The 67,866-nt window shown below is 46.2% G+C and overlaps 2 protein-coding genes and 1 long non-coding RNA gene across 3 annotated transcripts in view; 2 read left to right on the top strand and 1 right to left on the bottom strand.

The window, feature by feature from the left end:
- The first annotated feature begins 15,729 nt into the window (after positions 1–15,729).
- Positions 15,730–18,395, top strand: LOC130189947 (interferon regulatory factor 2-binding protein 2-B-like). The gene is made up of 2 exons (XM_056408984.1): positions 15,730–16,788; positions 17,103–18,395. The coding sequence occupies exons 1-2, from the start codon at positions 16,005–16,007 to the stop codon at positions 17,846–17,848; spliced, it is 1,530 nt and encodes a 509-aa protein (XP_056264959.1). The 5' UTR covers positions 15,730–16,004; the 3' UTR covers positions 17,849–18,395.
- Positions 18,396–20,608: 2,213 nt separating this feature from the next.
- Positions 20,609–33,753, top strand: LOC130189950 (uncharacterized). Its single transcript, XR_008830880.1, has 2 exons — positions 20,609–21,977; positions 27,027–33,753. It is a non-coding gene; the product is annotated as an uncharacterized LOC130189950 (long non-coding RNA).
- Positions 33,754–64,467: 30,714 nt separating this feature from the next.
- The window catches only part of LOC130189944 (E3 ubiquitin-protein ligase TRIM39-like), a 3,459-nt gene continuing 60 nt past the window's right edge, over positions 64,468–67,866 (bottom strand). The window contains exon 1 of the mRNA XM_056408983.1: positions 64,468–67,866. This exon is cut by the window's right edge and continues 60 nt beyond it. Within this exon, the coding sequence (XP_056264958.1) occupies positions 65,011–66,696 (1,686 nt within the window). The 5' untranslated portion in view covers positions 66,697–67,866 and the 3' untranslated portion in view covers positions 64,468–65,010.

The following is a 67,866-nucleotide window of genomic DNA, read 5'->3' as shown; positions in this document are numbered from 1 at the left end:
CTTTTACGTCTCACGAAGATTTTTACCATGCAAGAACCCTATAGGATAGGTTGTTTGTTATGGGCACTTTACTAGAACGCCGCGTTAGAATGCTAATATTTACTAATTAGACATTCAGCTCAAGTTGATGGAAAGGTTGATGACGGCATTGGAGGAATATCTTGAGTTATCGCGGTTCATCCTCTGTGGGCCATGAATGAACCACCAAACAGCCGTTGAGACATTCCGGTCGCCGCTCCGCTCTGGATTAAAACACAGCTGATTTTACCATTCAGTTTGAAGTTGATTGGTCGCCTCTTTAACGCGCCGCTTTAAGTGTTTTATCCAATTCAAGGCAAAGTTTCCATCGTCCGTCGGCAGGAAACCGGAGCGCTTTTCCTCCGTCGCCGTGGAGTGAAAGGCCCCCTTTGTGTTCCAAAGGGAATAATCAACATTTCCCTCCACGAACTGCCAGATCGCTACGTCACTTCTACGATGCATTTATCTCGACCTGACTTGTAATCATTTGTCCCCGCCCGAAACGCTTCACGCTTCACGCATCGCGCGCGACTCGGTTTCCTCACCGACTCACCACCTCCGTCCTATTAATAGCTCACTGCCGAGTCCAGTTCGACGGCTAAAGGTTAACTTGAGCAGGAAAAACGGTGACTAACACGTAAGCAGCTCGCCCCGGCTCTCTGGAAAAAAAAAATTGGCAACGCATTAAAACCCTTTTTCCTGCAGCGGGCATTTACCCACAACCCCTTGCTGTCAGCCTCGTGTGATCGGTGTGATTACAGTGTTTACCGCTGATGTCATGCGATGGGGCGACTCATCGAGCGTCGCTGTGGTTGGTGCCACGAGAGTCGGGTGGTGTCAAGAGTTCATTAACCAAAAACATCCAGCATCACGAGGGAGTATTACAAATATAAATATAAAGCTAAATCTCAATTCTCTGAACTTTAGCCTGAACAATATGCTGTTATGAAAAAGTTTAAAGAGTATATTTGTGGCCTTTTTTTAAGGTGAAATATATCCATTATGCTTTATCTGACATGCAGGTTGATTTAAATGTCTTGATCGCATTGCTTCAAACTTTACATTTTAGCTTTAACAACAAGACTCCACGAATACATAAATCTTCAGGATGTCAGTCCAACAGTTGAGTTTTTTTAGGTGTTATGAATTCTGTTATTTGAGCTTTACACTGTATTATTTTCCTTCAGTTTGTGTATTTGTTGTCACCTGTTTTCTTTGCTAGGTCCCCCGTAGAAATATTTGTAAAATAATGTACGAGCCACATTATGGCCAATGCTAAATTTGAGCAGTGGTGACCCGCAGGGTTCGGTTCTGGAGCCCCTGAAGGTTCTTTTCACATCAAGGACTTGGTGACCCGGTGAAGTCCAGTGAGTTTTGTTTTGTGTGGTTCACTGACCCAGCAGAAGACAAGAGGTGGGTACAGTAGACCAACAGAACAATGGTGTGGCGAATTGGGGGAAATCCGGCTGCAATACCAGAAAAGTGAGGGATGAGTAAAGGGCAGCTTACTGACAAAAAAGCCAAATATCCATGTAAAAACAAAATGGGCAGCATGACAGGTAAAAATAACAAGTAGACCCAATGTTTTGAGTTGAATATGCTAAACATATTACATATTCGTATCTAGCTAGCAGATGGCTCAGAAGATCTTCTACGGGTTTTCCAGCTCGGTGAGTTTTGAGTTTCAGCTCCGACTCGCTGTGAACCTGAAGCTTTGTTTTTCTCTGCTGCCCTTCAAGGAACAGATCACTCATTTCTGTTCTTGGCTCCGTGCCATCATTGTAGTGTAAGGCGGAGAAGGATGAGGAGGTGGAGGTGGAGACGGGGGGGGGGGGGGGGACTTGGCAAGCGAGCTGCGGGAAAAGCAGCTCTCACCTCCGCCGCCGCGCTCCAATCAACCGGCTCCGATGCCGGAGGAAACGGAGGCGAGGGACCGAGGTCGCCCCACAGCCGCCGCCTTCCAGCCTTCCTCCCTTCGCAAAAGTACCGCGGACTCGAAAGACACGCAGACGAGTCGTGGGACGGTCAAAGGTTAAAGGTCAAAACCAGCATGACAGGAGAATGGAAAACCAGTATATATATATATATATATATATACATACATACTTATATATATATATATATATAAGTATGTATGTATTTATATATATTTACATATGCTACTGGGCTGACGGGGAAGTGGGAACAGCTGATGGGTAATTCATGTTCTGAGTACGGCCATGTTGTTTTATGTCTTCAGCATTGACCCAATTTAACCTCTTAACTTATTTGTCCTGAAACACCTCGTTTTGTATTCTCACTCTTTACACTGTTTATCTTTCTTATATGCAAATAAACATTGTCCTTGGGCCTTAAAGTCCACCTACGGGTACAAATAAAGTAACCTGAGCCGAGAGGCAGTCGATTTATACATATATACATACACACAGTTCATGCTTATGCCCAAGTTAGCTAAAAACAGATAATTTGGGGATTTTTCTTTTTTTAAATAGATGACACTATCTAGTTACTGACAAGAAAGAAAGAATATATATATATAATATTTATGTTGCTTTGAATTTTTTCTTCTCTATGTTTATTTTTGCTTCCTCCTTGTTTGGGGTGTAGACAAAACTACCTAGCAACAAGAAACTCCCGTCTGGGACACAAAGCATATTAACATATTAAATAATAACTGCTCATCACTCGATCTCACCGGGGACGTGAGACGACACGGCGGCCCGATGCCAGCGCCAACGGAGTGAGGACCGCCTCCTCCGCCTCAGGCCGTAAACACTAATCCTCTCCGTGTCTCCATCAGCTCTATTTTTACCACCAGGATTCAATCAGAGCTGTTTTCTTTATCGCGGCTGACGAAGCCGATGTTTTCATCACTTTGAGGCCATGGCGAATTATTTCCGTACGCTCCATTTCTCGTGTACCTTTGAAAGCACGACACGTCTAAGAGGACGCTCACTACTCTCACGATTATTTGTTGGTGCACCCATTGAAAAGCGTAAATATTGTACAGACATTGTATTTGTAATCTTATATTTTTAGGTTTGTTTTCTGACGTCTGCCTCTCGGGACTACAGATGATAAAAATAACCTCTTGGATAATAACTCTGGCACATTTACAGAAATGATGTTATTAATGGGCTTTGTCGCGTATCAAATAAACAAAGTAAATATGTCCTTCATGGTGTCAGATAACGATGAAGCCGCCATCCGGTGCTTCTCACGCTGCTTTTTCATTTTCTGTGACTGAATCTCGTCAGACTTCTGCAATCAGCGCTGCAATATATATGACCTTTATGGTTTTAAATAAATAAATCCAGTCTTCCCAGTAGTTCTAGTGTGAAAAACAAATTTCTATTGCAGATGATGTCAATGGAAATCGACTCGTGTGCCACGGTCTTGACAGAAGAAAGAACACGAAGGATCAAAACATTCGATTCGCGCTGGAAAAAGTGATGAAATTGTTGCACTGAAAAAGTTTTTCTGGTGATTTAAAGAAAATGTCTACGTCTAGAATAATGTTGTGCGTATAATAACTCTTCCACATGCAGCTGTTACACAGCAGCTTGAATATTACCCGATGAATTAAAGTCCAACGCTCTCCCTCTTTTAGCTCTGATTTTGGTCTCCACCACCAAATATCTGTATAATGACCTATATAGACCTATACATTTATCTTTATATCTATATATATATATGTTTATACATATATATATATATATACATATACATATATTAAACATACATATTTAATATCTTTTGGAGCTCTGGACTCATGTGGATCTCCATGAAGCTGGTGTGTCCGAGGCGGTACAGCACTCTACAGGTTTGAGTTTTATTTTGGTAATCTCTCTCTCTCTCTCTCTCTCTCTGCCTTCTCCAATTAGAGCACTGAGTCATGGGGTTGCACAATAGCCGAGCTGCGTAATCACATAAAGCCGGCTTATCTGTCTCGCCAAGGGCACCCAGTGTACTCTGACCCGCTGCGTGTGTGTGAGTGTGTGTGTGTGTGTGTGTGTGTGTGGATGTGTGTGTGTAGGTGTGTGTGTGTGTGTGCAGACCTAAGCAGTCTGAGTGCACATCCATTTGGAGGAAGTGAAATTGAGTGCAGCACAGGTTTTTGGAAGAGCCGGTCGACAGCCGCCACGTCATGGGGGGTGTACACGTGTACCGTGTACTTAAGTAAAAGTAGCAGCGACCTCGTGTTAAATAATAACAATAAAGGATCCTTGAACCCTTCAACCCTTGAACCGCTCCTCCAAGGGTTCTACTGCGTTTCGATTGTTGTTGTGTTGTTGTGTTTGGAGTGATTGTTGTTATTGATGTTATTCATGTCTTGGTTCTCCTCGTGGTTTTCTTCCTCGTTGAAGGGGAGGTTTTTTATTCATGGAGGTCTCATGGAGGTCTCACGGAGGTCTCACGGAGGCCTTATGTTCAGATGATTTTATCGGCTCGCATAACGCGGCGATATGGACGGTGAGTTCAAAGGTTTATGACCAGCCCCGAGAATAGAAAAGGGTTTATAGGAACAATGCTACACACACACACACACACACACACACACCATGAAGATAACCATATGCAAATACACACACACAGAGACGGATGATGCTGTTTCCATCCTGCCTGATTGTTTTGGAAAGAATCAAACGCCTGCCGTGGTCATAACAAAGGCCCCCACACACACACATATGAACACCCACATAAACACCCACACCCACACACACATGAATACACATGAACACACACACATCTGCCTCCAATGACTGCAATCAGACAAAAGTCTGCAGCGATGGGGGGGGGGGGGGCATCCAGCAGCAGCCGGCCCGAGGATTAAAACCAGAGGTGAGGAGTGGAGGAGGGGGGTTCCTGGAACATGTCTAAAAACTGAAAAAGTGTAGGAGGGGGGGCGTGGGGGGTTCAGGAGGGGGGTGGGGGCTCGTGTGCTCGACATCGTAAAACTGTTTCCTGCCGCTCAGGGAGCACCGGGGTCGTCATGTCTTCACAAGCTTCTCCTCCCACAACAGAAAAGAAGCTCGGAGAAGAACTCCAGCAGACCTCGGGAGGGATTCTCTCTCCATATATCTATAAATAGATATGTGGATATCTATATATGTCATTACAAATCAACTGAAATATTGCAAGCCTTTTATTCTTTTAATATTGCTGATTATGGCTTACAGCTTAAGAAAACTCTAAAATCCTATCTCATAAAATTTTAATATTTCCTCAGACCAAGTAAAAAAAAAGATTTATAACAGCTGAGTGTTTGTCAAGGCTCAGGAAACCCTTGCAGGTGTTTCGAGTTAATTAGACAATTCAAGTGATTTGTTTAATACCCTACTAGTATACTTTTTCATGATATTCTAATATTTAGAGATAGGATATTTGAGTTTTCTTAAGCTGTAAGCCATAATCAGCAATATTAAAAGAATAAAAGGCTTGCAATATTTCAGTTGATTTGTAATGAATCCAGAATGCATGACATTTTTGTTTTTTTAATTGCATTACAGAAAATAAAGAACTTCATCACAATATTCTAATTTTCTGAGACAGTCCTGTATAAAGATATATTGATAGATCTATGTCCTTTTTTTTGTTGCTAGTTTGAAAACAATAAATTAGCAGTGGTAATGAGCCCGGTGGGAATTGAACCTTTATTTCAAAGCTAATGGAAGAGCAACAAACTATCATGTGTGTATTTTTGAGCCGTTTATATAAACTGTAAATGGAGATTGATTGAAATGACTATTAGAAATCGAGGGTTTGGAGTTTGAAGTTTGAAGTTTGAAGTTGGAGTTTGACGCCCTCAAAGTTGTAAAATCGAGCTGCCGTCGCACGTCGACGTCGAGGCGACCGCTATGTTCAGGTCAACGCAGCGTAGTCACAGCATCGAGGATATCTACTACATTACCCACAATCCCGTATTGATGTCGGCCGATGCCACGCGGGACACCGGGGCCTTTGGTGACATCAGGGTTGAACTTCGCCGTGTCGTTGGCAAGGCAGCGTTCTGCACCTGAACTGGAGAGGCTGGCGCCACACTCAGGAAGAGGAGGAGGAGGAGGAGGAGGAGAGTCCAGCTCCCCTGCTGATGGGTTTAACAGTCCGTTCCCGGAGACGCTCGTCGGAAAAAAAGAGTGAAGAGCGACGGGGAAGGAAAAGAAAAGGAAACGTCGACGAGTCTCCTCCGGTGATGAGAGAGAGAGAGAGAGAGAGAGAGAGAGAGAGAGACGTCTCCGTGCCTCCTAAATTGTCTGCGGTCTGGAAGCGTTTTCCTGACGGAGGAGCTGGAGATGCTCCAAGCTGCCATCATCACCACCATCACCATCATCATTATCATCATCATCATCATCATCTTCATCATCATCATCATCTTCGTGTCAAGCTCTTTTTGACCAAAAAACTAAAAACATTTCTCTCTTGCAGGGAAATTCCGATCATTCCCCCCGTTTTATTTGAAAACGTAGACCGTTAGACTCGAAGCCCCCGTCCTCCTCCTGTGACCATCAACCCCCCCTTCCAAAACTGGCAACCCCTCACACACACACACACACACACACACACACACACACACACTCACACGATCCCCACCATGGCTGCAGATGTGGCACATCTGGCTCCAGGAATGAGTCATTTTTCTTGGCTCTCTCTGACGCTCTCTCTCTCTCTCTCTCTCTCTCTATCTCTCTCTGCCGCCATGGCAACTGACGGATGTTTGGCAGGAAGTCCTTTGGCACCGAGCCGAGCCGAACGAGTAAGAGAGCCGCGGAGCTCAGGGGAACGAGAGAGAGAGAGAGTTAAAGTGTGTAAACAAAAGAGAGGCGGTTTGGGGGCGGGGCTCCGGTCTGGCGGCGGTCCAGTCCAGACCATAAAGCTCAGAGTCTCAATCGAGGCCTCTGGCAGAACAAAGCTGTGTGCCACATTGCCGCCGCCGCCGCTTGGCAGCGGCCACGTTTTCCCAGCAGCCTTTGCGTTGGCAGCTGGCCGACCTTTCCCCGCAGGCCTGCAAAGAGGATTAGGACAGAGGAGGCTGGGGGGGGGGGGAGGGAGGGAGGAGACGAGGGGAGGAGACGAAGGGGAAAAAGAGAGCCTTGTTGTTTTTCTCTTGTCCTTTCACTTCGCCAAGTGACATCACCGGCGCTCCAGATTCCAGATGCGAGGCGTCCAAAAGTGTCCCCCCCCCCCCCATCCCCCCACCCTCGGGTTTATTTGACTTGGCCCTCCATTTTTTCTAAAGGTTGCGACTCGGGGCGCCGTATCTCGGGGTGATCCAGGAAAAATGGTGGCGACACCCTGGTGATGAAAACGTGATTCATGCGAAACCTGGAAAACGCGTGCGGAAAAAATTCCCCTCGTTGAGTTTCCATTGGATCGTTTCCACGGCGATGACATTATTACCATAACTCCCGTGTGCAAGCGTGAAGGTGTTTTATGGACTCAATGCTAATAGCTCACGTTGGCTCGTGTTTAGCGGATGAAATGCTCGCTACGTCGTGTTTTTAACACGTATTTTTAACGTACGCTAACTAGCCGTTAGTAGCTCGCGGGAATTTTGGGGCGGGAACCGAAAGTATTGGCCGCATTAAACTGTTGATGTGTGGACCAGATTTCCAAAAGAAATGACTTTCCCTTTCATAGACAGTCGCGGGGTTAGCCTGACATCATGTTCATATTAGCTGATTTCTGCGTAGGAAAGTCCACTTAGAAGAAATAAAATCGTTTTTCTTTGGACATTAAGACGTCTGGAACCGGTCTGCACGCTTTTATCTTTTCTTTGGCCCCCGATTGGCTTCTTTTCCCAGCAGTCATTGATTTAAATGTGTTTGTAAGTCCATCAATGGATCAGCGAGTCGCTTCCCGTGTCTCTGTGGGGAGGCCGCCGCCGCCGCGTCCATCTGATGGGGTTGTTTCCAGCCACGAGGCGTTCGCTGCACGCAGAGGCTCCCCGTGCATGTAAATGAGATGGAGATGTGTTTGTGGAAATGGTAAACAGACTCTTGTTGGTCCTGCGCCAACAAGTCCTGGAGCTGGAAGAGACGAGGGAGCCGGCGGCGGTAACGGCGGCGTCAGTGGTGGCGTCCCGGTAAACAGGAAGCAGTTAATTACTGGCAAGATCCCGACAACGGGGTTGAGTCTCCCGATAAGGGAGGAGGATGAAGAGCATCGCCGAGGCTCTGTTTACCCTCCGCGGACAGCAGGAGACACTCCACATCTGCTCGGGGGGGGGGGGTCCACGCCAAGTTTGGTGTTAACTGCCAAAAGCGTCAAATAGCCCAAACTAAAACCAGCCGACGGGACAAAAAGCCACCATTTAAAAGCCAAACGAGTTCCTTGAAGACTCGATCTGCGAAGCGCCCTCGATTGAACTGTAGGGGGCGACGTCGAGCGTAATCGGTGCTTATGATGCTACCAAGAGAGGAAATCGAGTGTCGTTTCTTCTTTCTTAATTTCTTTCAGCTTAATTAATAATAATTAAATGAGCCGAACGGACAGAAAGACGAAACTAAGAGTTCGTTGACGACTCGATCTGCGAAGCGTCCTCGATCGAACTGCAGGGGGCGACGTCGAGCGTAATCGGGAGTTCTGATGCTCACAAAAGAAGACATCTGGTGTTGTTTCTTCTTTCTTTCTTCCTTGCTTTAAGTTTAATTAATAGTAATTTTAATTTAGTAGGATCTGTGTGCTAGTATTGGGAAGTTAATATAATCCCTTTCTCACGTTTATTTTATATCGCCAAAGACTACATTTTACAAGATTGCACTCGAACACAATACTCTTTTTTTTTACTGAGTAGAACTTGAACGCCCCATGCAACTTAATCTCAACCTCCCGAGCCGGTCATGATGGGGATCGACCACAACGTCATCAAGGTCTGATTAAATGAGCTGTTTTCAACCTCCGAGATCCACCGAGTCAGCGTTTCTCCGAACCTGTTAGACCTTCCGCCCTTCACGTTCGCCCGTAGACGTCAGGACCGCGCTCCGCCTCGCGGAACAAACGTTACTTGAACTCAAACTTAACGTCGAAGCCGACCGTCAACAAGTCGAGACAGGAACAAGGGAGCTTCCCCCTGATGAAAGCACTTGTTGTGTTTACAGTCGATCAAACCTCCTGATGAGTCGGTGGAAGCTCGGTGCAGGAGGGGGGGGGGGGGCTCTTAATAATTGAGCAAATAGCTTTGTAGAATTAGCTTTGATGTGTTAAAACGTGTTTAATTTTTAAACAGAGCATTTGGTGAAAAAAGCATCGCGGCTTTGATGATGTGGAACAGATGATGCATTCAGGGCAAAAAGACATTTCTGCTTTTATCTCTCGCCTCAATCGGAGGCAACGGAGGAACAGATTAGGCTTTCGCAGTCCCGGTGGGATGGAAACCTGAACACGTTGTTTAATGGAAAATGGTATTTACAAGCGTTTTGCAATTAATGATGTCATCAGCGCAGACCGAGATCTCTTTAAGTCTCAGAGGGCCTGAAGGAGATCTGAGCTCCACCGCCCGGTCGAACAGGAGTCGGCCGACAGACGGTACGAAATGAAAATAAAATAGAAAATACGTGGATCCAGAAAGTCCATTGAACACTTTGGTGTTGAGTTAAATATCTCAGCGACTTCTGGACCGAATTGAAATATTCTCTTGATATTCAAGGTCCCCAGAGGAGGAATCCTAATAATGTCAGTGTCCAAAGCTTCCACCTGTTCTACAGAAACTAAACAAAAAATTAATTGACAAACTGCTGTAATATTTCCTGATAACGTTCACACTCCACAGAGGATAAACCCTTTAGATGTTGGATACTCAATGAACTTCTTGGAGTGGAAAATGGACATTTAAATAACACCGATTGGATCTTACCCAAGATACCCACAATCCAAGAGGACAACTTCTCCCTCTGAGCCACTTAGGGAACAAAATACTAAATGATATGGACAAAAATATATAGATACACCCAATATTATGCCCATACGTGATAGATTTACGGGAAACCCGTTTCTTTACGTAGTCAAGCTACGATGTTGAAACAGGAAGTTGACAAAGAAAACCCAAAGCTAGAAGAACCAAATCACCACATAGATCATATCTGTCAGTGATGACGTGGTTAGTTCTCCGTGCAGATATAAAAGGCCCTTGAACTTCCTGGAAAATGAGGGAAAAAACCCTGTAAAAATGTATCGCATGACAATGGGAAAGCGATCCCTCTCAGCTTCACGGAGCTCTAAGGCGAGTTTCACCTCCATTGTTTCTCTGGCCGGCCCGCGGCGTGACGGTCACGCCTCGTTCTCACCGCCCTCACGGCGACGGTTTCAGAGGAAAAAGGTCGGGGACGTCCATTGTGCGCCAGAAGACGGACGCTGTCAGAGACGAGCTGGCGAACACGGCGGAGCAGTCAGCAGCTAACGAGACGGACATTTTGTGACAGAGATGGTGGAGACCAAAAACAGAGTTAAAAGAGGGTGACTCGTGGACTCACACACAACTGTGCAACACTAAATGACTGCAGGTTTAAGGAGGGGTTTTTTGGACAATGGATGTCAAGAAAACTAATAATTCAGGACAAAGTCAATGCCGAAATTCTGTATTCGTAAAGTAGTTGTTTTGCAGGTCCGTGGATCAAGTCTTGAGACTATATGCTTCTCGTTGTCCTGGAGGACATTTCCCTGATAATCCGACAGTGTGAACAACAAATCAGTGTTTGAAAGTAGAAAATACTAGAACGAGTTAGTCGTTAGCTAAATAACGGAGCTAACGGCTAACTTATGGAGGTTGCACTGAGTTACGGGATGATGCGTTCATGCTCTATTCACTTAAAACAAGTATTGGGTAACGGTAAATTGTAATGTTATTGTGACATGTTGAAATGTAAGATTGTAAAATGTTGTCTAATAATACATTCCCCAAAAAGTGTATGCAAAAAGTAATAAAGGAGTACATGTGGTTTATTGTTTTATATTAGTTTTTTTTCATGACATCGAATTGGATGTCATTAATCATGGAAATTCAGTGTTATTAGTTTTGAATGCTTAATGTATGGTAGCGTGACATCACCTCGCATTGACAGCATTTCATAAGAGCTTTATTCATTATCTCTGCCGAGGTGATTAGACACTAAATCAGATGTTTGCAGAGCCGATCGGTCAGACAGCCGGCGTGGCGAGTTACCAGAAGCCCTCTTAGTGAAGTTGCCGAGGCAGGAACTGAGGGATCTCACAGTGACTGTAAACGGTTAATCATTCCTAGAGCTCCGGGTTTGACCTCGGCGTCACCTCGGAGCTCTGCCTTCTCCCAGGGGCTGACTTCCCATCGTGGAGACTTCCTCCCCCATGTGAAACTGCTAAGCTGAATAAACGGTCCGGGTCGACCCCCGTAGACACGAGGCCGAGTCTGCAAATCTCGCACCCGAGTGGCCGGCGGGGAGCTATTTAAAGAACCCGCTGATCGAGGCACAACGCGGCTGACCCTCGTTAGCTCGGAGCGTTCCTCCTCCTGCGACCGGGTTAAAGTCCGGCGGGAATGTTCCGTCCTGTCGGCTTTAGAATCAGAAGGGGCGTCCCACTTATTGCGATCACTGCGAAGGCCTGGTTGTATAGAAGTCCGGGCTTCATGTGTTAAAAGTGCATTCTCTCTCCTGACCACCAGGGGGCAACTCCTCTGGTTGTATAGAAGTCTATGCTTCATGTGTTAAAGCTGCATCCTCTCTCCTGACCACCAGGGGGCAACTCCTCTGGTTGTATAGAAGTCTATGCTTCATGTGTTAAAGCTGCATTCTCTCTCCTGACCACCAGGGGCCGACTCCTCTGGTTGTATAGAAGTCTATGCTTCATGTGTTAAAGCTGCATCCTCTCTCCTGACCACCAGGGGGCGTATGCTCTGTGTCTCGGTTCTGATGTAACCCAGAGAAGTTACAATAACATCTCTGTGTTCGGCTGCCGAGTGATCGATGTGGGAAATGTCGTCCGAGCTGTCAGTTTGTGTTTGTGTTTCCATTTGGGAAGGGAAGTCACATGACCCCCCCCCCCCTCCCCCCCTGTTGGAGGCAGCGACTGGATGATCGGTCAGCTGACTGAAGGGATTTATGGGGGGTCGGGGGGGTTAAATCTGCAGGTCGTAAAGAAAGGTAATTAGAGGAGAGGAGCAGAGGAGACGACGGCAGCTCAATGCGGCGTTACGAATTAAAAAAGCAGAAAGACTCAATATAAAGTGACTAGTTTGGTTCTGAATTGATTAAACTTACATGAAAAAAAAAGGAATTAAAAAAGGTCAGATGAGCCTAATTTAAACTGTTAATTGGAAATAATTAATGACGAGTATTTCTAATTACGTATTACGCGTACTGAGGGGAGTGAAGAACATTACACAACCTGCAGTTCCAACCGTGGCCACTACTGCGGCGTGGTGCTGCTCTGTTTATGGTCGTCCAGGTCCTTCCTTCTCCCTCTGTCCTTCACCTCCTTCCTTCTCCCTCTCTATTTCACCTCCTTCCTTCTCCCTCTGTCCTTCACCTCCTTGCTTCTCCCTCTGTATTTCACCTCCTTCCTTCTCCCTCTCTATTTCACCTCCTTCCTTCTCCCTCTGTCCTTCACCTCCTTCCTTCTCCCTCTGTATTTCACCTCCTTCCTTCTCCCTCTCTATTTCACCTCCTTCCTTCTCCCTCTGTATTTCACCTCCTTCCTTCTCCCTCTCTATTTCACCTCCTTCCTTCTCCCTCTGTATTTCACCTCCTTCCTTCCTCTTCTCCCTTTGTACTTCACCTCCCTCCTTCTCCCTCTGTATTTCACCTCCTTTCTTCCTTCCTTTCTTCTCCCTCTGTACTTCACCTCCCTCCTTCTCCCTCTGTATTTCACCTCCTTTCTTCCTTCTCCCTCTGTACTTCACCTCCTTCCTTCTCCCTCTGTATTTCATCTCCTTCCTTTCTTCTCCCCCCTTTTGTATTTCACCTCCTTCCTTCTCCCTCTCTATGTCACCTCCTTCCTTTCTTCTCCCTCTGTCCTTCACCTCCTTCCTCCTCCCTCTGTATTTCACCTCCTTCCTTCTTGACCCAGACGTCTCGCTGCACATTTGCCGGCAGCGGGCCGAGGCGTCGCCGGAGAAGACAGGAGCCATTGTTCCCTCTCTTCCCATCAGATGACTTGGAACGGGGGGGGGGGGGCGGGGCCTGGAGGGGTCAGACACATGGGTCAGACGCCACCAACTTTATCAGTCCGGATGCTTTTTTTCTGCATCTTTTGACCTTAACCCGTGTTTCTTTGTTTCCTTCCTCTTTTTTCTCGGTCTGAACTAAATTACGAAATAACAACGAGCTCAACGTGTCACTTCTGTCGATAATTCAGCCTCCGGCTTGTTTTTGTTTTTTTGACACGAGTGTCTGTATTTTAACATAACAAATAATTCATCACGTTTCTGTTATAAAACCGTGAATATAAAACGTTACACTTCGTTATTTCATTGGTATATTTTTATTTCTTCTCTAAGAAGCAAATAAATAGAATAAAAACAAAGAAAATAAAAATATTCTAAAAAGAACTCTAACGTAGGAGAATGATGTGCACAGAGAACAGGTTTAAATAGCTTATTTAAATAAAATAAGGAATCAATTAGAGACCAAAGTTACTAAAATGAGAGATTAAAAAATATTTGTTTTAGAGTATAATTATAGTTTGAGAGAATAACAAAATAGTTGTGGCACAGACAATAGACTCTGGATCTAAGTATGTTATAATTGTAACACATTAACCAACTAATAGTTCTTGTTCACGCCCATATTTTGGGACTGCGCAGTCGTTATTGCTGATGTGTTATTATATCAGAGATGTGAGTCAGACATACTTTCAGCGGGACGTTTGTTTAAAAAAATAAAAATAAAAAAACCCCAGAGGAAGTGGAACTGGTTCTTACGTTTCCTTTCGCATGCAGCTCCCGTGTTTGGCTAAAGGGGATCGGCACTCTGCTTGGCAACAACTATCGGAATTATGTGATTGGCCGTTGGCTCTGTGACGTCACGGGTGCCTGGCACCGTTGACTGGAATGCAAGAGAGAGAGAGAGAGAGAGAGAGAGAGCCTGCGTGCAAAGCACCGCAACACTTGTTGCTTTCATGTTGTTCATGTTATACAACCATAACATATGTCGTATTGTAATGTTGCCATGTGCTCTTATTAGCAAGCAAGCAAAGATGTAAATGATAGTATATATATATATTTATTATATTTTTGTAATCTAAATTTGTCTTTCAAAATACAGTCTGTGGATTCAGCACTTGTTGAACACTAATAGGAGTGTGTGTGTGTGTGTGTGTGTGTGTGTGTGTGTGTGTGTGTGTGCAGGCTGTCAGCTGAACTCCCTTCTCAGGGTTTTGGTATTTATAAAAACCTCTTTGGTTCCCTGTGGGCAGAGAGGAGAAAAGGGGGAAAAAGAGGTCTCACTCTGCCTCCAATTCAAGGGACCCAATTTGGACCATAAAGTAGCCCAAGGAGTTTTGACAGTGGCTTTAAATGTTGGCAACGAAGCTCGTGTTTTGTGTTTTTCAGTGGAAATACAACTCTCTCCGAAACAAGTTTCGATGCCAATGTTTACTTCTCAGAGGATGATTTTGATGCTAAACGTTTAAAGTCGCCGTAGCAGAGCAGGCCGAGACAATATGGACCCAAATGACAACATTAACAACAGCTGATACAACAGCTTGTACTTACAGTACTTACAGACAACACTTTTAGGATTAATATTTGTTTTTGCTTCAGCTAATTAAAATGAATGTATCCCGTTGTTAATATTTGGGTTACCGGCCACATATTGTTGAATTTGGCTTAATTTTAACGCTTATTACTGGACAGCTATAAACACTTATTTATTTATGTTATTACGAATTAGTTCTTACTCTTCCTAGTCTATTGGAAATGGAGTGAATATAACAAAAATAGCAGAACCCAGTAGAAAGAAAACATATCAAACACACATAGTTAAAACCTGTATTGTTTTTGGTTTGGCATTGTTTTCCTGATACCGTATTGATTATAGTTGTGTTATTGTGGGCCCAACTATTACCAGAATACTAGTTTAGTTGCCACGACCAGGCCACGAGTATACATTTGCCAACGGTAAAACTACATTAAAATTACTATATTTGTGTGCATAAATGGTTTCAATGAAAGTAACTAAGTACATTTACTCAAGTGATGTATGATTGTGAGTTATTTAAATTGTCTTCTACTTTATACTTGTATTCCACAACAATCCAGGAGGTAAATAATATACTTTTATTACTTTACATTAATCCGACAGCTTTAGTTACTTTGCAGATTCTGATTATTAATACAGAATAATGTAATATTATAGAATATACTACCCAGCAGTATAAAGTACCAACATTCAGCCAAACCTTTACCAGCTGCAACATTAAAACAGGTATTTTTACTTTGGGTAGTTTAAGTATGTTTTTCACTGTAGGACTTTTACTTGTCCCAAAGTATTTATTTACTGTAGTGTTATTAGGGTCAGTAATATCTAAGTACTTTAAACGCTCAGCTAAATGACAAGAAGGGCCTACGACGTGAACGTTAAACTTCGGTCGCAGATTAAAAAAGAAAAACGACACGGAGTGACGCCTCTTCTCAGACACAGGCGATCTCAGGGCGTAAAGCTCTCCCGGATAAAGATAGAGAAACGGTGAGCATGCGCCTGAGGGGTTGTCGAAGAATCCAGTAAATAGAAACCCGGGAGCACGAGCCGCCGAGTGTCGGCGCTGACGTCACGGCCCTACATTGAGAGATCGAGCTGAATTGTAAGCGCGAGCTTCAGAGACGGAGGCGCGCGCCGAGGCGAAGGACACGACGACGATGAACTCCAGTCGGTGTGACTCTGCCGTTTTCTGAGGGGAGAAAAAAATATCCAACGTTTTTTTTTTTTTCGTCTTCATATTTTTTTTTTCCTTCCAGCGACGCGAACAAACTGTCGGACATTTTGGAGAGAGTTTTGCATTCGCTCCGCGGTCGCACCATGTCCTCCGCGGCGGTCGCTGCCTCCAGGAGGCAGTCCTGCTACCTGTGCGACTTGCCCCGCATGCCGTGGGCCATGATCTGGGATTTTACCGAGCCCGTTTGCCGCGGATGTGTCAACTACGAGGGGGCGGACCGGATCGAGTTTGTGATCGAGACCGCGCGGCAGCTCAAGAGAGCCCACGGCTTCCAGGACGGCCGCTCCGCGGGCCCGGGGAAGCCCCACCACCACCACCACCACGCCGGGAAGGAGATTAACCACTCGCTCGGAGACCCGGGCTCCCGCGCGCCGCAGCCGTTGGACCGCTACCCGCTGTCCGACCGGCCCCCCCGGCTGGGACCGGAGTACCAGACCGGGAGGCAGGCCAACGGCCTCTCGCTGCCGAACGGATTTCCGAAACCCGACGAGCCCCCGGAGCTCAACCGCCAGAGCCCGAACCCCCGCAGGACTAGCGCGGTGCCCCCGAACCTGGTGCCGCTGGTGAACGGCGGCATACCCACCATACACCCGCTCAACGGCCGCCCGGTGGGTCAGATGGGTCTGCCCGGGGTCCTGGCCGCGCCTGGCCCCGGGGAGCACGGCAAGCGACCGGAGGAGCTGAAAGACAAACACCGGCCGGACAGCCTGTCGGACATGTCGGACAGCCACAAGGACTGGATGGGCAAAGGCAAGACGGTCCGGGACCTGATGGCGCTGCACACCTTCGACAGCCGGTTCAAAAAGGACCACGCCGCCATGCAGCGGGTGATGGGCTACGAGACGAGCGCCACTTCCTCGAAACCAGGTATTTATGCGTTTTTAATTATATATAATGTATTCTTATTGAATTGGCGGGCAACCGTGAAAACGGGAATTTAAAAAAACGGCACTTAAAAATTGTGCGTCAGCACATTTTTACTCGCGGTGACGCGCGTTTAACCCCCGGACACGCTCGTGCCACGCCACGCTGCTCGAGCGGACGTGCTCACCTGCGCGTGCGCAGAGCGTTTGGCAGAGCGCAGCGACGTAAACAAAGCCTTTTAATTCACTGCGTGTTTTGAGAAATACGTGGACGTGTTCCGCGCGCTTGTGTGAACTCTTCCTCATCCTCTTCCTCAGACAGGGGGAAGCACCCGCGCAGCATGAAGAGGAAGGCCTCCCCGGAGCCCGACGGCGAGGGCAGCGCCCCCAAGATGAACGGCGGCGAGGGCCAGCCGTGGCTCCCGTCGCCCTCCGAGGCCCTGAAGATGCCCCCCGCCGCCCCGCCGGGCTTCTCGCCCGCGCCCCCCTCCACCGCCTCCCCCCACTCCCGCGCCACGCCGCCCGAGGCGCAGCAGAACGGCCAGTCCCCCATGGCGGCGCTCATCCTCGCCACGGACAACGCCGGCGGCGCGGGCTCCCCGAAGGACGGCAACCAGGTCCAGTCCACCGCGGCGGGGGGCGCCGCCGCGCGGCTGATCAGCGGCAGCCCCCCGTCGCCGTCCTCTCAGCGGCGCGCGGCCCAGAGGGAGGGCCCCGGCCAGCAGGCGGCCCCCGGGGGCACGGACCCCCACGCGCCGCCGCCCATGCAGAGCGCCCCGGACTCGTCGGTGGCGCCGGGCGGCGTGCCGCTGTGCTGCACGCTGTGCCGCGAGCGGCTGGAGGACACGCACTTCGTGCAGTGCCCGTCGGTGGCGTCGCACAAGTTCTGCTTCCCGTGCTCCCGGGAGAGCATCAAGCAGCAGGGCGCCACCGGGGAGGTGTACTGCCCCAGCGGCGAGCGCTGCCCGCTGGTCGGCTCCAACGTGCCCTGGGCCTTCATGCAGGGGGAGATCGCCACCATCTTGGCCGGGGACATAAAGGTCAAGAAGGAGCGGGACCCGTGAACGGACCGCCGCGCGCTTGGAGAACTCTTTCATTTTTATTTTCTTCATTTTTTGTAATCCGACTACGGCAGCAGGACATAACGTCACACACACACACTGAGACACACACACACAGAGACACACACACACGCACACACACACACACAGATCATCCAGCGAGCCCCGGAGAGACGGACGTGTACATATTGGACACGAGGGAAGGTTATACTTCGTAAAACACGGCTGTATAATTTTGTTCTTTTTCAATAATGTGTTTCTATGTTTTTGAAGACGAGACGGTATGTTGGTCTTCACAACAGGCCCCTCCCCCTTCATCACAGGCCCCTCCCCCTTCACCACACTCGTTTCTTCTGTCCGTCGTCGGTGTACTTTCAGTTGCGGAGACGTTCCCGTCGGACGTAGAATGTGACGAATCTGAGCACTTGGCAAAAAAATTAAAAACAAAGAAAAAAAAAAATCTTGCTTCTCGCTGTACATGTATGCATTTGTTTTTTAAGAAAAGAGGAACAAAAACTTGCCAAATACAGTTTCAGATCTTGTAATAATACCTCCTCGTGTCTCTGGTTTGCTTGTTTGTTTTTTCCCGTCATCGGCGGGTCATTTTGTGTGTGATTCAGCCATGATGCAATACCTGAGGAGGAGGAAGAGGAAGAGGAGGAAGTAGTGTGTTGCATAAACGTTTTGTACAGTAAATCACACGTAGGCGGGCGGAGGTCGCTCTGCTGCTGCCCCGGGGGGGGGGGGGGGTTCGTGTCGGGAGATAACGATCGCCTAAAAATAGCCTCCGGTGGAAAAAGCGGCGCTTCAAAGCGGCGCCGCGTCAAAAAATGACGACGATGCAATGCTGACATGTTTTGGACGTTCTCTCTCTTCTTTCTTTCTTTTCCCTCACGGTGAACTCCACGACCCGGAATCAAGCTTGTCTTTTTATTTAATAACAAAAAAAGACAAGATGCTGGCTGCCCATTGGGGCGGAGGGGGGGGGGTCCACGAATCACCCCCCCCCCCCTCCGATTTTCGGTGGACGGCGCCCAGGAGACACCGGGGCCGTTAACGATGAGAGCGACTCGTCGGCGATATTCTTTTCCCTCTCCTGCATAACTCGATGGCAGTTATGCAGGAGCCCCCCCCCCCTTTTCTTTTTGAGGGGGGGCTCTAAACGTCCCTCCATCCTCGCTCCATCTGACAAAATGGCTCCCAGGATCGGGAAGAGGCTTGAATCTCGTTTCTTTGTTGTCGTTTTTTGCCTCAACATCAAATATTATTCCATGACACGTCATTTAGGAGACGCCTTTATGTAAATATATCTAAATACATTTAGTTTCTTGTTGTCCTTGTGAGGGAGAGCTCTCTCTCTCTCTCTCTCTCTCTCTCACGCTCGGCTGCTTTTGACTTCAGGGAGAGAGAGAAAAACAACAAGGAGAAGAAGAAGGGGCCCCTGCCTCCGAGGAGAGGGAGGACATAACTGCCTTGCTCAGGGGTCACGTGCTCCTCGGTGGAATTCCTGAGTCACCCTCCCTCCCTCCGTCTCCTCCCCCCTTCGCTGCTGCAATAACACGCCTTCCACTGTTCAAGGTTGGTCACACAGCGGATGAATGGGGGCCTGTGTGTGTTTGAGCCGGGGCCCCCGCCGCTTCCAGCCATTCAGAGCGGCGAGGAAACGTTAACCCTTCGCTGGCTCCGGTTTTCACCTGAAGCTGACTCGTTTCACGACACGGTTACCTTCCAGCTCGAGTGCGTGTGTCTGTGTGTGTGTGTTAAAGTTTTATTGGCTCTTTAGAGACGGGGTTGAAACTAAAAATGTGTTTCTCAAAACCTTTTAGCTTTAGAAATATGAACATATTTGAACTATTTTCATTTTTTTTGGGCTCTAGCTTCTAAATGTTTTGCTTTTCTCAGTTTTTTTATTTCATTTAGTTTTTTAAAATATATATATATATATAGTCATCAGAAATCTCTTCACATTTTGGACTGTGGGAAAAACACGGATTTTAAAGCAAATTTTTTTACCATTTTCTCGCTCAAACAATCTCTTTTATTCAATTACAGGCAGATGGATCATATATATATGTCTGTGTGTGTGTGTGATGTAGGTTAAGTTATTTAGAGGGTTGAGCTGTTTAAGTACTTAAAGTTTAGTGCTTTTACTCTTTAAAAAAAGAAGAAATGTTTTATTGCAACGGTTGCACAAACGTCTCTCAGAGCTCTTTTTCTTTTTTTACGATCTGTTTTCCTCTTCAGTCTGTAAACCACGGCTGGGAGATGAATTATAAGTGCGTCTCGTATGAACGCCGTCTCTCATGAGCGTCTCCCGACTTCCTGTCCTCCGATCCGGCCGGATGCGTCTCAAACAAACCGTTGTGTGTGTTCAACGTTCCGGGATCTCGTGACGGCCGTGCAGCGCCGATGGATTACACTCTGAGGCTTTGAACTGATGCTAAAACAATGCGTCTAAATGCAAGCAGAGAAGATCTTAAATACAACAAATAAATTAGGAACGAGCGAATAAAAAATAAATCCAGATTCTAATATATAATCTCGTACGGCCGTGGGGTTTTCGCAATGTCACGAGATCACGCGTGAATCTCGGGATCAATCGCCCGGTGTCCTTTGAGTCGCTTTGACCTTGGAAAGTTTTTTTTTTTTGCGGAGCGCATTGATGAAGACCCTGTGATGATGAAGACCACGAGATGATGAAGACCCCGAGACGATGAAGACCACGAGATGATAAAGACCCCGTGATGATGAAGACCACGAGATGATGAAGACCCCGAGATGATGAAGACCACGAGATGATAAAGACCACGTGACAATGAAGAACCCGAGACGATGAAGATCACGAGACGATTAAGACCCCGTGATGATAAAGACCACGTGACAATGAAGAACCCGAGACGATGAAGACCCCGTGATGATGAAGAACCCGAGACGATGAAGACCACGAGACGATGAAGACCCCGTGATGATAAAGACCACGTGACAATGAAGAACCCGAGACGATGAAGACCCCGTGATGATGAAGACCACGAGACGATGAAGACCCCGTGACGATGAAGACCACGAGACGACGAAGACCCCGAAACGACGAAGACCCCGAGATGTCGTTTAAATCTCTGGACCTTTTTTTAACTCGTAGCTTCAGTTGTAGTTTAGCCTGTTTTTATAAACTCAGGTTTGTGAATGACGAGGGGCCCTTGAAGGGCTCCCTGAGGTACCCCCCCCCCCCCTTTGGGGTTCAGAAGATTAATTAGTTCTTTTATTAGAACGAAAGAAGACGACTGACTTCCACTCGCGGTTCCTCTCCGTCACATTCCTGTGAACCAAACCTCTCGCAGGGTCTGCTGCTCCTTTTGATGTCTGCCGGCCAATCGGACGGCCAATCTAAACCAGATCCAGACCTCCGCCCTCTTGCCTCTCTCTCCCCTCCTCCTCCTCCTCCTCCTCCCTCTCAGGCCGGTTCATCTCTGGCGTGAGGTCGGCCTCAGATTCCAGCCGAGCCGGCTCGTTTCTTTTCATCCGTCACGGAAACTCGACACCCGGCGAGCCGGTGGCCCGAGATTAATGGGTTTGCTCAAATTACGTGGCGCACTCGGAGAAAAAGAAGAAGAAGAAAGAACTCCCCCTCTCTCTCTCTCTCTCTCTTTCCCACTGTTTGTTCAGCTGTCCCTCTCCCAAAGCCCCCCCCCCCACATCGTCTTCCTCCTCCTCCCCGACTGAGCTGCAGGACGGGGACCGGAGGAAACGCGTCTTGAACTCGTTGGCTGGAGAGCTGCGAGCGAGGAACAACAAACCTCAGCTGTTCTCGACCTCCGAGAGCGCCGCCAACGACAACAACGCGGCGAAGACGGAAAATACGACGACCGGCTGCCGACACCGGGAGCCCGAAAGGGGGGAAAAAGCCAAGCGAGCGTTTTCCTTGGCGAGCGACACGAAAAATGCGCTTGACTTTTTTTGGGGGGTGGATATTTAAAAGTGACTTTATTCCAGTTTAACTGTTTTTAAAACGTATTGCGCACTCCGACTACCTGCCGGGGCAGTCGCCGGCAACCGAGGCACGAGAGTTTTAGAAGACGCCCCTTTGACCCAAAAAAAAGGAAAATACCAACTTCTTATTTTTTTTAAACTCATGGTAAGTTTTAACCGATTCGTCCTCTTTAATGTCGGACAACTGGAACAAAAAAGGTCAATTTACGCTGAAAATGTTCCACCGTGAAACGGGTCTGAACAGCTCGGGTCGGGAGCGTCACAACCCGCAAACACACACACCAACACCCACACACACACGCCGCATGATGTGTGCCGACAAAAAATCAAAACGGTTTCTGATCGCCGTTAGCTTTCTACGGCTAACGTAGAAATTGTGAAATTAGCCCATCGATGTGCGTGTGAAGAAAATGAGACGGACACGCGGAACACGCACGCCGTAACTGGGGCGACGTGAGCGCGTACCGCGCGCTGCGCGACGTGTGCGTACGTTACACATTCTGCACACGCTTTCCGTTCGCCGCTGGCTTTCTGCGGCTAACGTGCGTACCGTCACGCTAGCTGTTTGATGAAACGCGTTAATGCAGCAGTATTGTTAATATTAAACAACGGAGAACCGTTTGAGTACTTTGAGGTACATTTTACTGAGAATAAATATTTTTATTTTTTACTGAGAACGCGATTATTTTGTTTTTACGGAAAAGCTGTGCTACTGACACCGAGGATCTGAATACGTCTTCCCCTCCGCCGTCTGTGTCGCACCTCGCTGCCGGCTGGACAGCTCTCTCCGTCGTCACGTGACCGCCATGCCGCTGAGCCTTAGCAACAAGAGCCCCCACCCTGGCTTCAGGGTTTTAGGGTTTAGAGTGAGCCTATGTTTACCTTGCGCCCCCGCCCCCTCGCCTCACTTCATCTGGAGTGTGTCCAAATCCAAGCGCTGCTCAAAAGGTCAGTCGGCCCCCCGCATGAAAGACGACCCCAGCTCGGGCAGAACATGCTGTAGTCACACAATGGGCGGCCTGGGCCTCGCCACGTCAGCACTTTTCTACAAATCTCACACACACACGCACACAGTGTGTGCTCTGTCAATATGCACGGCCTTGTACTAATACCAGGGCGTACTTCTGGATACAGCTGTACTTTTAAATACCCAAATTCCCTCAATCTATATTTAGTGGAAGGGATCCTACAACTCTCCAAGTCCAGTGGTGGGAGAAGTACTCTGATCTTTTACTCTGGGAAAGGTAGTAATACCACAGTGTATTACAGAATATACTTAAATTACATTAAAGTATTTGTACTCGTATTGCAGTGTGATACTTTTACGTCGCAATGACTTGACACCTCCGGGTCGCTTCATCCATAATAATACAAATTACATGTTAGCTGTTAATCACATGTTCTATTAGTAATCATAATCTGTGTGAGAAATATAATGTTTCACCAGAATTGTCGTGAATTAGAAATACAACGTAACACAAAATGGAAATACTACATGTAAAGCACCTCAAAGGGCAGTACTTATGTGTATTTCCTTACTTCCCACTACTAACCAAAACCCCAAATGAACATAATAATAGTAATAAAATAATATATTCCCTGGAGAAATGAAAATTAAAGCAAATAGATGATATGCAAGAAAAAAGCACATTTAAAAAATAAGAAACCCTTTGAGATCACATCCCTTGTCGAATATGAAGTTATTATCAAAGTACATCCTAAAATTTTCTATTTAAATCTGATCACGCAACATGGCGTGTTATTCGTGACCTGGGGTTTGAGACCCGACGGGCCGTCTTGGCGCAGGAGGGAGGGTAACGTGAAAGGTGTGTGTGGTGTGTTGGGGGTGGAGGAGGAGGAGGAGGTGGAGGAAGAGGAGGCGGTCAAACCCAGCAGCTGCACTCTCTATAATTAGCCGTCGGAGGCGGGCGGAGGCTCCTGTGCCATTAATCAGCGAACTCCCAGCAGCGAACACCAAGAAAGGAACGCGGCGGCGGCGGCGCTGCCGTGTTGACTCTCGATCTGGAAAAGAGGTTTACGGAGCGGAGGCCCAAATATAGCGGCTGGTTGCCTGGATATTCCTGCTGGAAGGCAAACAGGAGGAGGGGGGGCTGGATTTGCCACGTCAACGAGCTGGCAGGAAGTAAAGGAAGGGGGGGGGGGGCATCCCTTTTGTCCTGGTACTTTATAACCACGGTAGAGCGGCGAGGTCGAGAGGCGGCGTGCACCGTATCTACTCGGCAGACGGAGTCGAGCAGATCGGATATTGATCACAGATAAAAAATATGTATATTTTAAAAACCCGACCGGAAGCATCTGGTGGCTGGAAACGAGGTCCAGAGAGAAAGCACACGGGGGAGATGTGTCTGGAAAACACCTTGAACGACAAACCACCAACGCAGCGCGTCACAACACAGATTACATGCACTGACATTAACACAAAATGAAGTGGAAACTGAAGATCTTGCCCTGAAGTCGACACACTAACCTGGACAGAAAGGTCCCCGGTACGGTTTCCTTGTGCGGCGTCTAGAAAGTATGCCTCAAACAGAGCTGCAGATGTTTATCCATCGAAATAAAAAAATGACAACAAATCATAAGCCGGCAAACGGGAGGAAATTGTGTGTATTTGATAAGACACAACGTGTGTAATTTGTGGTCCACAATAAAGCTTGCGGGACAATGTCGACGGTAAACGGAAGTGGGCCGAGGACCGAGCCTTGAGGAACTCCTCACTTCAGGTCGTGCAGTCGATGATGTGGACTAAATGTCCATTTGGTTTAATGGTTTTGATGTGGATCTTTACTGCAGCTCGTTCTATACAAGAAACCACAAGTACTCAGAGTGTTTATTGTTTGATGTCAAGACATCAACCGTGGCTTTTTCTCTCCCAATCAAAGTAGTCTTCAGTATTATTGGAATATTCGGGTCCGCGTGAACGCAGCTTGCGCTTTGTTGCCCAAATTTGAGTGATTTTTATTTACACGGTTAGCAATGAAAAGGTTCCAAGTCCTTTTAACCCCAACGACGATCTTTTCCTAATTCTAAAAATAAATAAATACAAAAGTTGTTTCCCGAACCCGACCGAGCCTCAGAACCAGATGTGGATTTTGGGCGTCGAAGATAAACTCTCGACGCCGAGAGCAAATCTCAAAGCGGGCGTCATCTCACGGATGCCGAACACTTCCCCGTCTGTTGGCCTTCATGTTTCAAGCTTTTCATTTTTACTCTCTTTGATTTTGATTGAAGATTCATTCACACATTCATCCGGTCTGCGGAGTGTGAAGTTGTGTCACGTTTTTTCTTCTCGTCCCTTTCTTCCCTTTCAGCCTCGTTGTTTCATCTGCTTCTTCTCCTTTTTTCTTTTTTTTCTTTTTGGCAACCCTCTCAGAGAGGTCCGCTCTTTAAAAGAAAAAGACCAGGAGCTCCCCGTCCTTCCGGCCCCTTCTGTTCAGCCTCAGCTTTGAGCGAGAGCTTTTAAATACAGTGCGGCTTCTGCCTCCGCGGGGCGGAGCCGGTTCTCTCGGGGGGAGGGGGGGGGCCTCGGATCATCTTCTTCAGATCTGCTTTGTAATTAACCCCCCCCCCCCCCCCCATCGGTATACAGAAGGAAGAGCTGCTTCCCTGCCAACCGTCCTCTGGTTAATGTGTTACAGCTGCTCAGCACTTTCAACCGGCGGCTCGCTCGATGTTTGGGTTGTTTCCCGATTTCAAAGTCCAACGACGTCCCCCCCCCCTCCTCTTTTATCTCTGGTTGAAATCTATGTCATCTGGGTGTCACGGGAAACTGTAGTTGCGTCTCGACTGTACACTTAAACTTCTGTATTATATGAATTAAATACAGACGTCGGCTAAAAATGGGACAAAAAAAGGGTATTTTTGAGCGAATGTCACAATTATGCCCGACTTTAAGCCTTAATGCGATTTAAACGGGTGAGTTATAAAAGTTGATTTCACAAACGGGAATATTATAGCCATAAAAACCAAAAGCGTTCATTTCTTTGCACCAGGCCGTAAACAAGATTATTTCTGATTTTTTTTTTAACACGGAGGTCTAGGTGGAGGGAAACAGATGTTTTTGGGGTGACTTTCTCCTTTGCGTCAGGTACGACCACCGCGTCCCTCACGGGGTCGAGCGGTCATCCACCAATCGGAAACAAGGTCGGTGGTTCGATCCCCCGCTGGCTTCTGCAGTCGCCATGTCAAAGCGCCCTTGGGCAAGACGCTGAACCCCAAATTGCCGTGCGTGTGCGTGTGCGTGTGAGTGTGAGTGGTTGTCGCTCCACATGTGGGGGGGGGGAAGCCGACTCGTGTGGTAAAGCTTTAAGTGGTCGCTAAGACCAGAACAGCTCCATTTAAATGCCGTGAATGTTCCTCCGTCGGTTTGTTTCTCCAGAAGACCAACGTGATGTAGATATTCATGGTTTATAAATAATACTATATTATGTAACATACTTAACAGACTATATTAATAACTACAATAAAACTCATTCGGTGCTATGATAAATGTACGGCTTTATACTAAGGGGGCACAGAAGGGGAAATTGGGCTGTGCGGTGGATGTAATTCAAAGATCGGTTCGTGTGGATTTCGTAAAGTGAGAAATCGTGAAAAATATTTAAAGGAACATTTAAGTGATTTGAGAGTTTGGTGCAGTTGAGTCAGACGAGTCCAACGGAGAGTCCAGATACTTAAACCTTTGAAGCTTGAATTTAATGTTAAACATTTAAAAGTTTTTTTTACAAAAGACAGTCTGTTTCGTCATAAGATATATATATATATATATATATATATATATACATGTTGTCCTTTTGATTTACAGCTTCTTTTCTGTGACTAGCTGACTTCTAAGCTGTGAAATAAATACAAATCTTATCTTGGAATTACAACATACGCCATGTGGCAATAACGAGAATTGTGTGTGTGTTAGTGTGTGTGTGTGTGTGTGTGTGTGTATGGGACTATTGTTGAGAGACAAAGTCCAGGGGAAAGGTTCAGGATTCAGTTAGTCGTACAGCAGCAAACACGAACATCACGCCGTGTGTGACGGAAGCCCGCATGAAAGCGGACTTCTACAAATGTCCCAGAACGCTTCCCTGAGGAACGCCAGAACACAAAAACTAGCCGGTTTTAACCCCGCCAGCCTAAAACTGTCGATACCTCTCTCCCCCCCCCCCCCCCCTCCTCCTCCCAGAGAGGAGGATGCACCGGATTAACGTCCCGATGAGGAGGAGGCCCCGTGAGGAAGAGATTCCCCATCTGACTGGCAGTCAGCTGATAGCGGATACAAATGCAGCCAGTGTGGAGGCAGGCCGGAGAGAATCAGGTCACACATTTAGTATTTCCTCCCCGCTGACACTTCCAAAAGAGGGGGACGGAAAAGGAGCGGAAAACCGGATTTACAGTCTGCGTTATTTTCATTGCAGTCACGAGTGATTTCCAGACACGTTTTTGTCACCTCGCTGACATTAAAGTCCAGAAACCCCGGAGCGACTTTTAGAGGAACTCTCCGCTTCAAAAGTCTCACCTTTCCTTTTTTTTAAATTCTTTTGGCGACATCTTTACGACAGCAGCTCGACGCACATCTTGCCCAGTTTTATTTCCGACGGCTCGATTCAGCGGGACGTACGTCGGCGTCGGCGGGGTCGGCTTCAAAGGCAGAACAGATGTGCGCTTGAAGTGACACCCGGGCGTCTTCTGGATTACTGAAGCACGGAAACCGACCGGCTTATTAATATACGCCATGGATGAATCTGCTAATTCTGTCCCGGTGAACGCGGTTATTTTAGATTTAAGATGAAACTGGCAGGAGGGACAGAAACGTGTCGTAAGACGCGAACGCAACGCGTGTGATTGATGTGTTTCGTAAATTAGTTTGATGTCGAAAAAGCACAGATGAGTATGAATGTTTCGGGCCTGCGGCTGTCAGTCGACCGGTGTGTTTTCACTCCGGCGCCCGTGTTATCGGGTCCCGGCAGTCGCGGCGCCGCTCGCCGTCGTGTCCGTTCCGCCGCGTATCGAGAACCTGAGGTGCGTGAAAACGATCCTCTTGACGGGATGATGGCCTCACGACGCCGGTGTGATGTCTATATCTGGACAGAATGTCACGGACGCGAATAGAGAGGACTTTTTTTTTTCATTCCTGTTTAAAGAATAAAAGCCCTCTAGTGTCTGTGTGGATGGATTCCCTTCGCGGGGCTTTTATTTCAAAATATTTGTGGGAAAAGCATTGATTTGCACAGATCCATGAATTGATGGAGTGATATCTTGATATGTGGATTCTTATTCATTTTATTTTCATGCATCTTGAGTTATTTACTCATTCGTCCATTTTTTTATTTAAATACAAACTACATTTAAAATTATAATAAATATTATTGCTATTGTAAAATTCCAACTCAGACCTCCAAGTCGGGAAGTCAGATTTGTTGTTATTGTTTAGAAATCTGCTCCCCCTCCTCTTCCTCTCTTCCTCTCTTCCTCCTCCTCGCCACTCAAATTCCAGTTTGTGGAGTTTGTAGATTCGCCACCCTGATAAAAAATAATAATTTCCGTGCTCCAGTTCGTGGTGACATCAGAGCCCAGCGGGGGGGAAGAACAGCGAGTGAGGGAGTGTGTGAGAAGACGGAGGGAGGAAGAGGAAGAGAAGGAGGAGGAGGAGGATCTCGAGATCATCCATCATGTGAAAGGCCGCCAAAGGAGGATGCTGGCACTCGCCGACATGGGTGTCTAAAAATACATGGCAGCGGGGCGCGGTGATGGAGGACGCCATTATTCATGCAGAAGAAGAAGAAGAAGCACTTCGTGAAAATTGTAAAATAAATATAAACTTTTGTCATGATTAAATCCCTCGACAGCTTCAAGTTGCATAATTCATTTGCGACGATCTGAAAATGAGAAAAATCGGAAGAAAATAAAAAGATAAAGCATTACAACTGTAATGGTATTGTTAAGTAAACAAACCGTTACTCAGCATTGACAATTACTTAAATATAAATATATAAAAACAGAACGACTTCTTTCCCCCCAAAATAAAGATCTGGTTAAAAGATTTAAAGAAGAGGCGAAACTCCGTTTTACAGACTCGTCGATTGAATCATCCTGATGCCCGAGTCGACAGAATCGACCTGGAATAAATCTCACCTCCGTTACCGGAACAACTCCAATGAGTCAACGAGAGAATTAAAACAATCCCAAAATGTAACGTGTGCAAAAACGAGAGCTGCAGCCGTGACGACGGCTGCTTATCAACCGCCGTCATAAAAGTGCCGAGTGCAGCTTTAACGCAGCAGCTGCTGACCTTTGACCCCGTGACCCACACCAGCACCTCACTGTATCGCCCAGGGTGTCATCACAGACCACTTTATCTGTGTGTATGTGTGTGTGTGTGTGTGTGTGTGACTCACTGTTACAAAGTGTGTTATGCAAGCCACACACACACACACATAATCACTCATGTATTGTATATGTGTGTAAAATGTACGGACACATCACATGTGGTGTGATGAAATGTGTGTAGCTGCTGCGTATAAACAACCTCTCACTCTCCCTCTCTCTCTCTCTCCCGCCTCGTCAGCAGCGTTTCATCTGGAGGCGGAAGTGCCGACATGTGTTTCTAATCCAGCCGCAGGTCAGAGCCAATCAGCCGGCTCTGATCATTTCAAAGGCTCTGACACACACACACACACACACACACGGCGAGATGAAGCGAGTATCACTTCTTCTTCTGCTGTGAGGGGGCGGGGCTTTGTTCGTGTCAATCAAACATCAAAGAGCCGCTCGGCTGCTTCTTTTTCCACCTTTTGTGTTTTGCCGTTTTTCTTTCGGCTGCCGGGTCGGCGACCTCTGACCCCTCGCTTCCCGCCCGCCCCGGGCTGCAGGCGATTCATTCTGATTGGAAGACGTGAAAATTATATGTTTTTATTACTTATTGTTTTGCTTCATTATCTATTTTTGTATATATTTTTTTTACATTTTATTTGTTTGGTGGAATCTGCTTTTATAAATACTCATTAACCAATTAACAAAATAACATAAAAAGTTGGTTACTATTTATTTATTTATTTGAATAACGTGAATAAACATAAAATACCAATATTAAGTATGAAAAAAGCACAATATATACAATAAAATAGCACAGTGTGTTAAATAAAAAATATTGAATAATAAAAATAATTAAAAAATGCCCAAATACAATACAATAAAATAGCACAGCAAGACATGTTCAATTTAATAAAAATGTAATAATAGAGAAAATGCAAAGTGTATAGAGTGTATATAAAGTAAAAGATCACCTGTTGCCGAAGACCTGAGACCGGCTCGACCCGTAAATAAGACAAACTCAGAATATTGAACCCCGTCGTGTGGTTATTATAACTCTCTGTGATGAACAGCTGCACCTGAACGCAACACTTCCACTGAACCTCCATCGTCGGCACACATCAAAGGCTCGTCCCTGTTCGCCGCTGCAGGCGCTGAAATATGACTTTATTTTCCATCCGCGCATTCCTGACAGCTCCTACTATGTGTGTGTGTGTGTGGGTGTGTGTGTGTGTGTGTGTGTGGGTGTAGCCTCCGGCTGTGACCGCATATATACATTCCGGTTCTCGGAGCGCGGGGGTTTTCCAAACATCCGGTGCTCTTTCTTCCTCCTCGTGTTGCGTAAGAGGCTCGGAAAAAAACACACACAAGGCCCAGCGTCTCCCCGGGGGGCCCGGTGTGTGTGTGTGTGTGTGTGTGTGGGGGGGGGGGGCTACTTTCATCACACCTAAAAGGAGTGATCCGCAAAAAAACACCTCTTTTCTCTTCTTTTTCTCACTCCACTTTTATTCTTTTTTTAACCATCCAACTATTTTTTATTAGGACTTGAGTCCAAATGAAATGATATAATAATATCTTTATATATTATAGAACAATGATACATAGATGTATTGTTGTTGTTTGTACATATGCATGATCTGTCTCAGGGGTTTGGGCTGAACTGGATGTCAGTTTTTAATCCGTTTAATGACGAGAAACATGAGGGGTGGGCGTGGTCATGAAAGAAGTGGGCGTGGCCACGTTGCCTCGATGGGCGTGGCCTCCAGTACATTACATTTAGTGCACAGCCTGCTCACAAGTCATCGGGAGGTCCCCCTGTAGCTCAGTGGACTACAGTTCTTGAAGCTATGCACGATCGTCGCCATCTTCCTTTCTTTATTTGTGGAAGTCGAGCAGTGACCCGAGGGGGCGGAGCTAAGTGCACCGCGTGGAAAGATAAGATGAAAGTCCTTTGTACATTCGCCCATTCATTGAGTCGTCCCGGAGGCGTAGGCAGGAGTTTCCACCGCGACCCCGACGGCTTCACACGTTCTCGTCTTTTTTTCCCCTGAGTTATAAAAGAGAGAGAAAGGCCCCTCCCCCTCCCCTCACAAACCCCTCCCCCTAATAACATGGTAGCTGAAAGCCCCACAGGAGCCGGCAGAGGCAGAGATCTTCTCCCTCTGTCATTGAGAGCCGTGAACATCTGGTTCCCGGCCGTGATTCATGGAAGAGCGTCTCTCCTCCTCCTCCTCCTCCTCCTCCTCCTCCTCCTCCTCCTCTGGCCTCTCTTTGGTGTCAGTCACAGCCTCATGGAAAGTTCTGCAGAGGGCCAGGATATGTTTAGATGGTGGCGGTGGCGGTTGAGGGGGATGAAGAAGGGAAGGAGGGGGAGGGGAGGGGGGGGAGGGGCATATTTGAGAGAGAGGATGTTAGAGTCCGGGATCTTTGCCAAGAGAGAGAGGGGTGAGGAGGAGGAGGGAAAACATCCTATTTAAAGATGTTGTTTTCTTATTCAACTTTACGGAGCAATAGTTGCATTTTCTGTAACTCTTTGAAAGATAATTAATCTATTTTTTCGGGTCACTGCAGTTGTTTTTATTAAAGATAAATTAATTCATATTTTTATATCAACAATAGGTTAATGTGTCATGTGTAAAAATATATATTTAGTTATTTTTTGCTCCTAGTTTTGGTCTCGTGGCACATTCCCTGTCCGGCTGCCGTAAACTGGTCATAAAAAAAATAAAAATAAACTTTTCCTCGACCCTCAGTGGAAAAACATAATGAGGTCAAGTAAATATGTGAAGGATCATTCATAAGGACTTAAGAAGAGAGCATAAGGACTTAGGAAGAGAGCATAAGGACTTAGGAAGAGAGCGCCGCGGTGCTCAGAGGATCCGACTGCAGCAGATGTTTGTTTTTTAAAGCAACTTTATTTACACAAAAACTAGTACAGCGACAAACTGGAAGGATGTTTTCAAATGAGGTGAAATTAAAAGTGTGAAGGAGGCAAGGAAGGAAGCATCAAAGCACCTTTTCCTTAGCAATTAAAGAGTTCCACCAGCTTCCTGGTCCCAGATGAAGGTGACGCGGTCCAGGACCAGCTGGTGGAGGTTTTCCTTCAGGGGGTGGAGACCCAACACGGAGCAAAAAGAGACCACGAGACGTTCCTCACAAACACAAAGATCCTCCTGAATCCACCGTACTGCTCGGGAACTGATGGACGTGGAATATAATGTGGAATATAATGTGGAATATAATACCGTCCAAAAGTTTGGGGTCACCCAGACAATTTGGTCTTTTCCATTAAAGCTCACACTTTTATTAATCAAATAAATTGCATAATTAATATAAAATGTAGTGAATACGTTGAAAAGGTTATAAATAATGATTTGTACTTTAAATATTAATGTTGTTCTTCTTGTAGCTCAAAGGAAGGCCAGTTTTATAGCTTCTCACAGCAGCATAACTGTTTTCAGCTGCGCTCGCATAAAAAGGGTTTTCATGGGTTTTCAACCCCTCCGTTAGTCTTCTAAGGTGATAACACAATGTACCATTAGAACACTGGAGATGGGCCTCTACACACCTCTGTAGAGACTTCATTAAACACCAGAGAATAGTCATTTACACATTAGCTATGTAGAGAGAGTATTTATGATTCATTTAATGTTAACGTGTCAAACAGAGCTTTACTTTGAAGAATAAGGACATTTCTAAGGGATGTTTCAAACTTTTGAACAGTGGTGTCTACTCATATACTCATCGTGTTCTTTTCTTCTCGCTCTAGTTCATTTCCAGTTTATTATGTCATGTTCCTGCTTTATTCAAATTTTTTTGGATTGACAAATATTTCGCCTTCAAAAATAAAAATAGCTCGGAGACAGCTCCCGCCTCTGTTCCCGCATAATAAACAAAGCCGCTGTTGACTGCGGTTCGAGGATCTTTTTTTCTCCGAAATAAATAGAAACCCTCGTCTGAAGCGAAGCGTTCATCGCTCCGCAAACACACCCGATGACGTTCGTGGTTTTTATTTACCCTCAGAGGGCGTTCAGACCCAGGAACCGTCTGCCGAGAGAGGAAAGCCGAGCTTCCAGTGCGGTCGACCTACTTTCAACGAGAGCCAACCTCCGTCGAGGGGGAAAGAAAGATGGAAACCAATTCCTCAAACGCACACTGAACAACTAGAAATGGGATTTTAAATTGCTCTAAATATGGATGTTTTTGGGGAGCTCTGAACTCTTTCGTGATGCTTTCTGTTTGAGCATATTTTGAGGCATATATGTTTTTCCCCTCTGGAAGGATATTTTGTTTGAGTGTTCTGGGTTGTTACACCTGTGGCCACGCCCACCGATGATGTCACAGCGGAGGAGAGTACACCTGTCCATCACTGCGGTCGAAAACAAGACGTCCTGGGGATGTTTAGTTGACCTATAAGGAACTAAAATGTCAATATATATATATTTTTTCAGGGTCAGAGGACCTGAAAGTTCACATATATACATATTTACATATAGATACATGTATCTATATATAAATATACATACTGTATGTATATATATATACATGTATACACACACATGAATAATAATAAAAATGTCCCAGTGGTGGAAACCCCCTTCTCTGTGTGTGTGTGTGTGTGTGTCTTTTTCTGGATACATCAAGTTATATTTAAAACAAACATCTGAACACTGACCGAGTGAAACCTAAAACTCCTTCTACCCTTTACACAAATACACACACACACACACACACACACACACACCTAAGTATGACCTTGACCCTCAAACTATGTCTGACTCATCAAATACAGACATGTCCTCTTCTCGCGTCCCCAAAACTCTGGTTATTGTTAAAAAAAATTGCTAAACATCTTCCAAAATCGTACGCAAACATATTTACCATGCAATTTCTTAATTTAAAAAAAATGATGTCCTTACTTTCTAAAATCACACGGAGCGGTAACGGTGGAGAAAGTGGCTTCTGGTGTTGTTGAATGTGGTCGCCATCAGAACTCAACACCTTTGACCTTTGGGCTCCTGCGGTCCTCCAGCTGCTCCGATGAAGACCATCAGCTGACGTTCCTAAAAGGACGGCGGTTATTTCTGTCTCCCTCAAAGTGTCTGATGGGAGTTTTTTACATCTCGATGTTTAGACTCCAGAAGACAACATTTTATATAAATATATATATATATATACTTATATACAAATATATATATTTATAAAAATATATATGTATATATATATAAATATATGTATATATTTATATATATATATATGTATATCAATATTTATATAGATGTATATATTGATATATATATATATGTATATCAATATTTATATAAACAAATATATATATGTAAATACATATTTATATATAACTATATTTATATATAAATACAAATATTTAAAATAATTATATACATACATTATATATGACTTTAACGTCTTCTGCATTTGATAGTGTGCTTTTTCAGCAGTTCATATTAATTCATATTAATTAGTGTTGAAATAACCTCCATAAACGCACGTAAAATACATCACATCAGATTTATTTTGAATGCATGCTTTACATCTTGTTATAATACTCCGTCAATCATACGACGTCATCACTTTTAAACTGAATGACTCATTAAAGTCTTTACGCAGACAATTCTTCGTTTGGTTAACTGTGAATCCCCCACAATGCAATGCACATTGGAAACAGAGCGAAAGCAAACCGTGGATGGAGTTGAGGCTCCGAGAAGATCGAAAGCGGCAATGCAAAAATTACGGTTGACGTGTTGCAACATTTCCTCTCTGTATGAAATGAGAAAGACCAGCAGCTCTCTTGTGCTGCCTGCAACAATACTAGGATGGGACTATTAGGATAAAGTAATGAAGTGTAATATGGTAAATATGATATCAGGATTCTACGCAGTCAAATCTAAGATTCTTTGTTTTCATTACATTTGTGATAATTAAATGATCAGAAACTTTAACCGCAATTGCGATGAAGCATGTTGGCCTGAATTCCTTGGTTGTAAACTGCGGCGTTGGCGTGGTCTTGTGTCGCGTGGTTATCCAGACATGTCTGGGCTTGTTTTTCCACCAGCGTCAACACTTACAAATAATAAATAATGGCATTAAAAAAACCACACACTCTCACACTAACGTGCACGGCGGTGTGTAAATCTGCAGCTGACGAAGCGTGTTGCCCTGCAGCCCGGAGCACATGGCCCGGTGTGCGCCCGCCGTATCGGGTGTGGAGGTAACCAAAGACACCCGACCGGGTCGGTTATATTTAGACCGGGGGGGGTGGGGGGCTGCCCTAACCCCCCCGCAGCCACATAACATTCTCCCAGCGATGTCGGGGGAACCGGACGGAGAGCGGTGGAGGAGTTACGGCTCGACAGATTCAAACAGGCGTCGGGTTCCCTCTGCTCGACGTGGAGTTACGACGACACGGAAAAAAAGGTCCCGGGAGAGTCCCGGGGCACGAAACCCAATCGGGGGCGAAGAGGCCGACGCCTAAATAAGACGGTTGCCGTCCGGCCGCCGATCAAACTCGGTTTAGATTTTATTGAAGTGTGCTGCTACAATTAGGGAAGTTGTATTTTAGGGTTTTCTTTATTCTGTTTAAATATCAACTCCACAGACTTTAAAGGGCAGTAGATGTCGGTTGTCACGCTAACTTGTAGGCCACTAAATATAATAAACTCCAAAAGTTTGGCGTTGGACTTCCACAAAGTTGGGAGGTTTGCAAAAACGACAATAAAAACTACAAACATCCCAAGTCTCTTAATTGCATCCCTTGTTTCCTTCACTTGCGTATTTTCCTTGCGTCTAAGTCCCTCCCACCAGTCTAGTTGCCAGGCAGATTTTGTGGGGCACATCTGAAAGTGTGTATCTCATTGGTGTTTCCATGGTAACGTGGGGGCAGCGTGGCCCGTGGACCTCCTCCTTTTGCTTTCGCAGTTGATTTCACGCCGTGCAGATAACTTGAGATCGGTAATTTTATACGGATTCCTATTATTAATAGCAGTGAAGGTTGAATTTGGATCCACATATTTACTGGAATCTGCTGGTTTGGTGTTTTTTTTGTTGCAGAAATAACGCCGACGCATCACAAGCGACTTCCTTTATATATGAATGATCTTCCCACGAGGGCGTTAGCGCCATGGGCTCCGGTGACAGGGGGCGTGAGGTTGAGATGTGACCCTCTGATTGATCGAAGCACCTCCACGCCGTTTGCTGTCCCCCCCCCCCACTTCAGATTTCAGGCCGCCGTCATTGATCTCTAGAGATATCGGCGTGTGTGTGATTGGCGACGTCTCCAGCCGCTATATCGCCCGATAAGCCCCCCGGGGTCCCGGCCCGTTGGCGGTGACATTCGTGGCTGAGTAGCGACCGGATAAAGCCGGAATGGTCGTAATCTCCTAAATGAGAATTGACTGGCGCTGTCAGCGCTGATGTTTTTTTCTTCTTCTCCCTTTCCGAGTCTGCCATTATTCTAATTCAACCGGGCCAGGGGAGGTGTGAGGGCGGCGAGGGGGGGGGGGGGGAGGCGACAGAGCGTGAATTTTGTTCTTTTTTTTTTAAACAAAGAGGATTAATGTTTAAAACCGGAAACCTTTTCTGTGTGATTAAAACCAAAAGACAAGCGGATGAGCGAAGGCTGGCGGCGGACTGGGGGAACAGATTATCTCCGGGTTCGGTTGTCAAAGACGACATCTGAGTGCCAACGAGAGGAAACGTACGAAATTGGAGCGTCGTCCATGGACGGCCATACCGTTGTTTTTGGTCCGTACGTCCGGTGGGAAGCGACTCAACGTTTCATTTTGTAGTTATTAATGAACGTGGAGGATTTGGTGGCGATCTCTGGCTCAACTTCGCCTCCTTCCAAGGAGCGCGAAGGGAAGAGTCAAAGAGGTCCAAACACCAGCGCTGCCTCGTTGTTTGCACCGACGCGTTTCGGCTCGAAGGCCACGAGCCGTAACGCGTCGGTCCGGACCATGAGGCGGCTCTGTGTACTTAAGGTGTTTTGACCTCTCGGGATTATGGTTGAATAACATTGAGTTATTCTTCACGATCCATGGATCTGTCAATACCTTCCTCAGCTGAGCGATACATCACTTCGTCAATAACACATCGGAAAATAGTGAGATTTTACAGCTCAAAGTGATGAAATTGCTTTATTTAGTATCAAATATGACAGAAATTCTAAATGTTTGGTGCAAGGTGTCACGACTGATGTAGCCAGAGAGAGAGGACCCAAACGCCAACAACGATCCACAGAAACTTTAATCTTGTTAACTCAAAATAACAAGTCATGCACGCAGAAACTAAACCGTACAACCCAAGAGTGGGGAATGAGACAAACAGGGTTTAAAGACACAGGTGATTGGACACAGGTGGAAACAATCAGGGACAGGGCGGACAATCACAGGAAGTTCAGGGAAACAGAGGTCTTCAAAATAAAACCACCAGACACAGAAACTCCAGATCCTGACACATTGGACCTAAACATAATCTTTTACTTCTCACCAAAGCCAATTAGTTTTGCATTGTTAACCTTCATATGCAAACCTATACGCCTAAAATAAAGGTTGTCGCCATAGTAACGCCAACAAGCTTCTGCCCAAGGTAGGGAAGTTGGCTCGGATGTGTCCCGCGACCTTGTCGGGGTCCCAGCTGCGAGGTCGGGAGCCACTTGTCCGAAAGGCCGGTGAGTGGCTCCGCAAGATTAATTTGTACGTTGAATATGAGTTGAAATAATCTGAGAGGCAGGGTTTTTCTCAAGAGGACTCGTAAGGCGGCCTCGTGTTTCCGGGGGGAGTTCCAGCCGGGAAGAGCCTGGAAACGAGCCGCGTTGCTGGGATGCTCCGGCTGCAGAGAGCCGTGGAGGACGCTCACCTCCAAAGAGCAATCAGCTCCCACTCAGACCCCCAGCAACAGCCGGGTGTTGACATGCAAACAACTCACACGACGCCTGGCGACGACCTTTACTTTACCTTTTTACACACACACACACACACACACAACCAACATGATAAAACCTGTCAGCCCACACATGGAAACATAAACACTCCTTCCACAAAGTCATGTCCACAACCGCACGCATACACACATTCAAATAAATTATGCTGGGCTGAAACATGACCAGGTGACCCAAACACACACAAACGCACACACACACACACACACACACACACACACACACACACACACACACATGCAGTTTATATTCGGTGCAATCTGAGAACTGTGACAATCAGCCTGTGGGCGTCTAAACAGCTGCCCGAGTGTTGAGCCATAAATATGGCGACAAAATTAGTACACACACGCACACACACACACACACACACACACACAAGCGCACACAGCGGCCCCGAGGCCTCCTGGGAAGTTTGCAGAGGTCTTAAAGACTGTATTTCTTTCTGGTTTCGGAGTGAAATGACCTCATCGCTGAAGAGAAGGTGAACACGGAGAGGTCAGAGATCAACGCCTCGTGCAGAAGGTTTGAATGTCATGTAACTAAATGAACTTTACATGATGTTGTATTCCTACTCTACCGCCTTCCTTTCATCATTCATGTCTTTATCCCTTCCTCTCTTCCTTCCTTCCCTTTTCCTTCCTTCCTTTTGTCCGTCCTCTGGGATCTGGCTCAATCCTCTTTTTTTATCGCCTCCGCCGATCTCAGACATCCGGCGCCGCCAAATCTCCGTGTTCCTGGTTGGTCAGATAAGAGCCTCGGTTGCCGAGCAGCCCCGCCTCCCTGTGAGCAACACCCTCTTTAATCTCGCCCGCCATCTTCCCCTCGTCTTTCATCCCCTTCCTGCTCGCATCCCTCGGTCCTCGCCACACGCCGCTGACAGGCGGCGCCTCTCAACGCCGAGCGGCCGGCTGCGTAGAGGCGATCGTTACCGGAGGAGACGGTTATCGCCGTTATCTTGACGGCCCTGAGGGGCGAGCGTTGAGGTGATTGTATTTGCGCGGATTGGATTACTGGACATGCACGGTCAGGGGGCCAGAAAGAGATGCAAAACCACCTCAAAGAGACAAAGAGAGACCTCGAAGATTCAAAAAACATCACGGACACACAACATGCTCAAGAAAAACATGCACAACCAATGAGATGCAACACAGCCACAAGGAGAAGCTAAAGAAACACAAAGAGACGGAAAGAGACCAAGACCTTAAGGAGGCTTCAAAGATACACACTGTCTCCACAAAGAGACGCAAAACAGCATCAAAAAGAAGCGAAAGAAGCACAAAGAGTCACCAAGAGACCAAAGAGACAACACATGACCACAAGGAGACGCAACACGACCACTAAGACACGAAAAAGTACAACAAAGAGACAAAAGCCCACCAGAGACCACGACCACAAAGAGACTTCAGGAGGCCTCAAAGATACACACTATCTCTGCAAAGAGACGCAGAACAGCATCAAAGATACACAACATCCCAACAAAGAGACACACAACAGCTTTAAAGGGAAGCTAAAGAAACACAAAAGACCAAAGAGACCAACAATGACCACAAGGAGATGCAACGCAACCATAAAGACACTAGAAAGTACCACAAAGAGGCTTAAGGAGGCCTCAAAGATACACACTAAAGACACAAAAAAGCGTCAAAGAGAAGCCAAAGAAACACAAAACACTAAAGAGAGAATCAAAACACGACCACAAGGAGATGCAACGCGACCACAAAGAGACAAAAGCCCATTAGAGACCAAGACCACAAAGGGACTTCAGGCCTCAAAGATACACACTATCTCCCCAAAGAGACGCAGAACAGCATCAAAGAGACGCAACACAACCACGAAGAGATGCAACAGAAACATCAAGAGACCACAAAGACTCAATAATATCACCACCACGTAGAGATGCCAAACAGCCACAAAGAGACACAACAAGGCAGGAGTGGGCGGGGCATAGGGGACACCTGGCGGCGCGAATGATGCGAAGCGGAATATTTGCATAATAACAAAAGTTTGTTTCCTCCCAGTCCGGCCCTGCAGCGAGGCCTCAGAGAGACAACAACAACAACAACGACCGCAAAGAGACGCAAAGACGAGGAGAGCGAGTCGCTTTGGACGAGACGCTTCGGCAATCCGGTTCCGTGTGAAGACGAGGTGTGAAAACTCTCCTTCGCTTCACCTCGTGAGGGCTGAAGCAGTCACTTCATTTTCTCTCTCTCTCTCTCTCTGACTCTTTCCAAACTTTGTGGCCTACTTTTTCAACGCTTTGAAAAAACTGTCTTTTTTTTTGTGGCGAGGGTTGGATGGAAGTTGCCGGGGCAGAGGAAGCGAGTGACGGCTCGCCCCTTTATCTTCCTGCCCAGACCTCCATCACTTCTAACTCCGAACCCACCCCCCCCCCCCTCCTCCTCCTCCTCCTCACTGTTTCTCTCTTTTCCTCTCTCCTTCTCTCTTGTGTCGTGAGATTACTCATCGACTCAAATTCTCGCATCTAGAATGAATTCTTTGAATTTATGTGACAGACTGCCCCGAAAATGTGATGAAAACACAAACAGTCTCTTTGATGTTATTTCAGAATTCGGTGGTGGGTTTTCTTCATATAGACACGAAAAAATTTGACGTTTTAAAATAATGAAGGAGGTATTTAAGAGACTGTTCCTAACCAGCAGATAAACTCTTGTGTTTATTTAACTTGGCTACAGTTCTGGGTCAACGGGTGAAGAAAAGAGCCCCGTTCACGATGCACTGGGGGGTATTTCCCCCTCTTTGAGGAAGCGGGTCAGGATATTATAAAGCAGGCCGTTGTTCCTTCTGCTCGTTATCGGATTCGGGGAAGTTTACAGCGAAGGCTCGAGTTCAGCGTTTCTGTCACGATCTCGAATGTTGGCGTTCTAGATTGGTTTTTTTTAATTAGCGCTGAAGCTGACTTTCATTAGTGTTACATTTGCCAAACTCCTTAATCCTAAACGCATTTTGTTCGAGAGAAACATAAAATAACAAACAACAAAGCACAAAGTGAATCCATTGTGTCGCTGCTTTTGTCATTGTGTAAATGTTTCACTATAAAAAGCTTTAAAACAGGACTATTGGACAACGTTACTGTGTGATATAACACTCCTGCTCCTTCATCTCCACGTCTTCATCTGACCTCCGTCCGTTGCCACCGGCAACCACAAAGCCATGAAAAACGTATTAAATATAAAAATATTGTTTTAAGAAGGCGTGTTCAAACCAACGTGGAGTAAACGCTCATAAGATAATTAGTCAGGTCGCTAATCAGAAACCGCATCGTGACCGACAGAAAACGTCCGTTGGGTCTGTTTTCATGATTCTTTAGACACTTCTTCTTCTTCTTCCGTTCTTCTTCTTTTCTTCTTCTTCTTCTTCTTCTTCTTCTTCTTCTTCTTCTTCTTCTTCTTCTTCTTCTTCTTCTTCTTCTTCTTCTTCTTCTTCCATTCTTCTTTTTCTTCTTCTTCTTCTTCTTCTTCTTCTTCTTCCATTCTTCTTCTTCTTCCGTTTGACTTCTTCTTTTTCTTCTTCTTCTTCTTCTTCTTCCTCATCTCCTCCTAGTTTAGATCACAGTCATTTTATTTTATTCTTTTATGTTTTTTTATTGCTCATTTCCCTCAGGCCCGTCGGCACACAGGAAGTGAGAGTCGCGCAGTGAGAGTGTTCCTGTCGACTCGGGGTCAGGTTTGACGGTTGCAGGTTTTTCTTCTTCTTCTTCGTGTGCAGTTAACTGTGCGGTTGCGTTACGCACTCTGCTGCAACCTCCTCGATGACGTGAAAGAGGAAGTTCAGCGTGGCGTGTTCCCACCGTCAACTGGCAACGACAAACCCTCAGACGAGGTCGTCAACATGTCGCCTCGTGTCGTTTAGTTTATTATGAATGAGGAGAAAGAAAAACACACACACACACACACACACACACACCTCATGTTTATTAAAGGGACAGAACCAACAACACCCTGATGGTTCTCACCAGTAACATCTACCATTGTGTCCTCGTAAAAGAGGGTGTTGTTGTTGTTGTTGTTGTTGAAGAGGTTCAGGGGCGACTCCTCTGGTTGTATGTATGCCTCATGTGTTAAAGCTGCATTCATCCTCTGACCACCAGGGTATGTTGCTGGTTGTATAGAAGTCTATGCTTCATGTGTTAAAGCTGCATTCTCTCTCCTGACCACCAGGGGGCGACTCCTCTGGTTGTATAGAAGTCTATGCCTCATGTGTTAAAGCTGCATTCTCTCTCCTGACCACCAGGGGGCGACTCCTCTGGTTGTATAGAAGTCTATGCTTCATGTGTTAAAGCTTAACATTATTTTTTTTAAATCTGCAAATCTTCACATTTGAGAAGCTGCAACCATAAATGTTTTTACAGGGAAAAAAAGTATCAATCAACTTATTGATTAATGAACAAATCGTTTCAGCTTAAGTTTAATTCATCAAAAAACATCCGATTTTATAACCTCTGAATATTGTTGGTGGACTAAAGCTCTCAGATGAATGGAGAGGAGTAAAAAGCACCACACGAACCCAACAGGAAGTGATCGCCTGGCTTCCTGTTGGCAGACCGAGGCCTTCGCCTTTTTTAACGTTTGATCCTCGTTAACCGCCGAACCGCCTCAACCTGCGGCGCACAGTCAACGTCCTCCCCGCCAAAACAAAAGCCCAGAGGCCGTGACTCACCCGTCTGCAATCCCAGCCGCCCGCCACTTCCCACGATGACGCTCCCCGAGAGCTTCAGTCTGCAGAGGAAGCGGTTCGGCCTCCCGATGCGGACGGGATTAGTGTGTTATGGGGTGGCGTGTGTGTGTGTGTGTGTGTGTGTGGGGGGGGGGGGGCGGTAATCGCCACCGGAGCGCCTCTGTAATTTTAGCGTTGAGTAAATCTGCCGCGTTAATCGTTTTTACAGACTGCGCCGGCCGTAAAACTCCAGCCGGCTTCGCCCCCCGCGGCTCACGGAGCTGCAGAGAGTTGCGTGACTCGGGGACTTTCTCCACGACTGCAGCGCGTCGGTTTTTAACATAATTATTTAAAAGTTGTAAATAAACAGAAAACGTTCAGTTAGTAGCGGAAAGAAAAGGTAATTTACTCGACATTTTGTTCTCTTTTCGTTACGTGAGATTATTTTTTATACGTTTTATGTGTTTTATGTGTTTAATACACAAATACCAAGAACTCATGAAATAATGAGCGTGGGCTCGATAGAGGCACTTACCAATACTGTGAGTGTGTGTGTGAGCTTGTGTGTGTGTTTGTGAGTGTGTGTGTGTGTGTAAGGGCATGTGTGCATTTGTGAGTGTGTGTGTGAGCATGTGTGTGTGAGCGTGTAGGTGTGTGTGTGTAAGCATGTGTCTGTGTGTATAGGTGTGTATGTGTGTGTGTGTATGTGTGTGAGAGCATGTGTGTGCTTGTGACTGTGTGTGTGTGTGTGAGAGTGTGTGTGTTTGTGAGCATGTGTGTGTGTGAGAGCATGTGTGTGCTTGTGAGAGCATGTGTGTGCTTGTGAGTGTGTGTGTGTGTGTGTTAGAGCGTGTGTGTTTGAGCATGTGTGTGTGTGTGTATGTGTGTGTGTGTATGAAAGCTGACACCGGGGTGATGACATCACGGCGTTGAGTGAAGCTCTGATGGATTAACCCTCGTCCTAAATAAATCAGCTGCTCTCCACTTCCTGTGACATCATTGTGGGAAGTGGATTGTTTGGCTGCGACGCCAGGAACATCTGGGGGGGGGTGCTCTGTTATTATTATCTTTTCTTCAAAGTTTTTCATGTAGATACACACTCACCCACCCCCACCCCCCACACACACACTCACCCACACACATACACACATACGCACACACACGCACATGTCTTAAACTCATTTAATTGGAGATGTCGGGATGCAATACGAGTCGTTTAATGAAAAACTAATGAATAAACCTCCATTGGAGGCCATTTGTGGAAATACATAAGGAAAAAAAAAGGATAAACAATGAAGTAATTGTAAAGACAAATAGTTTTTACTACGCTTAAAAAAAAGTCAGATTGCAGTGAAATCGCCGCGTCGTTGTTTATGTTAATTCAATCTTGTGCTTGTTGGTTCAGAGAATCTTCTTCTTCTCCTGCTCCACCTGCTGCGATTTCAGGTGCGGCTAAACACACAAAAACGACGGAGGAAGCCGATTGGTCCTCCCGGGACGAGATGATGACATCGCCCGAGGGCTCCGGCGCTCCGTGTCTCACGGATTGGATTCAACGCTGGTGATGAAACTCTGATGCAAATGTTCTGGCGCGACTTCACAGCCGCCGACACGTCTCACCCCAACATATACAAAACGCTTTGAGGCCGCGGCGCCTCACCGGCAAACCGCCGTGACTCGGTGTGTTTACTGCTGTGGGATGTATGCTCCGCCCCCTTCTGTGTTTCCTCTGACTGAAGCTCATTGAATGAGTTTAGTCGGACACCATCGCTCCTTCATTCCTACCTCCTTCATTCCTACCTCCTTCATTCCTACCTCCTTTGACCTACCTCCTTCATCGCTCCTTCATTCCTACCTCCTTCATTCCTTTCCTCGCTCCCTCCATCCTTAAAGTGCAGGACCTTTTTGGCTGGTCCTTATTTCTTCAAAGGCCTGTGTGTGTGTGTGTGTGTGTGAGCATGTTTGTGTGTGTGTGAGCAAGTGTGCATCTGTGAGGGTGTGTGTGTTAGTGTGTATTTGTGTGTGTGTGTGTGAGAGTGTGTGTGTGTGTGAGCGTGTGTGTGTGAGTTTGTGTGTGTTTTAGCGTGTGTGTGAGAGTGTGTGTGTGAGAGTGTGTGTTTGTGAGCGTGTGTGTGTGAGCATGTGTGTGTGAGAGTGTGTGTGTTTTAGCGTGTGAGTGTGTGTGTGAGCGTGTGTGTGTTTTAGCGTGTGAGTGTGTGTGTGAGCGTGTGTGTGTTTTAGCGTGTGAGTGTGTGTGAGCGTGTGTGTGTTTTAGCGTGTGAGTGTGTGTGTTTTAGCGTGTGTGTGAACGTGTGTGTGAGCGTGTGTGTGTGTGTGTGTTTGTGTGTGTGTGTGTGAGCGTGTGTGTGTGTGAGCGTGTGTGTGTGTGAGTGTGTGTGTGTGAGCGTGTGTGTGTGTGTGCGTGTGTGTGTGTGTGAGTGTGTGTGTGTGTGTGTGTGTGAGCGTGTGTGTGTGTGTGAGCGTGTGTGTGCGTGTGTGTTTTAGCGTGTGTGTGTGTGTGAGCGTGTCCATCCTTAAAGTGAGGACATTTTTGGCTTGTCCTTATTTCTTCATATGCCTGTGGTTGTGTGGTTGTGTGTGTATGTGTGGGTTTGTGTGTGTGTGTGTTTGTGTGTGTGTGTGTTCAATGGAGCTGTGTGTTTGTTCAGATGCAGGGTGACAGCAGACATCAAAGGCCGACTGGACGCCTCGTTGAACCCTCAACACCGGCCTGCGAGCGTCACCTCCTGACACCCAGCAGTGTGTGTGTGTGTGTGTGTGTGTTTGTGTGCGTCTGCGAGTGTGTGTGCGTGTGTGAGTGTGTGGTATGTGGGTCACATTCCCCAAAGAAAGAATGTGTTTTTGACATCCTGTCGTGGTGCGTTCAGGGTCGGCTCAGGTGGAACTTTGAACGATGCAGACGATAAAACGTCGAGGCTCAGAAACGCCACACAGCTGCCATTTAGTTTTTTGTTTTGCGAAGAGAAAGTGAAGAGCGCTCGGCCTCCAGGCCGGGGTCAGAGGTCAGCTGTCGAGATAACAGCTGCTTTCTCTTTCACGACCAAGAACACGAGACGGGCGGGGCTTTTTCTCAGGATATTTTCCCAACTGGCCTCCATTAGCGTGACTATAAATATCTGTTTTTACAGTTATTACTCTGTTAATACTGGATGACGAATGTCCCCTCTTATCCGACGGGATCAAATCATTTCTCAGCGGAGCTAACGGGACGACGGTGGGAACTGAACCCGGACCGTCACAGACGGGGAGTCACGTGTGAACCGGCTCTTCCTCGCCACTTCTCTATCGCCAGGAAAAACATAAAGATGGAGACCCGCTGGATGTTTCACGTTTAGTTTTCGGTCAAAGATTATAGAATAACACCATAACCTCTCTCTCCTGACCACCAGGGGGCGACTCCTCTGGTTGTATAGAAGTCTACGCTTCATGTGGTAAAGCTGCATTCTCTCTCCTGACCACCAGGGGGCGACTCCTCTGGTTGTATAGAAGTCTATGCTTCATGTGTTAAAGCTGCATTCTCTCTACTGACCACCAGGGGGCGACTCCTCTGGTTGTATAGAAGTCTACGCTTCATGTGTTAAAGCTGCATTCTCTCTCCTGACCACCAGAGGGCGACTCCTCTGGTTGTATAGAAGTCTGTACTTCATGTGGTAAAGCTGCATTCTCTCTCCTGACCACCAGGGGGCTCCTCTGGTTGTATAGAAGTCTATATAATGACTCTACTTCTCTCTTGGTTTATTCCCTAAGTAAACATTGTAAACATGAGTCTTAATCTCTTGTTTCAAGTCTTCTTTGGTGTGGTTGCCATCACCGCTAAATCCAACGCACACTGTCCCTTTAAGGGCTCGTGAAAACATTAAGAACCAATGAGACGACATCTTTGTTCAACAGTAAATACACTAACATATCCCCATAAAGTCACGGGTCAAAGGTCAAGTCATGGAGGGATGATAATGAATTTTCAGATATTGTGTTTCCATTCAACTGAGACGATGAGGGGGGCGGAGCCTGAGGGGAGAGGGGGGGGTGTAATACTCGTCAAGTGAAGAGCCGATCGAGACACACACACACACCTGGACAGGTCGGCAGGACGAGTTCCAACACGACGCGCAAACGACACTGGGGCTGAACCCGCGTCTTCGCCCTTTAAAGGTCGCCGAAGGTCGTCGGCTCGTCACCTGACCTCTGAACGACCTCATCGGGTGCAGAGAGACGGCGACCGCCGATTCGTCCTTGTCACCGACGAGCCTCTCACAAAGCCTCCCTCCTCCTCCTCCTCCTCCTCCTCTTCCTCGCCCCATTCTCCGTCTTGTTTTTTTCCTCCGCGGGCGCTCGCGATTGGGTGCGATCGGAGAGGTCGACATTGCGACGGTTGCCGGGGCCGACAGCGGCGGAAGGAACTCAAACATGAGGACTGTTGAAGGACGGTGGATGGAAGGAGGAGGAGGAGGAGGAGGGGGGCCCGTAACCTTCGTCTTCCTTTGACCTTTAACCTTTAACCTTTAACCAGCCAATAGGAGACTTCATTTCCCCTCAAACCCTCGACTGACTTCTCCGATGTCTCCTGACTGTTTGTTGTTGTTGTTGTTGTTGTTGTGCAGTAACGCCCCGTGTGTGTCTGCTGGTGTCCCATCAGTCTGATGGTTTAATAATAATCCATGTGACGCGAGACGCTGATGAAGATGAACCGACTCCCCCGGACAGCTGGGGGCGCTTGTTCTCGGACACGTTTGTTTACAGCCGGCGGGGGGGGGGGGGGGGGTAATGTACGAACACATGAGCTGTGAATCTGATTATAGCGGCGCTTGTAAGTCATGTACGTGTTCAGTGCCGCGGCGGCTGATGAAACACACACACACACACACACACACACACACACACACACACACACACACACACACACACACACACACACTGTTGTTCTTCTCCTCCTCCTCCTTCATCTTCTTCTCTTTCGTGTTTTACCGTCGGTGCTCTCGTGTGTTTCACGCTCTGGATTCATGCACTAGGATTCTTACCACATGATGTTTATTTCTCTTTTCTCGTTCTCCACGTATTGCGCGGCCGTCGTTGGAGGCCGAGGACGAAAGGACGCGCCGCTGTTATTGTTTGTGCATCTAAATTATAATAATCATTTTTTTAAAAGACGTGTTACTTGAAACCGGAGAGATGGCGGCTGAATGAAACATGTGTCACTGCACGTTCAGGTTCACTGAGAGCTGCAGGTCAGTCGGTGTGTGTGTGTCTGTGTGTGTGTGTGTGTGTGTGTGTAGTTGTGTGTTTATAGTGTGTGTGTGTGGGAGGGGGACGAAAACAAACGCACCTCAGAATTACCACAATGATGATAAGTGCAGTTCAGACGGCCCACACGACCTCCAGCGAGCCGCCTGCCAGCGGTGGGGGGGGGGGGGATGTTTCTGTCTGTTCAGAAGAACAACAACAACAACAGAAGAAAAGGAAGATGAAGAAGATGAAGGTGATCTTGGCCCGACTTCACTTACTGTTATTGGAGATAAATAAACGCGCAGAATACAAAATACTTGTTTTCATCAGGAGGAATTGACTCCTCCCCCCAGCAGGAGCCGTGTTGGAACTCATCTTATAACATTATTATTATTATAAGTGTTTCTTCAGCCAGTTCGTCTTCCTTTATATTTGTTGTTAATTCACAGTCTTTTACACGTTGTCCGACAAGGTTACATTTGAGGGTTTATGAAAATGTATCTGATGTCACTCTTAGTGAAAACAACGACCCGTCTCCACCACCGGCTACCAGACAAAATCGACAGGAAGTATTTATTCATATTTAGGCACTTAAAGGTCTTTTTATGAAATATATTTAGTGACATCAGTCCTGTTTATCTCAGGAGGAGACAAAGTAAACACACACACACACTTTCCTGTTGACTGCGTTTGACAGACTGACTCTGATTCACCCACATCTCAAGCAGCTGTGACCTCAGCAGGTTGCTATGCAACAGCAGCAGTGAGACTGGGTGATACACTCCAATATATATATATATATAAAGATATAAAATATTGTAAAATCTACCAATCCACATCACACACAAAACCTGAATATATATATTTATATATATATATATATATATGTCGATATATATACAGGACTGTAAAGAAAAGAAGAATATTGATAAAGTAAGTTATTTTCTGTAATGCAATTAAAAAAACAAAAATGTCATGCATTCTGGATTCATTACAAATCAACTGAAATATTGCAAGCCTTTTATTCTTTTAATATTGCTGATTATGGCTTACAGCTTAAGAAAACTCTAAAATCCTATCTCATAAAATTTTAATATTTCCTCAGACCAAGTATAAAAGGAGATTTATAACAGCTGAGTGTTTGTCAAGGCTCAGGAAACCCTTGCAGGTGTTTCGAGTTAATTAGACAATTCAAGTGATTTGTTTAATACCCTACTAGTATACTTATTCATGATATTCTAATATTTAGAGATAGGATATTTGAGTTTTCTTAAGCTGTAAGCCATAATCAGCTATATTAAAAGAATAAAAGGCTTGCAATATTTCTGTTGATTTGTAATGAATCCAGAATGCATGACATTTTTGTTTTTTGAATTGCATTACAGAAAATAAAGAACTTCATCACAATATTCTAATTTTCTGAGACAGTCCTGTATATATATATTATTATATTTATATACCTAACTACATATATTAGGTATATAAATAATATACCTAATATATGTAGGTACAAAGTAAACACACACACACACGCAACCTCCTCCTCCTCCCAGCAGACAGCAGCTCCGCTCGGTGTTTCTGTGTCTGGAGGCAGCAGGTGAGGAGATTCTGCTCGGTAACCCGTCGTCATGGTAAAGACACCAGCGCTGTGATTGGTGGAGAGCCGCAGCTCGAGGCCTGTTTGGTGTCTTCTTGTCAGACGGAGGAAGCACAGTGAGCTGCTTCAGGATCATTGAGAAAAAACAGTGAAACTGAAACAAGTGGACGAATCAACAACAGTTGAAAAAAGATGACGCAGGTTTTTAATTTAGTTGTTATAGTTCTTTCCATGTTTCAAAATCGATGCACAGAAACATCCGTTATGTGAGATTAATGTGATTACAAATCATTTGCTGCAGAAAATTAAAAATTAAACGACATTCATGCTAATCTCTTCTTTTGGATGCCACCACTAGAGGGCACCAAACATCGGACACATTCTTTCAAATCGCACTAATAATGACATATTAAGCTTCGTGTCTCCGCCAGCTCGTTTTCTCTCTGCTTTTTATCTTCAAAACGCCGACGATGTGGAAGACGACATTTTGCTTTCACTTTACCGATGTCGGATGTTTTTGAACGCAGCTATCTGACATCTGCGTCCTTCGGTCGGCTTTGCAGAAATGATCATTTCTGTTTGGACTGAGGGCAACGTGACACATGTCCTCCGTGAGAAACTGTGTGAAAAAAGAACTCATTTTTTATAGCGTAATTGGTTCACTTTACTCCCATGTGTCTTCATCTACTCTGATGACCCTCACTTACTTCCTCCTCCTCCTCCTCCTCCTCTCTGCTGTGTCCTCCAGTGTTGACCAGGTGAGTCTTTTATGCAATTACTGCCAGAGAGCCATAATTTAATTCTCTCCGTCTCTGTTGGTGGGTAGAGGAGAATAAAAAGGAGGCGCAGCACCTGGAGAATACATAATGGCTCAGAGAGCGTTGGGTAAAAATAGCCGGGCAGAACGAGGGAGGGAGGAGACAAGGAGACAAGGAGACGAGCCTCGGTCCTCCTCCGGCACACAGGGCCTGTGGTTTACATCTGAACCTCGTGTTGCTCGGGGAGGACGAGCGGATGGCCGTGGTTTATTTTTAAATGTTTTATGATTTTGTTCTCCTTCTTTTTGGAAGGCGTCCCTCTGAACCGGCGCTGGCTGCTCCGAGAAGACGGATTGAAGTCAGATGTGCGGCCGGCGGTTCTTCTTCTGTTATTCAAGTCGACGCGGATGAATAAGTGGTTTCACTTTATAACGAGCAGGAGATGTGGACCGGAGTGTTCTTCGAAAGCTGAGACCTGAACACACACACACACACACACACAGACACACAGACATACACACACACACACACACACACACACACACACATACACACACACACACACACACACAGACACACACACATACACAGACACACAGACATACACACAGACATACACACACACACACACACACACACACACACACACAGACACATACACACACACACTCACACACAGACATACACACACACACACACACATACACACACACACACATATACATACACACACAGACATACACACACACACACACATACACACACACACACACACACACACACACATACATACACACAGACACACACATACACACACACACACACATACACACACACACACACACACACAGACACACAGACATACACACACAGACATACACACACAGACACACACATACACACACACATACACACACAGACACACACACAGACGTGCACATGTTCTCAAATTAGATTAGATTACATTAGTTCTACTTTATTCATCGCCAAGGGGAAATTTCTCAAAGGCCTCGTTACGACTAGTAACTGGCGTGAGAGCGATGTGAGGAACGACGTAGAGAACGATGTAGGGAACGATGTAGAGAACGACGTAGGGAACAATGTCGATAACGACGTAGGGAACGATATCGATAACGATGTAGGGAACGATGTAGAGAACGATGTAGATAACGACGTAGGTAACGATGTAGGGAACGATGTAGAGAAGGATGTAGGTAACGACGTAGAGAACGATGTAGGTAACGACGTAGGTAACGACGTAGGTAACGACGTAGGGAACGTGTAGGGAACAAAGAGAGCCTGTTGCGTGAAGAGAGTCCTGCATTGCGTCGTATTTGTTGCCCTACATGTACGAAAGGCTCACGTCTTTAAAAAGGTTTTTTTCCGTTGCCCAGTTCGTGGAGTTCTGGATGTTTTGCAGCAACACGGAGGAAAACAAATTCCTGAGTGGAAATCGTCTCCGGATGCCTCCTCGACTTTCCTCCAAGAACACACAACGATGATGAGTCGAGTCCCTTCGGCAGCCAAGAGCGACCGATTATCCGATTATCCGATTATCCGATTATCCGATTCTCCGATCCAAAGGAGAGCCGACGGCCTGAGCGAACTCCCTCACCGGCTCCACAACACACTTAAATATTCCATGTTCCACTTTTCACTAGAGAAAAGGCCACGAGAAGGAGGACTAGTTTCTCTTTGGAGCTTTGATCTGAAACCGTAACTCCTTCACGCACTTTGCCCAAAGTACATTTTCGTCATATTTACACACTCGCGTTCTTACAAGTTGACGTATTATTTTGTATTCGGAAGTTTTCAAACTTCTTCTGCGACTGATATATACGAATGAACCCTGTCACCACCACAGCTCCCACTCCTGTCACAGTGGGATATTCCCCAAACCCTCGGAGGCCTCTCTCTTTTGACTGATGGCTCATTTCACACTTGCATGATTCAAAAAAAGAAAAGAAACCATAAAAGAGACTTGGAGACGGCCTTCCCGACCGACCTGCAGCCTATGGGCTCCGATGTATTGTCCTCATCATGCTTTGGGGGATCAGCACACATTCACATTCAGATGAGTTTTAACCGTCAACTAAAGGCCGGCGGTTGGATGTCGGTCCAACGATGAAGGAAAGAAATCTCACGTCGTGTCTGCCAGAGAGCAAAAAAACGAACAGTCGATGCAGGAATCAGATTCTTCTTCATTTTTTTCTTCCTTTTTTGTATTCTTTAACAAATCTCTGCGGACCAAACAGGGTCCAAGAATTACACTTGGCGCATACGAGCCAGGCTGGAAAGGCTTCAGCCGTAAAAAGCTTTTCAGTCGATCTGATAGACCTCCCAAATCCCTCCCCTGCTTCTCCCCGCTCTTGAGCAACGTTAACTCCAAGGATTTTTTGTTTTGTGTGTGTGTATGTGCTCCAGAGCTCAAAGCATTCATCTTTCTGGCAACGAAACAAAAACAGGACGGAGCCGTGTAACCGGAGAACAAAAGAAAGAGTTTGCGGTCATTGAGGCCAAAATGAGAAACAAATGGCCGATTCTCCGTTCGCCGTCGCCGCTGGCTCGCGGCCCGGACTCCTCGATCTCCGGAGGCTGGCGTCTGTTCAAATTTTTTTTTTAAATGAAGAAAAAACCTGCATCAGCAAAAACAAGAGAAAGTACTCATAACGTTCACGAGGGTATCACGAGTTCACCTAGGACCTCAACGCCTTCAGGTCCTGTCAGGAAACCAGGACGTTTCAGCGTCGGGTTTGGACCTTTGAATCAGCTTCATCAAAAACAAAAACTATGACGGAATGAAAAGGAATCCCAAAAACTATAACGGCACCAAATAATAAAAGAATAAAGGCCTTTTCCACACTGCGGTGCTTTTATTGTGAAAGGAACGAAAGTAGTGGATGTGTCCTTTGACGCGGTTGAAAGGAACGATAAAGTGTGCCGTCTTTGTTTGGACTACTGCGCCTCCGTGGTGTCGTTTTATAAATATAGCCGCAGCTCAACATGATCGGCTTGTGTGTTAGTGTATAAGCTCTTAAAAACCGAATAAAATGTATACTTAATCGCCACAACCTTTATAAGATTAGCCCATTCATGACAAAAACAATGTGTATGTATATCAACACAAAGGTAACCAGTGTGTCGAGGCGTCAATGTGGGCGATGGGACAAATGGCCTTATTACAGTTATATTATAAAAAAGTCTGATTTAACGACCTTTCATCCGCTGAATCCCACCGACCTCTTTGATCCAACCTGTTTGCACCGATAAGATGCCTTCAATGACGTCCCGGCCCATCACGTCAGCTAATAAAACCAGTTCTCCTAAAGATAAGAGTGACGCATTTATGGCCTCGATCTACAATGCCACATAAAATAAGACCAGAGACGACAATAAAAGACAAAGGAGAGTCTGCAGCCGTATGCTGTTGGCTCTGTGAGGCTGTAGTTTGAGCTACATGCTAAAGTTAACATGACAATGCTAACATGCTCATGTTTTTAGCTAACGCTTTTATCCAAAGCAACTTACAACTAGAACGGGCACTCGGTAGAGCGCATACCTTCGCCGCAGCCACATTTAGGCATTAGTTGCATGCCAGTTGGATAAAAATTGGCCGCGCTATGGTAAAAAGAAGATGTTGACCTTTTCATGACCTTGACCTTTGACCCGATCGATCCCAAGATCTTATCAAATGGTCCCCGGATAATAACCAATCATCCCACCAAATTTAATGCGATTCGGTTTCATACTTTTTGAGTTATGCGAATAACACGCAAACACGCACACACACATACAAATAAATACACAGCGATCAAAACATAACCTTCCGCATTTTTTATGCGAAGGTAATTATACACACGGCTACAGAGAGCAATTCAAGGTAATGTGTGTTGCTCCTGATATCTATTAGGGTGGGGATTGAACCACCAACCCCCTGATTGAAAGACAGGCCTGCTAACCACTGACCCACCGTCGCCCCTAAGTTCAAAATCAGTGGTTTTCATGCTTCTGGGACCGTGAACATCAGCGCCAACGGCGATCACCCAATAGCTCAGTCTGGACCGACAAACTGACCGGCCGTGCCGCCATCGTAGTAAAAGCACGAGCTACGCGATGCGCCTGCAACCAACGCACAAATATGCACCCAACCTCACGCGCGCTGGACGTCCATGGCAAATTCCACCTCCCGGGGTAAAAACTGGACTGGAATGTCTTTTAGTTGGTGAGAAAAAGCTCAAAGCGTTTGCATCTGTTGCAACGATCAAACATCAGGCGCCAAAGCACACGCAGCTTTTGTAATTGTGGGACCGGGCGGTCGGATCGCCGTTCGGTTCCCTCGTTGAGTCGAGAGGCGATCGGGTCCGACAGCCAGAGGGCTTACTGCGATGTTGGCAGACCGACCGCGAAAGCTGGAGATTTACGAGGCCGCAGGTGCCGTCTGCTGGATCTCGAATGGTCAGAGGTCACCGCGCGTGACTGATTCCGACAGGATTCGAGGAACAGCCTGAAGCTCACCCTTCGTCAGTCATATTTGTGAAAAGGTGGTTTTGGTAACGGGAAACCTAAACATTAAAACCTTCTGAAGGGAGAGGAAGTGTCACGAGGAGACGGCGGCGGCGTTTCTGCCCTCAACTTTTTCCTGGACTCCTTTTCCCTCCCGGGTGAAACCGAATGAAGCGCTCCCAACTCCGCTGATAAGAGACCGGAGCCATGCGGGCCGCGTTCGTTTCATGTGCTTCTCTTTCTTCTTTCTCTGGCAGCGACATCACAGACCAATGTTCTCATTTCATTGGAAAGCCAGCGGCGTGGGGGGGGGGGGGGGGAGTCCAGGCGGCACCACGGGAGGTTCCATCACCCAAGATTACCTGACCTACTTCGGCGGTATGCTTTAAGATGGCGGCGGCGGGGGGGAGGGAACACAGAGAGCCTCTGTACTCTCGCTAAGAGCCTTTCCCGAACTTTGACCTTTCCAAGACAGGAATCCCTCGACAGCAGGCGGGTAAACAAAGACGTAAAGGTGCTTACGTTCCTCTGGGTTCTATTCGTGTCACGTTATCGGTTCAGTAACTGAGCGAAGCTGCTGCTCACCAGCCCTCAGTCACACTGTCCGTCCACCTGGTGTATCAGAGCTGACCCCCCCTCCCATAACCAGTCCAGTTATTGGTGGGAATGGATTAAAGGTCCTGTGTGTAGGGTTTCGTCTCAGGGAACGAAGCAGGTAACGATGTAGGGAACGACGTAGGGAACGATGTAGGGAACGACGTAGGGAACGACGTAGGGAACGACGTAGGGAACGTCGTAGGGAACGACCTAGGGAACGACGTAGGGAACGACCCAGGGAACGACCTAGGGAACGACGTAGGGAACGACTCAGGGAACGACGTAGGGAACGACATAGGGAACGACGTAGGGAACGACGTAAGGATTTACAAACCTATGAAAATAACACCCAGGCTAGAATGCCCCCCTAGAGGCCACAACATGTAACTGCAGGAAACCGACGACAACAACGACCATGAAGAGGAGACTGCGGGGCTCACAGAGCTGCGCGGTTTGGCCAGCGGCCTGCTGGGAAAACCTTGAATGCAGGAGTAGGATTAACGTTGCGGGGTCGCTGCCGTGAGCCAATGGGATCAGACTCCCGGAGAGCTCTGATCCCGTTGGTCATGAGAAGAGGAAGAGACTCGCTCCATCGGGAGCGACGGAAAGCTTTCTCCTTTTTCTAATATTTCTGTGGTTTCGCGCTCCGTCGGTGAACGGTTACACTACTTGGAACTTTTGGTGGAAAATGTTTCCCAATAAAAAACATTTGCCCTTGAGCAAGGCATACATTCCAGAGCCAATAACAACTGGTTGCACTGGGCAGCTTCCTGAATCTACTTAATAAGTAAAAACCCCAAAAAAGGTTCTGGAAAAAGTATTAAATATAACGATTCTCCACCCGAACAGGACCAGACCTTTAAAGACTTTACAGATGATGGCACATCGGGTAAAACCACTGATCCCAGTTCAGTGAAGCTTTACGCTGGTTTTGAGTCAAAGTGGGAAGCCAGTTGGGGATCATGTGAGAAAAGAAGCAGATGGCAGCTCAGACGTCTTCAACTATTTATCAACTGTTTAATCTGTAAAATGTCATAAAGTAATGAAATGTTCATGATCACTTCACAGAAGGCCCAGATCCCGTTCAGTTTACAGAAAAGAGAATTAAAAAGTGAATCCTCTCCTTTGAAAAGATGGAAGCAGAAACGTGTAATTTCTGGAATCAATACAGGTTTGTGTGTGTGTGTGTGTGTGTGTGTGAGTTACTGTACACAGGGGTCAGCAGGGTTTGAATACTTCGTAGTGTAAATCCAAAATAATCCTGTGTAATCTTTGTAATCTTACTCAGCCTTGATTTCAAAGGCAATTTACTGAAACTGTGTGTGTGTGTGTGTGTGTGCGTGTGTGTGTGTGTGTGTGCGTGTTGTCCAAGAGAAGCCACAGCAGCCACTTTGAGTGTATTAGCAGTCTGCTTCACTGACCAATCAGAGGGCACCAGCATGTCACTTGCTGTTAGCTTGTTAGCTTGTTAGCTAGCTAGCTTAGTCATCTGTCTGTTTCATTTTAACAAAGATATAATTGGGGTTATTTTGTTAGCATTGAGCAACAATGAATCTGAATGTTAACCCAAAACACACAAGAAGAAATGCAGAATTAATATATATATATATATATATATATATTTATATATAGATATATATATATTTATATATATATATAAATATAAATATATATATTTATATATATATATAAATAAAAATATATATAAATATATATATATATATATATATCTGGTTGAAATGAATACTTAAGACTTTTACGTGAGCATTTTGACTACAGTTTAGGAAGTGATAATCACAGTAGCCCCCCCTCCGAGAATAAAATCAAAACAAACAAACACGGATCCGGGCCTGGCGCTCTGCAGGACGCCCGCGGGCCGCTCCGCATGTTACGCATTATCAACATGAAACCCTCAGCGGAGGGAATCGTCTCGCGTGTTGCGTGTGATCTGAGTCAGAGCGCCGGCGGCTTCGGGGCGGTGACACAACCGGAGAGCGAGTGGGCGCAGCATGTGTGTGTGTGTGTGTGTGTGTGTGCGCACCGTTCAGCCCCCGGCCTGCTGCGCCACATCATCAGGGCCGAGCGCCTCGGAGGTTCGTTTTGTGTGATTTTACGGGTTGGATGAGGGATCGCTGCGTTGTTATTGTTACTCGACGAAGGGAAATGGAGGGGTGATTAAAAATGGGGCAACATCTTGTTCTGTGTGCGGCGCCAGAGAAAATCATCAAGACTTATCCGGTGGTCGTATCAGGACACAAGGTCGACCGTCTTCGAGGAGTGGGCGTGTTCATCGTTGGCTTGTGGATTAGAGCCTCGAGGTCAGCGTTCGGCCATCTTGAATTACGGCCGTCTCAACCAATGAACGGACGTTATGACATGTTGAACGCGGAGGAGAGACGTAGTGACGCCGTATGCGTCTACGGTAGCGGCAACGACCCGTCAGTCCCAGTAAGCTCCGCCCCTAAAGCGTCCCCTGCTTTATGGTCTGTTTGACTCTCAATGACCATAAAGTATAAATGATGACATCATGCTGTATAGAAGAAAACTTGAAACTAGAGACTGAGACATAAACTCATGTTTACAATGTTTACTTAGGGAATACATCAAGAGAAGTAGAGTCACTATATAGACTTCTATACAACCAGAGGAGTCCCCTGGTGGTCAGGAGAGAGAATGCAGCTTTAACACATGAAGCATATACTTCTATACAACCAGAGGAGTCGCCCCCTGGTGGTCAGTAGAGAGAATGCAGCTTTAACACATGAAGCATACACTTCTATACAACCGGAGGAGTCGCCCCCTGGTGGTCAGTAGAGAGAATGCAGCTTTAACACATGAAGCATACACTTCTATACAACCGGAGGAGTCGCCCCCTGGTGGTCAGTAGAGAGAATGCAGCTTTAACACATGAAGCATACACTTCTATACAACCGGAGGAGTCGCCCCCTGGTGGTCAGTAGAGAGAATGTGAGTTCTAAGACACTTTTGCATCGGTTTCAGTCGTCAGATTGACTCCTAATTTTAAACTAAACTTAACTTTGCGAACATTTCCATTTCACACTTGTTTTAAAATTAGCATCTTAATCCACCAGCATTATTCAAACTTAAAATCACAATTTCAACATGTAGCACTGCGCTGTTAGTTTATATTCTTTGTGATCTTAAGGGGTGAATGTTTAACTAAAACAACGGAAACCAGCGGAGGTGGTTTCGGAGGTGGTTTCGGGCACCTGTTTAGGATGCTTCCTAGACTCCTTCCCTTGGAGGATTCTTTTTTCTGGGCACGTCCAACTGTTACGAGACCTCTGGGATTATTAAACATCTCGTGACTCCGGATGAGCAGAAAGGAAACGGATAGATGGATGGAGTGTCAGACAAGAGGAAACCTAATTTGCTGGCTATATGAAAAGTTTGAGGATAAAAAAATAAAAGTAGGGTCCTCTGGGGGCCACGAATGTCTGCACACATTTGAACGGCAATCTATCAAATAGATAAATATCTTATGGAGCAACATCTCCGCCCTCAGAGCCGAGTCTCGTGGATATAACAGAAGCGTAAATAACTTTGTTTTTGGACGTTGTCTTTTTTTTTCTCTTGGTGCAACGAGGATTCTGGTTTTCGGAATTTCATAAACGAACCGTTCAGGTCCTCGGGAGCCAGATACACATCCTTCATGAGGCTGAGATGTGAGTGTTTGGCGATGCAGGCGAGAGGACGGCAGACAAAACGCCCGAAAAGCATCGACTTCCCTCCCGAATCTGTTTCCCCCCCCACATATCCTATTTAATCACTGCCATGTGCTGGACAGAGGTCAGAGGTCACGGAGATGTGAGCACGCTATACGCTCGCAGGTCCTCATTAGCCAGAAAGGTCAGCTCAGCCATGTGGGAGAGAAACAGTTTTGTTTTGTCCCCGGAAAGATCGGTGGGTGAAAAAAAATAAAGAAACGAGAAGTCCGACTGGATGGAAATTCAAATGAATATATATGTTATTTTATTTGCCGATGAAAGGTCAACGCTCAACCTGCAGGAGCATCACACACACACACACACACACACACACACACACACACACACATACAGATACTCTCCAACATCATTTTTTAAAATTAAAACATTAAATACAATATATTTTGTATTTTTTTCTATCTTTTTTTTATTATACAATTGCTAAAAATGGTAATATTTTTTCTTTGAAAAAAATGCCATCTGCAGACTTTTATATATATATATATATAATATATATATATATATATATACTGTATAACAACAAAAAATACTTCATTGTTTTCATTCACATTTAAACATCTTTCTGGGACACAAATATTCTAAAAATAAACACTTGCACATCTTTAGCTGCTCGCACTGTACCAATAACCAACCTCTCAAGCTACATTGGATGCTCCAAACGTCATGAACGCGCCTCACAGCCACACTTCTGTGACACCAACACGGGTCCTGTGTCTGTTTGAGAAGTCTGAACGCTTGCACGCTATTTACACTCTGGGGGAGAAAAAATAAATAAGTTGTTGATGTGAGTCTTTAAAATCCAGTCGAATCCAGATCCCTCCTGGCGAAGGTTTACGGACTCTCACCAGACCTGATTTTAACGTGATTTAAAAGCAGTTAACCTCCTGTACATCCCCGATGGCTCACCGGCCCGCTACATCTGTAACAAGGCTGCGGTCCCCTGTTGGATAAGCATGCAAGTGCACACACACACACACACACAAATCCTTTCCTCGGGGTAAATCTGAGTGGGAGGTTACGAGGTCAAACTGCATTGCTCAGCAGCAGAGTGTGGTTTAAACAGTCTCACACACACACACACACACACACACACACACACACACACACTGCGGCTGGCAGGAATAATTCGGCGTCACATGTCAGCGCTGGTGACGTGGATGAAGGTTGAACTCCATCATTAGAAACATGAACTCACTAAAAATAGATCAGAGTCGAGACCGTGTGCCAGCCTGAAGGGATCGAAACAGTTCCTCATGTTATTTCATATGTCAGTGGGACAGATTCATGAAAAATGAAATATATAATGACAATATATACAATTATATATAGAATATTCAGATAAAGTATTTGTGCGGTTCAGCTTCTGCAGAGTTTACAGGTTATTTTTTTGCTTTATGTCTTTTCACATTTTAATTTTTCACTCCGTCTGATCTATGTTTCTAATAAATTTTTACAACAGACTTGTGGGAGGGGGGGGGGGGGGGAGGCGTCATCTGGGTTTTTTAACCTGAGCAGAACATCGTGAGATAACAGGTCCGGCCCGCAGCGCCACATGGTTCTGTTTTACACGCTCACACGGGATCACACACACACGGCTGGGAATCCAAACAACAGCTTGTTTGGAGGAGTTCCATCACTTCCTGATAAATAAAAAATAAAAACCTCAGACCCCCAGACTTGACTGAGACCCCCCCCCCCCCCACACACACACACACACACACACACACACACACATACATAACTCCCCCCTCTCCTGGAAACTAAAGCCGAGGAAAATATGTGTGTGTGTGTGTGTGTGTGTGTGTGGGAAACTCCAGTGAAGCTCAGCCAACCCCTTCGCTAATCCCCCAGAGTCTCCCAGAGCTCAGGAGTGTGTGTGTGTGTGTGTGTGTTTGTGTGACGGTGAAGCAAGGGTCCCACACTTTGCAGCCAGCCCACCCATATTTCATGTTTTCTTGTTCTGCTCGCCCCTCCGAGAAGGAAATTCTACCTCTCGCTCACCCCCGGCCCTCGTGACCGTGCGGTCACATGACCAGGGAGCCTACGTTTCCCACAGTGCAAAGGGGGCTTTTTCCCCCCAGTTTATTTTCTTTCAATAGGAGTTTTTGCTCGGTGATCACAGGAAAACATGTTTTATGTCTTGGATTCTCCATTTTGATGTGCACTACCGGTCAAAAGTTTGGGGTCACGTCGAAATGAAGTGTTGATTGTGTCCACGATGCGGATATTCTACAAGTTCTACTATAGTCAACACAGTTCAGGAGTCACGGATTATGAGTCACGGTTTAGGAGTCACGGTTTAGGAGTCACGGATTATGAGTCACGGTTTAGGAGTCACGGTTTAGGAATCACGGTCTAGGAGTCACGGTTTATCAGTCACTATTACGGTGTCACGGTTTAGGAGTCACGGTTTAGGAGTCACGGATTATGTTGGAGTCACGGTTTATGAGTCACGGATTATGTAGGAGTCACCGTTTAGGAGTCACGGTCTAGGAGTCGCTGTTCGGACATACACATGTCCACTGATAACTTTGGGGAACTCTTGTCATGGTAGAAACAGGACCAGTCACTTCCCAACAGGCTGTGACTGAAGATGTAAAACACAGAGTCCGAACAGCGACTCTTTGTTTGGACGTACACGTGAAGAAACAAGGAAGTCCATATCGGTAGCGGCGAAATGCCCCCAAAAAAACAACGTCCTCGTAAATCACCTTCGGACAAGAGCTGGACAGAACCAGGTGACCCGTAGTTACTTAGTTACTTAGTTACTAGTAGTAACCTCTGTCCTTTCCCTCGCAGTGACGTGGAGACGCAGCCATGTTCAACCAGCTCGTCAGCGGGGTCAGGTGACCCGGGTCGACCTGTTCACACGGACTGTAAACAGTCTGCCATGATGCCGCAGGACAACACATTCAGGCGTGTGTGTGTGTGTGTGTGCGTGTGTGTGTACATTCCACAGTTGTGTGTTGCTCATTCATGCTGCTTACTGTCTGTTTAAATCCTAAACACTATCAGGCCTCTGAATATCAAGATATCCCATGATGCAGACTCTGAAAACACACGTACACATAGACTTTGTGTGAGTGTGTGTGTGTGTGTGTGTGTGTTGTACTGTGACAGACTGAGTGTGTTCTCAGTGTGTGTGTGTGTTTTATGGGGGCTGTGATGGATCAACAGCTACCCCTGCAGACAGACAGGCGTCAATGCTGGTATACTGTGCAGCCTGCTTTACCCACAATGCCACGGGGCATGCCGTTTGTTTCAGTCCGTTTGTGTCTGTGTGACTCAGCGTCAGTCACAGAGGAACATGTTCAACACTTTGAGTTTTGAGACAAAATATGTGTCCGGATTATCTATCTAATGAGTTCATCTCATTTAAATTCTGAAAAAAGTCTCACTGGCTTGTAGTTGAAAGTACAGGGTGTAACGGGGGATTAATGAGCAGAAATGGAATATAATATTCATATCTCAGTTTTAATGAATGTATAATCACGTTAAACTAATAATCAGTGTTTTATTGAGAACAATATATTTATTAATCTACGAATATACTAGAAACACAAGCTAGATATATTCAATACATACATAAATTATAATCCTCTTCAGATTTTCATTTCCTTTTATTATTTAAATTCAATAGGCTTATTTTCATAGCACATTTCACATCGACATCCATACTTTCGGATTGGAGGAGTCTCCCCCTGCTGGCCAGCAGAGAGAATGCATCGCTTCCGCCTGTGTGTATCTGATGAATGTCACCATTTTAGTGCGCAACTTCTAATCATAAATCACGTTCATGTTTAAAAACATAACTCAAATTGTTTAATTTAAAAAACACTGACACTCCTTCAGGCGCTCCAACATTCATTAATCCACGGCTCCTTCAACAGTGAATTGTTTTTTTATAATGTATTCTACATTTACAGTCAGGCATCCCACAGCCGACTACAAACGGAGGGAGGAGGGGGGTCCTTCCGGGTCCTTCCTACACCCCGAGCCGCTCCGCCAAGCCGCTTGACGTAAACCGACCACCGGAGGAGAGAAAACGGCAAATTAACCGCCGAGATCCTCCTCGAACCGACCGGGTCCCGGGAGTCATGATGGGCGGGAGGTCCAGCGCGCTAGCCGCCGGGGTGTGCGGCGCTCTGCTCGTCGGTTACTGCATCTATTTTGACAAGAAGAGACGGAGTGACCCCAACTTCAAGAACGGGCTGCGAGAACGTGAGTGTTGACCTCTTCTCCTCCTCCTTCTTCCTCCTCTTCATCGGGCCACCAGGAGCTCGGCTCCGGTCCAGTTCCGATCGGTTCGTGCCTGCCGGTTAACAGCCGGCTTCGAATCGTTTCTTCGGGGGAGGACTCGAGCCGTACCCCGCTTCAGTCGTGAGGCGTTCAAGTGTCTTCAAGTTAACCGGAGCAGGTGTCATACTTCACAGTGCACACTTCAGGCCGCGCACGAGTCCTCGAGGTCTTCGGCTTAATTCGGCTTATAGTCGACTAACCGAGCATCACCAGTTGAAGGAGAATTACCCTTTTTATAGGCTTACGTTTCCCCCATGAACCGGAAGAGCTACGCTCGGCTTCTTCCTGTCCATATCTTGAAAGATTACTTATTGCCTTCTTTAGTAGCAGTGTCAGTCCTGGGGTTAACATGTTTACCCATAATTATAAGCTACAAGTGTACTTTAGTGTGTAAGATCGCCTTCTGAGAAAGAATAAAAGCTCACATGATATTGTTTTAAGTCTCACGTTTTTTTTATAGCTTTCCAGACATGCATAGTTTATTAAGAGACTTGAGGAAGAAGTACAACTGTTAAAGTGTGGATAATTATATAAATATATATATATATATATAATTATATATAATTATATATATATATAATACCTGGTATTGGGGAGGGTTAGATTCAAGGTCATGTCAACCTGACACGGTGGGTTTGTTGATATTTCTTTTAGGCTAAACGGTTTCATGCTGTCACAACACTTGGCCTTGCTAAACGGCTCCTCGGCAAGCCGGCTACACTGACTCGTTCATCAAGTCCTGCCAGCTGGAGATTATGGTGCCACTCTTAGCCTTTTATCCCTCTGGACGGAGGACAAACTAACTCCTGAAACAGAGGATCCTAAAGTCTATTGACCTCCAGTTTCTGAGTGGTTAATGATTCTTTTTTGTTTGTTTTAGTTTCCAGTGTTGAGTTGTGTTTTTTAAGTGTCAGTCATTATAACTTTTCCAGTCAAAGTCTTAAATAAGAAGCTTTTATTGTGAAGCAGCAGTCACAGGAATTGCAGAACAATTACTTTTATTTTGTGCTTTTTATTCCACAATCATATATTTATTACAGATTTCTTTCACTCGTGAGCCAACTCACCGGTTTCCACAAAACAAAACAGAAATGGCCAAAGTAACCATTAATCAATCAAACCCCTTTTCTAAACCAAGTATAAAACGCCGTTGACATCTTTTCTACTTTGATCAACTTTTCATGTCCAGTATGACAATGACACAAACTTTATTCTGGAGACACTATAAACATAACATAATTATGACTCTTTATGGCTGAGCTTTATGACACAATGCAATATTCAGCAATATGTTTCTGCAGCTGCCCATCAGATAGAACAAATAAAATAGTAATCAATATATTTTTGTATCTGTGCATTCCTACAGTTAGAAGATGAAGTGTTGAAGACGAGATGTAGAAGATGAAGTGTTGAAGATGAGGTGTAGACCACACAGGGTTGAGGCTGTGAGTATTTTCCATTGAAGGGAGTGAGAGAAGTGATTAGTTTACTCCAACAGGAGAGATGATCAGAGGAGCAGAGTTTATACCACCAAGATAAAGACCAGGACCGAAGAATGGGAGGAGTTTCTCCTTGAAGGAGCAGCCAGTAAAGGAGTAGATGAGAGCTGCAGCTTCTACGTCATAGAAGGAGACCAGACCCTCCTCATAGTCCACAAACACCCCCACCTTCTGAGGCCCAGACTTCAGGGAGAGAACAACTAGAGGACCAGCAGCAGCTCCGTACTCATTTCCATTTCTCAAATATATAGTCCAATAACCGTTCTCAGGACTCAGTGAGATGAGTCCATTCCTGTTGGCCGACTCTCTGGCCACTCCTAAAGTCCAGTCAGACTTTCGTTTAACTTGAACCTCGTAATAAAGTTTTTCTGAAGAGAAACTCTGTGTTCCTAAAACACAGAAACAAGAAGAGAACCTCTGTGGATTGTCGGGGAGACGTGGCTGCTGTACCTGAGCAGGTTTTACTTGTTTCCTGTCATCAAACAGGATGAGTTGATGATGAGCTGTTTCAGGATCAAGAGTCACGTCCACTGCAAACTTCTGGACCCTCTTCATCTCAACTTCAGCAACCAGCGTCTTCATCATGTTACTGAGCGTCTCCTCCAGCTGAGACACAGCTCTCCTCACAGTCCCCTCATGTGATGCTGGAGGAACACTGACCTGAGACCAGTCCTTGGTGGGTGGTGGATGGTGGATGTTGAGGGACTGGACACTCTGGAGGAGGTGGAGGTGGTCTTCAGAGAGGGAGAGCTTCTCCACCTCAGTGCTCCTCTTCATCAGATCAGAGATCTCCTGTTCCATCTCTCTGATGGCGTCTTCAGCCTGTTTCTTGGTGCTTCTCTGCTTCTCTTCTATCGTAGTGATGAGCTCCTTCAGTTTCCTCTCCACAGACTCCTTCAGACCAGTGAAGACCTGAACACCTTCTGCTTTCTCTCGGTCTGCATCTTCCTCACTGAGCTTCACGTTGTGTTGGACCTCCTGAATCTTCAGTCGTCTCTTCTGGATCATCTCCTGAGTTTCAGCCTCTGTCTTCTGCAGCTCGACCTTCTTTCCTTCACATTCTTGTTTCAGAGGAACAACATTGTGCATCTTGTGGTCCAACACAGTGCAGAGCATGCAGACACACGTCTGGTCGGTCCTACAGAACAGCTCCAGAGGTTTATCGTGCTTCAGACACATCCTGTCTTCCAGGTTCTCCACAGGGTCCATCAGCTGATGTCTCTTCAGACGTGAAACTGTCAGGTGAGGCTCCAGGTGAGTCTCACAGAAGGAGACCAGACACACCAGGCAGGACTTCAGGGCCTTCAGTTTGGTTCCAGTGCAGACGTCACAGGGAACTTCTCCTGGTCTGGACTCTTGTTGCTCTGAGCTGCTGCTGCTGGCTTTCTGCTGAGTCGACTGTCTGAACTGAGAAACCACCTCAGACATGAAGGTGTTGACCCTCAGATCTGGTCTGGTGGTGAAAACCTCTTGGCACATGGGACACTGGCACCTGTCACTCACATTCCAGTGTTCAGTGATGCACTTTTTGCAGAAGTTGTGTCCACATGGTGTTGTGACTGGATCAGTGAACACATCCAGACAGACGGAGCACAGGAACTGATCTTCAGACAGCAGAAAGTTTGCAGAAGCCATATCTACACACATTGAGGAAGAAAAGAAGAACATTTGTTTCAAAATAGAATTCAATTATTTGTTGAAATGGGTAACTAATTTCTGGTTTCAAGGCCGGCCTCTCAACAGAGACTGCCCTCCTCGTTGTCTCTGAGCACCTTCACACTGCTAGAGCAGCCTCTCTCTCCTCTGTCCTTATCCTTCTAGACCTTTCTGCTGCATTTGACACAGTGGACCACCAGATCCTCATGTCCTCCCTTCAGGACCTGGTATCTCAGGTTCTGCTCTCTCCCTCTTCTCATCCTACCTCAACGACCGCACTCACCAGGTAACCTGGAGAGGAGTTGTGTCTGAACCTTGTCCTCTCACTAGTGGGGTACCTCAGGGCTCCATCCTGGATCCCCTCCTCTTCTCTCTGTACTCCAACTCTCTCAGCTCTGGCGTTTCCTACCATAGCTATGCTGATGACACCAAACTGTGGGCGTCTCAGTGGAGATCCAGACACCACCTGAAAATTATCCCTGACAAGACTGAACTACTTCTCCTTCCAGGTAAAGACTCTCCCACCCACAGCCTGACTATTACCTTCAATATCTCTGTTGACACCGACCTCGACTGCAGGAACCTGGTGTGACACTCGACAGTCAACTCTCCCTGACTGCCGACATTACACCTGCAACACGTTCCTGTAGGTCCATGCTGCTCAACATCAGGAGAATCAACCTCTTCTCACTCAGAAGGAGGCACAGGTTCTGGTCCAGGTTCTGATCATCTCACCCCTGGACTACTAACTCCCTCCTGGCAGGTCTACCTGCTAGTGCCATCCGACCTCTGCAGCTCATCCAGAATGCAGCAGCTCGACTGGTATTTAACCTAAATTCACCCACACTACTCGCCTCCCTTCACTGGTTACCAGTGGCTTCCCGTATCCACTTCAAAACATTGGTACTTGTGTACCGAGTTGCGAACGGATCGGGCCCCGTCTACATCCAGGACTTGGTCAAGCCTCACACCCCAACACGTTCACAACAACCAATCGACTCGTGACTGTCACTTCGAGCTAATTACTCGAAAAAGTCTCAACTGGTTGCTGTCTTGGCTCCTCATTGGTGGAACGAGCTCCCCACTGACATCAGGAAAGCAGAGAGTCTCTAAAACTTTCCGACGAAAACTAAAAACTAGGGATGCACCGATCTGATCGGCGCCGATCCATATCGGCCGATA

Source organism: Pseudoliparis swirei, chromosome 24, assembly GCF_029220125.1.
Source record: "Pseudoliparis swirei isolate HS2019 ecotype Mariana Trench chromosome 24, NWPU_hadal_v1, whole genome shotgun sequence".
Lineage (NCBI taxonomy): Eukaryota > Metazoa > Chordata > Actinopteri > Perciformes > Liparidae > Pseudoliparis > Pseudoliparis swirei.
This window is presented reverse-complemented; position numbering and strand designations above follow the sequence as displayed.

Coding starts and splice junctions, on each gene's coding strand:
- LOC130189947 (XM_056408984.1), top strand. CDS start 16,005: ATGTCCTCCGCGGCGGTCGCTGCCTCCAGGAGGCAGTCCTGCTACCTG. Junction 16,789..17,102: donor CGCCACTTCCTCGAAACCAG/GTATTTATGCGT, acceptor CCTCTTCCTCAG/ACAGGGGGAAGCACCCGCGC.